General features: G+C 42.5%; 2 protein-coding genes across 3 annotated transcripts; both read right to left on the bottom strand.

Annotated features, from left to right (window-relative positions):
* Positions 1 to 6094: 6094 nt before the first annotated feature.
* Positions 6095 to 27047, bottom strand: LOC124510829 (zinc finger protein 577-like). The gene is made up of 5 exons (XM_047077497.1): positions 26931 to 27047; positions 17368 to 17569; positions 14645 to 14771; positions 14279 to 14374; positions 6095 to 8119 (listed from the first exon to the last, which is right to left on the bottom strand). The coding sequence occupies exons 2-5, from the start codon at positions 17380 to 17382 to the stop codon at positions 6786 to 6788; spliced, it is 1572 nt and encodes a 523-aa protein (XP_046933453.1). The 5' UTR covers positions 17383 to 17569; positions 26931 to 27047; the 3' UTR covers positions 6095 to 6785.
* A 7932-nt stretch (positions 27048 to 34979) lies between these two features.
* ZNF613 (zinc finger protein 613) lies at positions 34980 to 71024 on the bottom strand. 2 transcript variants are annotated; one of them, XM_047077483.1, is made up of 6 exons: positions 70871 to 71024; positions 69412 to 69595; positions 64121 to 64247; positions 63732 to 63824; positions 60163 to 61804; positions 34980 to 36466 (listed from the first exon to the last, which is right to left on the bottom strand). In XM_047077483.1, exons 2-6 carry the CDS (start codon positions 69424 to 69426, stop codon positions 35224 to 35226), a joined length of 3120 nt encoding a protein of 1039 aa, XP_046933439.1. In that variant the 5' UTR covers positions 69427 to 69595; positions 70871 to 71024; the 3' UTR covers positions 34980 to 35223. The 2 variants fall into 2 exon arrangements, with proteins under 2 accessions (XP_046933439.1, XP_046933438.1); XM_047077482.1 differs by lacking the exons at positions 60163 to 61804; positions 63732 to 63824; positions 64121 to 64247; positions 69412 to 69595; positions 70871 to 71024 and adding exons at positions 43607 to 43702; positions 43961 to 44215 and having other exon boundaries at positions 34980 to 36827.
* Positions 71025 to 72089: the final 1065 nt, after the last annotated feature.

Below are 72089 nucleotides of genomic sequence, written 5' to 3'. Positions count from 1 at the left end.
TAATTGCCACTTTATGAGGCTAGGGGGAAAAACAGCAAACAAACTAAACACGCTAAAAACAAATGAATAGGAAACTGATAAACAAGAAAATTGAAAAGATTACTAAAATTGGTAAAGCCATAGGGAGACTGATTAACAAAAAAGAGAGAAGAGAAACTAAAACAAAGTGATGAAAAATTAATCAACACTACTAACCCTAAAGACATTAAAAGGAAAATATGATATCTTTTAATGACAAAGCACATTTCAGGCACATCACACTGAAGCTGCTGAAAACCAAAGATAAAAACTAAATCTTGAAAAGAGTCAGAGGGGGAAAAACGCACATTATATACTGGGAAATAGCGATAGGAATGATTGCTGACTTCTAACCAGAAACAATTCTGGGAGGTCAGAAGATACTTTAATCACATCTTTAAAGTGACCAATAAACAAACAAACAAACAAACAAACAAACAAACAAGCACTGTTAACCCAGAATTCTATCCTCAGGGAAAATATTATTTTAAAAGCAGTGTGAAATAAAGACATTTTCGTCACTAGAAGTCCAATGCACTACACATTACACCACAGAGCCACTGGAGATACATTTTTAAATAAGCAAAATCTGAGAGAATTCACTGCTGAAAGATCTGCACAAATGAAATCCTAAAGGATGTTTTCAGGCTGAAAGAAAATTTTCTAGTTGAAAACTCCGATCAGTAGAAAGTAGTCAACACCAGATATGGTAAATAATAAGATATTCTTCTCATTTTCCTTAAAGGATGAATTGTTTAGAAGCGAGGTCCATAGGCCAAATTCAGCTCCCTGACTACTTCTGTAAATTAAGTTTTATTGGAACATAGCCACATCCATTTGTTTACATATCTCTGAATGCTTTTGCTCTAGAAGAGATCATTGAACAGATGTGATAGAGACTGTATAGCCAGCAAAGCTGAAAATATTTACTATCTCACCGTTTATTGCCTTAGTACAAAATAAATAACACTGTAAGGTGGGCTTATAACAATAAAAAACTAAAAAGTGGGACAACAATAGCTCAAAAGACAAGGTGTGGACCTAAAAGGAATTATATGGCCCTTAGGTTATTACATTTTTGGAAGTGTGATGTGGAATGTGTGAATTACAAGTGTGAAGCAGGAAAGGTAAGGTGTCATGTGTGAAATGAATAGTGTAAAATGGCACAATATCAATTCTAAGTCAACCTTGATGAATTAAAAGATGTCACACTGTGAGCTCTATAGCTACCACTAAAATAATAATAAAATTAACAACAATAATAAAAACAAGACATACCATTCAACCCAGCACAGTCTGTCCTTGAGGCACCAAAATTCACAACCATTCCAGGTGCAAAATGCACTTTTCCTTTAAGACTGAGAATGAGACAAAATGTTCACTCCCATACTCTACATCACACTAGAGGACCTCACAGCGCGATAAGACATGAAAAATAATAGGATTAAGTATCAGAAAAGAATATTGTTATTTGCAGACAACAGGATTCTGTATAAAGAAAACCCAAGAAAGCCTACAGAAACTACAAAATTTATGAGTGAATCTACCAAATACATAAGATAAAATGTCGGGGTGGCTGGGTGGCTTAGTTGGTCAGGTGTCTGACTCTTGGTTTCAGCTCAGGTCATGATTTCACGGTTCATGAGTTCAAGCCCCACATTGGGCTCTGTGCTGACAGCTCAGAGCCTGGAGCCTGCTTCAGATTCTGTGTCTCCCTCTTTCTCTGCCCCTCCCCAGCTCGCGCTCTCTCTCTCTCTCTCTCTCTCTCTCTCTCTCAAAAAAATAAATAAATAAATAAAAACATTTTTAAAAAAGCCCTGTGGGTCCACACCTTGATTTCAGTCTTATGGAATTCAGGGCAGAGAAATTAGCCAAGCCAATCCAAACCTCTGTGGGATAATAAATTTGCATTATAAAAGTTTGTGAGAATTTTTTGGGCAAGAGAAAACTAACACATTATTGATAATGGAAACATTAGAAAGTATTTGTAATTTGGGGCACCTGGCTGGCTCAGTCAGTAGAGTGTGAGACTCTTGATCCTGGGGTTGAGTCTGAGCCCCACGTTGAGCATGGAGATTACTTAAAAATAAAATCTATAAAGTATTTGTAATTCAACTTACATACATCATACATTCTTACATATCTATTCACCAGTATTCCTTTAAGTGAACTCTATGGTCTACATTTCCCTATTCTACCTTTGTCCTAATCTTAATGTTATGGCTTATTTTTCCTTAAATTCTGAATTTAGGAAAGCGTATGTTTCCATTTGATAATTATTTTTACATGCCTCTGCAAACCCATGAGAATGAAGGCAAAATACAGAAACAAACAAAAACCCACCAGGACCTTCAAGTTTTCTTCTGTTCTTAGGAAATGGTCAGCATTTTTAGTCAATTGTCTTTTCTGGTTCTGAACATCTGACAAGAGAGCGCTGACCAAGGATAAAGGAGCCATTTTTTAAAAATGTTTATTTATTTTTGAGAGGGAGAGAGACAGAGAGAGACAGAGCGCGAGCAGGGGAAGAATAGAGAGAGAGACACACATAGAATTTGAAGCAGGCTCCAGGCTGTCAGCACAGAGCCCGGCGCAGGGCTCAAACCCACAAACCATGAGGTCATGACCTGAGCCGAAGTCGGCCGCTTAACGGACTGAACCACCCAGGCGCCCCTAAAGGAGACATTTCAATGAGAGGCTAGCTTTTAGGGTTTTGACAATTACTCAACTCCCCTCTTTTCATGAAGGATGAACCCTCAAAAGCACAAAGCTAAGGTTAGGAAGACAGCCTCAGACAGGGGACTAATCAGCCCACACACCAACTAGGAATCTCTAGTCTTCTACCTTCACCCCTAAAACAAACCTACAAACACAGAAAAAGGCAAACCTGGAGTAAATCCTCCCCTGTACCAAATCAGCACCAGACAACTTGTTGTGGGGTAGCTGATTCTGGACTTCTCCTCTGAGGTCTGGCAGGTTCTAAAATCTAGAGACTGAAGCTCTAGGCTGGAAATCAAGACAAAGTAGGTAGAATCTATAAATGTGTACAGATTGTTGTATGTTCTAAAGTGTGTAAATCAAATTTCTTTCTGCCTAAATCATCTCATTCATAAGAATACTATTTGAAAGTTGCTTGCTTAGTCCTCAAGGCACTGCATGGCAGACACTGTTCTAGAAGTTTTTTGTTCATGGTGACACAGCGGGTAAGAGGAGGCCAGGACAAGACACCCCACAGAACACAAAGACACTCCAAGTTTTTCTGGGGACCAGGAGGGGAAGGGGTGGGATAGAAGGTATAGTAAGGTTCAGTAGGACCCACAATCAAATTCCCCTCCCAAGCTCCCAACACGGGGTCCATCTAGCCACCTAGAACCCGGAGGAACAAGGGCGAATGCCTCCCACACAACAAAGGAGCTGTCTAGTGCCATCTCTTACCCCAGCCATACAGCAGGACAGACCTACCAAGATCTGACCTTGCCCAAGCTGAGCCACAGGATGAGTTTGGAACTGACCCATGGAAAGCCAGCTCCCTCACATGCTGCATACAGAAGCCCCAGCGGTCTTTGATAAGGTTCTGACAGGCACCCTCTTCAACAACCGCTTGGACCCAGGCCAGATTCTCATGTGAAGAAAAACAGACAAAGGCAGATGAACTACATGTGCCAGAACCCCCGTGGCAGCCAAACAGCCAAGAAGCACCAGCCCGTAACTAGGAAGACCATGCACCCCAAACCACACTTTCCAGAAACCTGTGGCCGTGCACAGGTGCCTCAGTTCCCACAAAAACCAAAGACGGACTAGACACAGACCAAACTACACTCCCCAACTTCAGTGGGTCTGGGTCTCCTCCTCACAGGACCTGGTCCTCACTGATAGAAATGATCTTCTGGCCTCTTCCTGGGAGGCTGAACAACCTGGGGTTAGGGGCTCCAGTGACTAGACTGGGCCTCATCTATCCCTTTGCTCCCGTGGAGAGAAACCCCAGGAAATTATAATTCTTATAATCCACTTGACACCACCTTCTTGAGCATACAGAACACTTACAATGGCTGTTTTTAACATCATTTTCTGTTAATTCTGTCACCCATGCCAATTCTGGGTCTCTATTGACTTTTCTTCACGTTTACAGGTCCTGTTTTCCTGTTTTTGTTTTTGTTTTTATTTGCATCCCTGGGTAGGTTTTGACTAGATGCCAGACACTGAGTTTGACATTGTTGGTCGATGGGATTCCTTTCTATTCTTTAAATACTACTGGGCTTTGGTCTGGGAAGGAGTTAAATTACTTGGAAACAGTTTGCGTTGGTAGCCGCTTGCATTTCTACTTTGTCAGGAGGGTTCAGAGCAGCCTTTAGTCTAGAGCCAACATGAATCACCCAGTAGAGTCACTATTTTTCTGAAGTCCCACTGTGATTCTCCCGATGTTAGGAGGGGTTTCCATTCCAGCTGGTGGAAACACAAATTATTCCCCACGTGTGCAACCTCCAAGGATGGTTCTGCCTGTTCATTTCCAGTGGTTCTTTCTCCAGCCCTGGGAGTTTCCGCACATATATGTGCTGCTCACAACTGAAAATCCTATGGGGGGAACTCTCTCACCCTGGGTGCAGCTCTGTCCTCTCCTGTGATCTGCCCCATGAACTTGAGTCGCTTTGAATTCCCCGAACTCTAAACTGTCTCAGTTCACAGACTGCCAGGATCTGATTAGATTCCCTCTCCCTGTGCTGCAGAATGGAAACTCTCTCCAGGCTATAAGCTGGGGGCAATCATAAGGCTTCCTTCATTTGTTTCCTTTCTCTGAGAGACAGCTGTCCTGATGTCCCTATTACCCTATGTCTGCAGTCCATTTCTGTATTTTTCTATTATTTTCCATTCTGTATTACAGTCCATTTCAGTCCATTTCTGTATTTTTCATTATTTAATGAGGGTATATACATTAAACATTTACTGTTAAAGAAAAAGGGCTGTTGGAATTGGCTGTGAAAAATTCTCACACTTAGGTGTGGTATGGAGTACCATACTCAGAACGGGATAATTTATACAATCTCAGAATAGATACAAACATACGTTTGGCAACATCTGCAGCACATAAATCTCATGTTCCTTTAAAACATTTAGTTCTTCTCCAGTGTATCACTTGATTTACATATTTCAAGAGCATTCCATGGTGATCACATCTAATGACACAAGTGTAAGATTCCTTGATTTCAGGGAAAAAAGTTACTGTATTTGGACCATGATAACTAAAGACAATTACTTCTCTGAGAACATGCTTCTCTACATTTATTTAATGGCTAGGTAGGAATTTACTGTAGTATGAATTCTCTGAAATGTAATGTTTTTGTGGTAGACAAAATGATCTCCCAAACACATTCATGTCCTAATCCCCAGAACCTGTAAATACGTTACGCTACAGGGCACAGGGCATTTGAAGTAAAAGACGCAATTGGGTATTTTAGGGCCATGTGACTCATTTCTGGAGTCTCACGGGCTCACAGTCAAGAGAGGAATTGTGCCTCAGGACAATCTATACGCAGAGCCTCACCCAATGCTTGATTTAGAGCTTTTGAGCTAATAAGATTTAGGTGGGATTTTTGGACTTTGAGTTGGTGCTGTTAATAGTTTGTGACATTTGGAGGTGCTGGGATAGAGCGAATGTATTTTCCATGTGGTATGGACACAAATCACTGGGTGCCAGATGGTGGTCTGCAATAGGCAGGATAATGGCCCCCCAAAGATATCCACATCTTAATCTCCAGGACCTGTGAATATGTCAGAGAATAAGGCAAGGGAGAATCAAGGTAGTTAGGTGGAGTTAAGGTTGCTAATTAGCTGATTTTAAATAGGAAGGTTATCCTGGATTATCTGGGTGGGCCCAATGTAGTCACACAGGTCCTTAAATGTGGGAGAGGGAGGCAGGAGGCAGTGCCAGAATGATGGAGGAGTTGACTGGCCATTGCTGGCTTTGAGGTGGAAGGGACCTGCAAGCCACAGATTTGGGCAGCTTCTAGAAACTGGAAGGACAAAGAGAACAGGTTCTCCCTGGAGCCTCCAGAAAGAAATGCAGTCCTGCCAACCCCTTGCTCTGAGCCCAGTGAGATGCATTTCAGACTTCAGACCTCCAGAACTATAAGATAATACATCTCTGTTATTTTAAGCCAACAAATTTATGGTAATTTGTTACAGCAGCGATAAGAAACTAATACACTTGTATCTCCACATTCATCATATTCATAGGTTTTTGCTACATAACGCAATTCCTGGTGCCCAAGATTTCATTTATTAGAGAAGTCTTTCCCAGATTCATTCCCAAGGTATAAAATTGTGACACATTAGTTAGTTTGGTGATAGAATTTCCATCTTTTATTGCATTCAGGGGTCTGTCTTTCCTATGAGTTCTTCCACATTTTACTAAAAATGCTGTCTGTATTCAGTGTCTCTAATATCTTTCTACACTTCTCTGGCATGTGATTAGGTACAACTTATCATTGAAAACATCATCACATTCTTTCCTCATGTTCTGGTCCTGTGGGAATTCTTTGATAGCAATGGAGATAATCATCTCCAGGAAACGGGTTCCCCACAATAGCTGCATTTCTGTGGACTGGGCTTTCATGGATATTTAATAAGTCTGAATTCTCACAGACGTAGCCTCCACCACCGCTGCCTCCATAGCATTTCTGCCCAAAATGAGCTCTCACATAGAATGTGTGGAGGATTCTTGCTAAAGGCTTTTCTAGTATCAGATAGATCCTGGTACCAGAGGATTTTCTTTCTTACACAATGTCTGTAACATATAAAACATAATTTATTACAGAAGGTGTGGTCACATTCACTGCATTTGCAAGACATATTCCCTGTGCAAATTCCAGATTACTTACTGAGGCCTGACTTCTTAGAAAAGGCTGTTCCACAAACACTACATTTCTACCCCCAAGGAGCTCACTGAGGTTTAACAAGGGCTGAGTTCCCGAAGAAGGCATTTCCACAGGCACCGTGTTCATCTGGTTTTGCTCCTGGGCAAGTTTACTCACGTATAAAGAGCTATGACTCCCTGAGGAAGGTTTCTCCACTTTCAGTGAATTTATAGTTTTCTCTCTTGCATGAGTTTTCTTATGTTTCATGAGGACTGACATGTGGGCAAAGGCTTTGCCACATTCACTGCATGCATACGGCCTCTCTCCAGTATGAGTTCGCTGATGCTGAATGAGCTTTGACTTGCTCCTGAAGGCTTTTTCGCACTCACTGCATTCATAAGGTTTCTCTCCTGTATGAATTCTCTGATGCTTGGTCAGGTCTGACTTAAAAAAGAAAGTTCTTCCACATTCACTGCACTCGTAAGGCTTCTCTCCTGTGTGAAGTCTCTGATGTGCAATGAGGTATGCCTTCTGGGAAAAGGCCTTCCCACACACGCTGCATCCATAGAGTTTCTCTCCAGTGTGAGATCGCTGGTGTCTATTGAGCCGGCACTTCCTGCTGAAGGCTTTTCCACATTCACTGCATCCATAGGGTTTCTCTCCTGTGTGAGTTCTCTGATGTACCATAAGCTGTGACTTCCTAGAGAACGCTTTTCCACATTCATTACATTCATGGGGCTTCTCTCCAGTATGAATTCTCTGGTGTTCAGTGAGCTGAATCTTCCTCATGAATGTCTTCCCACATTCACTGCACCCATGGGGCTTTTCTCCTCTTTCAGTTCTCTGATGTCTAATGAGCTGTGCCTTCCTGGAGAAGACCTTACCGCACTCACTGCATTCATGTGGTTTCTCTTCTGCGTAAGTTTTTTGATGTTCACCGAGCTGTGATTTAGTGCATTTAATTCCAGTAAGAGTTGTATCCTGTTGGATGTAGACAGAGGATTTCCCATATCCACTAAACTCATCAGGATCTTCTCCTGCGTATCTTCTATTCTGGAGAACAAAACCTAAATGTGATTTTAAACCTTTACAATGTGAACCAAATTTATTGTGTCTTTGTGTTAAAGGAACAAGACTTTTGCATAAATTGAAATTATTTCCAAGTGCATAATTTTGCTGACATCTTTCCAAAGTTTTAATCTCGTTTTGGTTTTCTGGGTGCCACTGCATATGGTCAATCTCCCATATTTCTTCTAGGAAAAAGAACAATGAAAACATCCATGATAATTTTAGGGGGAAAAGAACGTTAAAAAAAAAAAAAGCCATGGTTTGGGCTAGCTCTAAGATCGAAGTCTAAGAGAAATGTACCCTGTGCTCTGTGAGAAAAAGACAACACTATAAAACAGCAAAAGGAAAAACATGTACTTTAGAAACAACAATGGATAGTCTACAATGAATAAATATAACTTAGGCTTCTCTCCAAAAAGGACCTTGCAAAATGGAGACAAGTAAAAACAGAACCACACTGTGACTGGAACAGAACAAAAGATGGAGGGGATGGATCCTTTCATCCAACAAACACTGAATGCGCTGGTGTTTGGGAATACATTAGAATATGATATTAGAATATTACCATACTATGTTTGAATATTAGAATTACAATATATCGGTCACACTAAGGTAACTTATATATTCTGTCTCTGTGGAGCTGTCATTCTAGTAGCGAGACAGAGAAAAACATGGGAGTAAGGGAGGATCAACAAGTAACCAAAGAAATAAAAAAATTACAGAACGTGCAAAACAGTGTGTATGAAGAAGGTGACAGAGTAGTAGTAGGTTAGTCTTAGATAAAATAATCATCCATGAGACAAGGAAGTTAAGGTGACGTCACAGGGTAAGAATGAGCGGTGTTATACAGATAACTCAATGAATAACATTCCAAAAAGGAACAACCAATGCAAAAACTCAGAAGCAGAAAAACTTAGGCATGATCAAGGAACATAAGAGAGGCTGGTGCACCTCGACTATGTCCTTGGCTTGAGTGAAGTAGAAACAGGTAAGTTTGGAAAGGGAGGCAGAACTGAGACCATATAGATGATGTAGGGAGACTTTGTTAGAAACTGGATTTTCGGGGCGCCTGGGTGGCGCAGTCGGTTAAGCGTCCGACTTCAGCCAGGTCACGATCTCGCGGTCTGGGAGTTCGAGCCCCGCGTCGGGCTCTGGGCTGATGGCTCCGAGTCTGGAGCCTGTTTCCGATTCTGTGTCTCCCTCTCTCTCTGCCCCTCCCCCGTTCATGCTCTGTCTCTCTCCCAAAAAAAAATAAATGTTGAAAAAAAAAAAATTAAAAAAAAAAAAGAAACTGGATTTTCTATTGGGGTGCCTGGGTGGTGGCTCATTTGGTTAAGCATCCAACTCTTGATTTTGGCTCAGGTCATGATCTCAAGGTTCATGGGTTCAAGACCCCGCATTGGGCTCTGCACTTGACAACACGCAGCCCGCCTGGAATTCTATCTCCCCCTCTCTCTGCCCCTCCCCTGTCTGCATGCACATGTGTGCTCTCTCTCTCTCTCACACAATAAATAAACATTAAAAAAAAAAAGTTAAAAAAAACTGGACTTTATGATAAGAGCGATGGCCAGAAGCCACCAAACATTTTCTGGCAGGAATACAACCCATTCTGAATTGGTATTTCCAAATGCCACATGGCTGTTGCATGAAGAATGAACTGGAGAGGTGAAAATATTGAAAGAATACACAAGAATCTACAGTAGAGTTCAGGCAAGAGGTAACAGCACCTTCTGGGGAACCTGGATGGTTCAGTAGGTTAAGCGTCCAACTCGATATTGGCTCAGGTCGTGATCTTACGGTTGTGAGACTGAGTCCTGTGCCAGGATCTGTGCTGAGTGTGGAGCCTGCTTGGGATTCTTTCTCTCCCTGACTCTCTCTGCCTCTCCCCCACTCAAAAGAGGTAACAAACAGCAGCTTCACTGTGACTGACTACAATGGAGTTAGAGAAATGTACAAAAACAAGGACATAGTACAGAGAAGGGAAAGAGTGACAGGAGGAAAAGAGAAGGCTCAGTCAAGAATGAGTGCTAGAAGAAGAAAAGGGAATCATTGAGGATAGCTCCTCGATACGTGGCTTAAGCATTTGTGTAGGGTGCTGGTGCCATTTAATATGATGAGGAAAATCAGGGCGTTAGGTTTGGTATGTGTGGGGAATCAAGCGTTCCGTTTTGAGGAATGCATCAGGTCTGAGATAAACATTCAAGAACAAATATGAAGTATCTGCTTAGATCTAGGAGTGTGGAGAAAGTTCCAGACTTCAGATAACAATTTTAAGTTGAGTATATAAACAGTACTTAAACATTTGGACTACACAGAACCAGATGAGGTAATGGACAGAGAAAGGGGAAGGCCCTGGACAAGAATTTCATGGATTCCAAGTCATAAGAGTTTTGGGAGAGTGATATGCAAAGAGAATATGAAAATCCCATCCAGAAACATCAAACAAATGCTGACCAAACATATAAACAATGGAGGTTTTCATAAGAATGGGCTGAAATTGGAAAATCAGAATGCAGGATCTACGGAATCTTATCCCAAGATTATTGAGGCAAAATAGTCAATAATCCCTTGTTACTAAACCTTTCCCCTCTCATTCCACCTGCACATCAAAACTAAACTTTTATAATAACACCAATTACCTATTTAGAGTAGTACAGTAGCCAATACTTCAACTTTCTATGTAAAAACGATACAACCTCCCTCAGTCCAATATATCCAGACACGTATATGTCCACCTGGAATTTAAAAATAGGTCCTTGGGCCATCCGCCCTTGCCCCAGAGAAGAGTATAGCTGTCCTAACTGGTGGAAACATCAGCTTCTCCTCAGTTTCATCATACTGCAACTGTGTACTGTGCTATTCAATAAAATCTTCTGCAACAATGGGAATGTTTTATATCTGTGTTTTCTAATATGGTACCCACTAGCTGTGTGTGGCTATTGGGCACCTGAATGTGGGTGGCCAGAGTGACAGGAGAACTGAATTTGTAACTTTACGTAATGTTAAATAAATTTAAGTAGCCACATGTGACCAGTGGCCAACACAATGGACGGCACAGTATAGACCATCACATCCGTATATACCGTAATATCCATATTTGCCATTATAATCTACTTGATAGACTCATCTCCCAATTTTTTCCCTTCAACTAATGCTACATTCTTCCTTAATCTCTGTTCCTATCTCCTCTCTGGCACCAGTTAAGAGATTCTGAAGAATCATCCTCTATCCAGGAACAAAACATTGACCTGCCTTATCTTCCACTTATTCTAGAGCTCCAAGCTCTAACTTCTTATTGTTCCAATGCTACTACCCAGCTATCTATCAAGCAAGACTCTCTAGAAATAGCAAAAAAAAGCTCAAACAGAACCAAAGTCACACTTTCTAAGCCAATTATTAACATAAAATCCACAGTAATCAGCCATTTCCTTTCACATAGTCTCATCTCTCAATTGCCTTCCTCATTTCCATCTCCAAAATCTTTTTACTGACCCACAGGCCTTCCATCATCATTTTTATTTGAAACTCTAACATCTTTCTTGCAGAAATTATTTTATCATGCTTCCAAAAAGTACTTCATTCTTTCTGTAACACATTATCAAAGCTCAATTTTCTCTAACTTTACAAAAACAGTCCTTTCTATGTCTCATAATCAAATGCTAACAATTTTAGAATTTCAGGCATCTCTGTCAACCCTTCGCAACTGAGGACTTTGGACACTTGGAAGGTATTTCTGTCCTTCATTACATTTGAACCTTTTGGAGCTGTATTTGGGTGGCAGTTCTACTACAGGGATCAAAGCACAGCTGGCCTAGCGAGCATTTCCAACCTCATTTGCTCAGGACCCTCCCCATACCTAGTAGATCAGAAGATAAATCTTAAGAGACAAAGTCTGTGGTTTGAAAAACTTCCCACACAGTTTACACAGATCCCTGATTTAAAAACAAAACAAACAAAAAACCGAAGCAAGACCTGTTTTCAAGATGTGATGAACAGATGCACGTGAATGATTATGCAATTTGTACGCAGTAAGGAAGAATGAGATAGAGACCCTTTCTCTGTATGGAAAAGGAAGCCTCATCCTAACCAGCGAAGCAATACAATAACACCTGTCGATCATGACTGAGTCAGTGCAGTTTAGACAGAGTACAGAGACATTAGGGAAGATGGAGTTCCAAGTGTGCACTGGAACTTTGGGGAGATAAAAAGAAGGCAGTATCTGGACGTGAAAATGCAACACAATCAAATGCATAGATGCCAGCCATTAGTTCACTGGACATTGTGGTATCTGTGGCATTCAATAAACTATATCACTTCTGTCTCCCCGGAATAAGTTTGTGGCTTGTTTCTGGGACATCTTCTGACTCTCCTCCTCCCAGAGCCCTGATACTTCTCACTCTACCTGGCTGGGTTCTTATCTTCTCAACTTCTAAATATATGTGGGCCTTTTTTTTTTTTTTTAACCAATTCTCACTTTCATGTTTTCTCATTAAGTTTCACAGCTTTAATGCCCCCTGCCCACAAAGGAATGCAACCGTACCATTAAAAGGGACTAACTGGGGATGCCTGGGTGGCTCAGTCGGTTAAGTGTCTGACTCCTGATTTTGTCTCAGGTCATGATCTCACAGTCATGAGATCAAGCCACATGTCAGGCTCTGTGCTGGGTGTGGAGCCTGCTTACGATTCTCTCTCACCCTCTCCTTCTGCCCCCCTTTCCCCTTCATACTCTCTCTCTCAAAAGAAAAGAAAAAAAAGGGACAAACCAAAAACTGGAAACAGCCAGTGTGGGGGTGAGTGTAGCAACTCAGCAATCCAAGTCTAAATGATCACAGCCTACTCTGAGGTGGGAATTGAGCATGTGCATGCAATTTCCAAAGGCCTTTCCAAAACAACAAAAAGAGCTTTTTTAAAGATTGTATTTTTAAGTAATCTCTACACTCAATGCGGGGCTCGAACTCACAACCCCGAGATCAAGAGTCGCATGCTCCACTGACTGAGCCAGCCAGGCACCCCAAAACAACAAATTTAATACAAACAGCAAAGACCTTCCAAAAAGTAATAGAGAAATACGGAAAACTCAAGGCAAAACTCACCGGTGACCAGGCACCAGTGTGAACAGCAGTACAGCAGAAACTAAGTAAAATGCACTAGGAATGAAAGGATTCACCAGGAGGAAAAATGATCTCAGGTTCCGGCACTGAAGCAGAAGGAAAAAGGATTTCACAGGATAATTATCCTGGGTGCAGGCAAAATAGAGAATTAGAGGTCAGATCAGACTACAGAAGGGCAGGTGTCCACTTGGGAATAACTGTCAGACTACAGAAAGCTTAGCTCGTCAGTATATATGAATACGCTCTATGATGGCGAAGACATCATCTGGGAGAAAGGAGGACTCTGGTTTTGCATATGGGGAGTAGGACGTCAAAGGGTAGCTGCCCTGGTGGCTGGCAACGTACCTGCATTACAGTGCAGATTAGTCGTTAGCAGAAGAGGTCAATTTGGGACTCTCCCAACCTGGGACTCTCTCAGAACAGGAGCTTAGGCCTTGACAATGAATGAAACTTTTAATATGAGAATCAAGCAGAAGATTTAAAAAAAACAACAGAACCTGCAAGTTGGGGAAGCAGAGGGTGAAGAAATAGATAGAGGTAGCCTGAGAGACAAGGTACGTGTGGTTTCAGATGACCTCAGGGGACCTGAGTTGTCAGGGAGGGATACCAGCCCTTTCAAAAGGGGCAGGGATGTGCAGAAGATGAGAGCTGGGCCAAGTGCAAAGCCATCTGTTTGAGAGCAAGCACGCGGAGAAGAGGAAGTGGGAACACTGCAGAAAAAGAAAGGGAGGGGCGCCTGGGGGGCTCAGTCAATTAAGCATCTGACTCTTGATTTCGGCTCAGGTCATGATCTCATAGTTCATGAGTTCGAGCCCTGAATTGGGCCCCTCACTGACAGTGCAGAGCCTGCTTGATATTCTCTCTTTCCCTCTCCCTCTGTCCCTCCCCCACTCCTGGGCGACCTCTATAAATAAATAAATATAAATAAATAAATAATGAAGAAGGTGTGCACAGCTGAGGCAGGAGAGAACCAGGTAAGAATATGGATCCAAGGTGGGACAGACTGTAATCAGATCTAGAAATGAGAAAAAAAAAAAAAACGGGGTGGGGGGAAAACCTTATCCTTTAATAGCTGACAAAGAACAGCCCTAATAAAGAACAAAGATACAGAAAGGAGTTGATTATATTTGTGTCACCAACTGGTATAAGAAAAGCTCTCCACACAACAAAGTGTTAACCTTTCCCTGACCGACAGGAATTCTAGTTTTCTTGGTTTTCCTTTCAGTCACTCACCTGGACAGGGTGGCCTCGGAGCTGCTCCCTCTACTGCCCACAGTGGCCCTCCATGCTCCAACTGGAAGAGTGAATCTGGTTCGCTGGCTTGGTATCCTGTAAAATGGGAAATCACTGAAGACTTGGCACCAAGTATTTTAGCTTGGGCACCTACAAAAACCAGAGAAAGTTTATGCATCATTTGTACTTCAGTAAAGTAAAATCTTTTTCCTGGGGGAAGGGAGAGCGTATACACTCTATGGCCAAACGGGAAAATAAAAGTCTATACCCTACAACATGTTAGTGCCAACCAGGAGATATTTCAGAGACACTATGGGTTCTACTCAATGAGAAATGAAAGACAACTGACTGTGATGCTGTCCTCACCCACTGACACCAGGTTCCTGTAGTTCTCCAGCATCACGTCCCGGTACAGGTCCTTCTGGGCGGGGACCAGGAGCCGCCACTCCTCCCGGGAGAAGCTCACGGCCACGTCCTCAAATGATAACGGTGCCTGTAACAACAAATGCCAATGCACTCTAAGGCAGAACAGATGATGCAGAAAAGCGGGACAGGAACACGTTCTGATTGACTTCCTGTGATAAATTATGTGCACGGTTACTATTTCACATACCACAGGACCCTGTGTCTTAGTCTCAGGCTGCTATAACAAAATAACACAGACTGGGTAGCTTATAAAAACAGAAATTTATTTCTCACAGTTGGGGAAGGTAGGAGGTCCCAGATCAAGGAGCCAGCATGGTTGTATTCTGTTGAGGGCCCACCTGCTGGTCCAAAGGCCCCCACCGCCTAACACCATCATCCCTGGGGGGCAAGATTTCAACATATAAATTTTGTGGGAACACAAACATTCAGACAACAGCACCATGGAATTCTACTAATTCGTTCTTTGTAGGCTAAAAGAGTATCAAAATAATATTCGAAAAAAAATATTTTCAGAGACAAAACAATGTGCAGAAGGAAATTGTTCATTCTTTGTTTATAAGTGAAAAACTATCCATCATCTAAACACCCATCAAAAGCAGGCAAGAATGTATTACAGCACCTCCATGCTGTAATATACCATGCAAATGTTAAAATCAATTTGGTAGATATAAACATTGGTATCAATGATCTTCAAGGCATTCTCTTACATGAAAAAAAAAAAAAAATCAAGTCCCCAACTAGTATATATGTATTCCAGACATATCTTTATAGATTAAAGACCAAAAATCTTTATAGATTTAAGATTTTTTTTTGATTTATTTATTTTTGAGAGAGACAGAAAAAGACTGCGAGTGGGAGAGGGGTAGACAGAGAGGGAAAAGATCTGAAGTGGGCTCTGAGCTGACAGCAGCAGGCCGGATGCAGGGCTCAAACTCACAAACCATGAAATCGTGACCTGAGCTGAGTCGGATGCTTAACTGACTGAACCACCCAGGCACCCCTAAAAAATCTTAACATATACACATACGTATGCATATAGAAATGCGTATAAATATATTCTACCACATGTCAATTATACAGAGATTAGTCAGAGACCCAAACTATTAACATCTGTTACTCCTTGGTTTGGGGGTTGGGCAGGAAAAGGTAAAAGGGGATATTCTCTTTTAGTGTAAATACTTCTTTTTGCTTGACTTTTTCACATTTAAATATAGCCATGCACCATTAAGTATTTAAAAATACAAAGGCCAGGGGCACCTGGGTGGCTCAGTCAGTTAAGCATCTGACTTTGGCTCAGGTCATGATCTCACAGTTCATGAGTTCGAGCCCCGCGTCGGGCTCTTTGCTGACACCTCAGAGCCTGGAGCCTGCTTCAGATTCTAAGTCTCCCTCTCTCTCTCAGCTCCTCCCCTACTTGTGCTCTGTCTGTCTCTCTCTCTCTCTCAAAAATAAATAAACATTAAAAAAAAATAAAATAAAAATACAAAGGCCAAACTAAGAATAGTTGACTCTGACTTCTTTTTCTGAACCTGTGGTTAAGAAGGTATAGGGGCGCCTGGGTGGCTCAGTTGCTTAAGTGTCCGATTTCGGCTCAGGTCATGATCTCACAGTCTGTGGGTTCGAGCTCTGTATCGGGCTCTGTGCTGACAGCTCAGAGCCTGGAGCCTGCTTTGGATTCTGTGTCTCCCTAGCTCTCTGCCCCTCCCCTACTCTCTCTCTCTCTCTCTCAAAATTAAATAAACATTAAAAAATTTAAAAAGTTAAAAAAGGAGGGGCCGTGCTGTCAGCACAAAGCCCGCTTTGGATCCTGTCTCCCCTTCTCTCTCTGCTCCTCTCACACATAACATGCGTGCAGGTGCATCCTCTCTCTCTTTTTCTCTCCCTAGAAAACAAACAAACAAAAAGGTGTACAGGGAGCATTGTCACTATCTGTATTCCAAGCTGTTATGAAAGAATGGAACTTTTAGCTGTCTTCCGCCAAATGGCAGAATTCTTCATGGAGAATGGCTCAAAGGTCAAGCAGCCCATTCATTCTATTAAATAATCCAGGCTTTATTCCTGGGTAAAGTGTGGACTGCTGGAAGGTTCTATTGTCAAGGTGCGCTGCTTTTGAAGAATTCTGTCCAATCCAGTTCTGCTCCGGCATTACCCCCTGAGCTTACTCTGAGGAACACGATGAGAAAAAGCCAAAGGAAGCATCCTATGCCTTTATTACATGGTTGATATCGAGGACACTGTCTACCACAAAATCTCTCTGGAGAGCTAGGAAAAGAAATTTCTTAGACTCTCTGAGCAATGAGATTACTTTCCCTGAAGAAATGGTTTGCTTTCTCCTCACGGACACTGCAAATCATGTAATATTTCGTGTTTTTCTTAGTACCACAGCTGCCAAGAGGAGGAGACACAAATTCAAAGCTAAGGCAGCCCACAAGGCCTTATACAGCCATTTAGCTCCCATCCTTAAGGACTTTGTATGGACCCTAGGACCTATACATATCCCTTGCTTCCTAATTCGCCCAGATTTGAAGATTATAACCCAAACTTATTTTCCAACAGATCCTGACTTTTATCAACATATACTGTCTCATTTTATCAGACTGTCTGTTAGAAGCTTCCACAAATCCACTGGGAAACAAAGGACAGAAAGGTACAACAAACCTCACCTGGGCCTTGGTCATTTTCCCCTGTTCTTAAAAAGGGCTAGAAACTCCAGGATATGCTCTGTCTTCTGTCTGCTCTGGGCCTGCCCAGAAGATACGGTCAAGGTATCTCAGGTCAGGCTGCTGCCAGAAATGATGATCTCCCAGGCCTGGAACCTCCTCCTTCTTCTAGGACCAATAATGCCTTGTTCCCCTGGACTAGAACCTGTGGATTCAAGAGCAAATTCAATGGCAAGAGGACATTCACCTGGGACCACAGCGCTCTACGGCTGTGTGGATTCTAACAACAGGCCCCAACATTTCCTCTGTCTCTTTAACACCCAGGAAGCTTTTACATCATGAGGCCAGGCTCCATGGGGAGATAAGGAATGGGTGAGAGGAATGCCTTTTTTTTGGGGGGGGGGGCAAAGTTGGACAAGAATGGATATGAAAGAAATGGGAGAAGAACACGGCTCATGGTCTTGCCTGCTGTCAATTTCTCACACAGATCAATTTTAGGAAAGATAATGTATATAAGTGGTGGCTTTGGAAACTGCCTTAAACCCACCTGTGCCTACACATCCCTAAAATTTTTGTTTATTGCACTGGAGCAATTATCCCATTTGAAGACCAAGGTACTATACAAATCATGACCATCGTCTTATTTAATCCTCAGTACTATTCTATAAGGTAAGCAGTATCTCCATTTTTTTTTAACGTTTATTTATTTTTGAGACAGAGAGAGACAGAGCATGAACGGGGGAGGGGCAGAGAGAGAGGGAGACACAGAATCCGAAACAGGCTCCAGGCTCCGAGCTGTCAGCACAAGGCCCGACGCGGGGCTCGAACTCACCAACCGCGAGATCATGACCTGAACCGAAGTCGGACGCTTAACCGACTGAGCCACCCAGGCGCCCCAGCATTGTCTCCATTTTAAGCGCAAGTAAGCTGAGGCTTGGTCAGGTGAAGTGTGTTGTCCAGGTTAACGTCCTTCCTAAGTAGCAATCTCTCTCTCTCTCTCTCTCTCTCTCATGCACTTTATGAACTTTACTCCCCTGGCACATCACACTGTGGAGTGGCCATACTGTGGAGTGGCTATATGGTCACAGTTACAAAAACAGAGCCCCTGCAACTGTCTCTTGTAATATCTGTTGTGCACCCCCAGCCAGCTCCTTCCACATAATCAGGAAAGCAAATGCAGCCTCATTCTTGCCTCAGCAGCAGCAGATCAGAGATCAGTCTCCCCACGGGCCAAGCCCTGGAGCCATGCTGGAAACTGGAAACCCACACCGAGGACACCAACACCATGAAGTCAATTTGAATACTGCTTTCACCCTACAAGGCAGCAACTAGGGAGTTAGACAGGAATCAGTTTACAACTGAGATCTCTAGGAATGGAGATCAAGGACCCAACTGTTTCCAAGAAGCTCCTTGGCAGACTTTCCCTCACATTTAACAGATCAGAGATGCATAAAATGTTCATGCCTGGAACACAGCAATGAAACTGAGAATGGCAATGGATGTACCCTGACTGGTAGGACTAATCTGCATTTCCTGCTGAACTGAATGTTAAGGTCAAGTTCCCAGATGGATAGCTGTCTAAATAAAATAGGGATTTTTTTTTTTAAGGGGCATAGATGTCAGGTTGGCAGCCAACCTCTTTATTTTATTAGCCCTTTATTTTAGTAGCCACTAAAATAAATTAATAGGTTACAGGAGAAAAGCCTAAATTGATATTTAAAAAGCAGTTCATGGGGCGCCTGGGTGGCGCAGTCGGTTAAGCGTCCAACTTCAGCCAGGTCACGATCTCGCGGTCCATGAGTTCAAGCCCCACGTCAGGCTCTGGGCTGATGGCTCAGAGCCTGGAGCCTGTTTCCGATTCTGTGTCTCCCTCTCTCTCTGCCCCTCCCCCGTTCATGCTCTGTCTCTCTCTGTCCCAAAAATAAATAAACGTTGGAAAAAAAAAAAAAGGCAGTTCATAAGATACAGTATTCTTTTTGTTACAAACCTAGGAATGGAGTGGCTACTTCCTTAGACTCATGGTACAATGGGAAATAGATATTTGGTATTTGTCCCAGATACCTGGCACAGAGCTCCTAAAATCTCTGGACTCTCTGGAGAGACAAGAGTAGCTTTCATATGCCAATGATTTATTGGTGGCTGGGGGTCCCCAAATAGCCTCAGGATGGGAGTTGGTCCCCCAAAAGACCAAGGCATGATTAGAGGGTTGGAACTTTCAGCCTCACCTCTGGAACCTCTGGGAAGCAGAGAAGGGCTGGAGATTGAGCTTGGTCAGTGATTTAATCAATCAGGCCTATTTAATCCACAAAATCTCCTACATTACAGGGTTTGGAGAGCTTCTGAGTTGGTGAACACTTCGAGGTGCCAAGAGGGTGGTGTACCCCAACCGCACAGGGACACAAGCTCCTGTGCTCAGGACCCTTCTGGACACTACCCTATGTACCTCTTCACCTGGCTGTTCCTTTGTATCTCTTATAATAAACTGGTGATAGTAAGTAAAGTAGTTACTTTACTGAGTTGTGAGCTGTTCCAGCAAATTACTGAACTTGAGGAGAGGGGGTGTGTAGAAACCCCTGAGGTACTGTTTAGGTCCACTGATAGAGGATTAACTGAATGAATAATTATATTCTACCTAATGGAATATTATGTGATTATTTAATATGTTAATACATATTTCCGAAAATAAAAAATGTCCACGCTATACAACTCAATGAACAAAGCACATTTCTACTCATTATGTATATAATATGATACTGTATTTCTGCCAAAGTAAAGCAATACATCTATATCTGTGTGTGTGTGTGTGTGTGTGTGTGTGTGTGTGTGTGTTTATACACACAAAAATAAATATAACAATGTGAATAACTGTTATAGCTGGCTCTGTAGATTGGGAAAAATGGAATTCACGTCTTTTGTCTTCCCTGCAATACCACAGGATTTTTTTTTAATTAAATATTTTTAAATAAAAAAAAATCTCCATTTGAAATAAAACTAAAGATGTTGCAAGTCATTGTAAATCGACAGCCATAGGCTTTGAGAAGGAATGAAGGGAGGACAGAAGAAAACAAGTACCCTGGCCCATAAGATACCCTAGCTTCAGGATTTGGCTGAGTGCTTCATCATTCTATAGTTTAACTTGTTCTTCCCCACCTCCCCTAAACTTTTCTTATAAACTGGGTAGTTGGACTTATGAGGTCTGATGACTCTTTTGGCAAGAATCTTTCATTAATGGTGCCATATACTTAATGCAACATGTTGACACATAAGAGGAGGAAAAAAGGAAACAAAAGAGGGGCTGTTAAAGAATAACAGAGGGGCGCCTGGGTGGCGCAGTCGGTTAAGCGTCCGACTTCAGCCAGGTCACGATCTTGCGGTCCGTGAGTTCGAGCCCCGCGTCGGGCTCTGGGCTGATGGCTCAGAGCCTGGAGCCTGTTTCCGATTCTGTGTCTCCCTCTCTCTGCCCCTCCCCCGTTCATGCTCTGTCTCTCTCTGTCCCAAAAATAAATAAACGTTGAAAAAAAAAAAATTAAGAATAACAGAGACCGAAGGGGTATAAGAAGGAAATGTAATGCACATTATTTGGGTCATAACTCAAACAATCCAATGTTAAGGGCAACATTGCCAATATCAGAAAAAATTTGAATATGAACATGCACTGGGTCTTGGATCAAATAAAAGAATTATTCATTTTGATACATTTGAAAATGGCCTACTGGTTATGAATTTTTTAAATGACCTTACCAGTTAGAGATACACAAGAGAATATTTACAAGTTTAAGGACAACAGGCCTTGGATGTGCTATGACATTCTCCAGAGAAAAATGAGAAGTGGCAGAGGCATGATGAACCTGACTGGCCATGAGTTGATAATTGTGGAAGCTTAGTGATGGGCATGAATTGTACTGTTCTCTCTACTCTGAATCTCCATGAAAAAAAGTTAAAAAGAAAAAAGTCATCAGGGCCTGATGACTTCTACGTAAAGTTTACAGTACAGATGATTCTGGTATTATATAAACTCTCACAGATCACAGTAAAGTAGGAGAAGTTTCTGTACTAATTGTATGAAGCCAGCACTTTAAAACACTAATCACTACGGGGCGCCTGGGTGGCTCAGTTGGTTGAGCATCTGACTTCAGCTTGGGTCATGATCTCGTGGTTCATGGGTTTGGGCCCCATGTCGGGCTCTGTGCTGACAGCTCGGAGCCTGGAGCCTGCTTCGGATTCTGTGTCTTCCCTGCTCACTCTATGTCTCTCTCTTTCTTTCTCCCTCTCTCTCTCTCTCAAAGATAAATAAATATTAGGGGTGCCTGGGTGGCTCAGTCGGTTAAGCGTCCGACCTCGGCTCAGGTCATGAACTTGGGGTTTGTGAGTTTGAGCCCCGCATCAGGGTCTGTGCTGACAGCTCGGAGCCTGGAGCCTGGTCCGGATTCTGTGTCTCCCTCTCTCTCTGCCCCTCCCCTGCTCATGCTCTGTCTCTCTCTGTCTCTCAAAAATAAATAATGTTAAAAAAATTTTTTTTATAAATAAATATTCAAGTAAATAAATAAAATACTAATCATTAGATTTTTTTTAGAAAAAGAACTACATAGATGCTTGCTTATACATTGATTTTCATTCTTCCTTCTTTTTTTTTTTTTTAATTTTTTTTTTCTTTCAATGTTTATTTATTTTTGGGACAGAGAGAGACAGAGCATGAACGGGGGAGGGGCAGAGAGAGAGGGAGACACAGAATCGGAAACAGGCTCCAGGCTCTGAGCCATCAGCCCAGAGCCCGACGCGGGGCTCGAACTCACCGACCGCGAGATCGTGACCTGGCTGAAGTCGGACGTTTAACTGACTGCGCCACCCAGGCGCCCCAGATTCTTCCTTCTTTTTAAAAAATGTTTATTTTAAGACAGAGCACAAGCATGAGTAGGGCAGGGACAGAGAGGGAGAGAGAAAGAATCCCAAACAGGCTTGGTGCTAAGAGTGCAGAGACTGATGTGGGACTTGAACTCACGAACTGTGAGATCACGGCCTAAGCCAAAATCAAGGGTAGGATGTTAACCGAATGAGCCACCCAGGCGCCCCAAAATGGAGATTTTTCTAGATATCATTTTGGTATTGCTTTCTAAGCTTAATTACACTGTAGTAGAGAAAATCTTCCAAATGATTTCAAACCTTTGAAATTTGTTTAGACTGGCTTTATGGCCTACCACGTGCAAACTTTTTATAAATGTTCTATGTGCATCTAGGAAAATTGTTGGGTGGAGTGTTTCACATCAATCAAGTTTGTTAATCATGTTATTCTTGTTAATCATGTTATTCTAACGGTTCAGGGTTAGCACTATCGTAGGCTGGTGACCTGTTTTTGTAAATAATGTTTTTCCAGACCTCGGCCATACCCATTTGTTTATGTATTTTCTATGGCTACTTTCATCTTACAACGGCAGAGCTAAGCAGGTGCAGACAGACCATCTGGCCCACAGAGCCTAAAATATTTACTCTCGCTGCCCTTTACAGAAAGTTTGCTGACCACTGTTAAACTATAGCCTTCTGGCCTTTTCTCTCCTTGTTCTATGTTACTGAGAGAAGTGTGCTGAGAACTCCCATAATCACTGGGCATTTGTCATTTCTCCTTGTATCTAGTACACCCTACATTCAGGAATTCTACTAAGTGTATACCCAGTACAGCTTTTATGCACCAAAAAGTACAAAAATGTTCATGTCGGCACTACTCATAATAGACACAAGTCAGTAACAACCTAAATGTCTGTTAATAGCAGAATGGATACATAATATAATCACACCAAAGAATACTACACAGCAATGAAAAGAAATGACCTACTGCTATATGCAACAATTTAGATGAATTTCACAACAAAATACTGAGCAAAAGAAGGCAGATACAAAAGGACAGGTAACCTATGATTCCATCTGCATAAAGTTAACAACCAGGCAAATTTAATATAATGTTTTTAGGATAAGAATACCTCTAGAGAAGAAGGGGATTAGGATGAGTTGGCACTCCTAGGTTGTTATAATAGCTTATTTTTTCATTTTTCATTTATGCTTGAAAAATGCTTAAAATTTTTTTTTAATTAATTTATTTATTTCTGAGAGAGGGACAGAAAAAGCATGAGCAGGGGAGGGGCAGAGAGAGGGGGCGAGAGAGAATCCCAAGCAGGCTCCACACTGCCAGCATGGAGCCCAATGCGGGGCTCAGACTCACGAACCGTGAGATCATGACCTGAGCCAAAACCAAGAGCTGGATGCTTAACTGACTGAGCCACCCAGGTGTCCCTTGAAACATACTTTAAAATAATTTTTTAATGTTTAATTAATTTATTTTTGAGAGAGAGGGAGAGAGAAAGGAGAGAGCAAATAGAGAATCTCAAGCAGGCTCCAGGCCATCAGCACAGAGCCCAACGTGGGGCTGGAACCCACGAACCATGAGATCATGACCTGAGCTGAAATCAAAAGTCAGACACTGGGGCACCTGGGTGACTCAGTCAGTTGAGCCTCCAACTTCAGCTCAGGTCACGATCTCGCAATTCGTGAGTTTGAGCCCTGCATCGGGCTCTGTGCTGACAGCTCAGAGCCTGGAGCCTGCTTCAGATTTCTGTGCCTCCCACTCTCTGCCCCTCCCCCCACTCATGCTGTCTGTCTCTCTCTCAAAAATAAACATTAAAATTAAAAAAAATAAAAAAAGTAGGATGCTTAACCAACTGGCCCACCTAGGCGCCACTTAATTTTTTTTTAATGTTTATTTATTTGAGGGGGGAGGGGCAGAGAGAGACGGGGACAGAGGATCTGAAGCAGGCTCAGTGCTGACAGCAGTGGGCCCCATGCAGGGCTCCAACCCACAAACTGAAAGATCATGAGCTGATCCGAAATCAAAAGTTGGACTGACTCACCCAGATGCCCCTACTTGAAAAATACTTTTTTTTTTTTTTTCAATGTTTATCTACCTTTGGGACAGAGAGAGACAGAGCATGAACGGGGGAGGGGCAGAGAGAGAGGGAGACACAGAATCGGAAACAGGCTCCAGGCTCTGAGCCATCAGCCCAGAGCCTGACGCGGGGCTCGAACTCCTGGACCGCGAGATCGTGACCTGGCTGAAGTCGGACGCTTAACCGACTGCGCCACCCAGGCGCCCACCACTGGATTATTCTAAAGCAAATCTGAGACATCTTTTTATTTCTAGATGCAAAAATACTAAGTAAAATATTAGCAAATAAAACCCAACCACATATTAAAAGAACAAATCATTATGGAGAAGTATGGTTTCTCCCAGGAATATAAGACACTGGGAAATCTAGCCATCTATAAAGCAAATATTAGAGAGAGGAAAAATGTAAATGAAAATAATTTTATAAAGTGATTCGAAGAGCTTTAATATACAGCATAGTGATTACAGTCAACACTGTACCACAGAACTGAAAGCTTTAAGATCTAAGCAAGTAGATCTTAAATGTTTTCACCACATAAAAGAAATAGTAATTACGGGGGCACCTGGGTGGCTCAGTCGGTTGAGCGTCCGACTTCGGCTCAGGTCATGATCTCACAGTTTGTGAGTTCGAGCCCTGTGTCGGGCTCTGTGCTGACAGCTCAGAGCCTGGAGCCTGCTTCAGATTCTGTGTCTTCCTCTCTCGCTGCCCCTTCCCTGCTCATACTCTGTCTCTCTCTGTCTCTCAAAAATGAATAAACGTTAAAAAAAAAAATTTTTTTTAAAGAAATAGTAATTATGTGACATGATGCAGGTGTTAGCTAACCTAAGGTAATAATTATTTTGCAATACATAAGTATATTAAATCAACACAGTTGTACACCTTAAACTTACAGAATGTTATATGTCAATTATATCTCACTAAAGCTGGGGGGGGGAATCTTTGAGAATGGTGGGGGGGATCTTTGAGAAAGAGGAATAAAACTTGATAAATCATGGCTACCATTTATTCAGACTAGACTAGGTGCCAGGCACTACACTTTGTATTTATTTTATTTTTTTTTATTTTTTTTAAGGTTTTTAATTTTTTTTTTAACATTTATTTATTTTTGAGACAGGAAGAGACAGCTCACGAATGGGGGAGGGTCAGAGAGAGGGAGACACAGAATCTGAAACAGGCTCCAGGCTCTGAGCTGTCAGCACAGAGCCCGACGCAGGGCTCGAACTCACGGACCGTGAGATCATGACCTGAGCCGAAGTCAGCCGCTTAACCGACTGAGCCACCCAGGCGCCCCTACACTTTGTATTTAAAGAACATCTGCTAATTTAATTTTCATAATGACGCTACGAACTAGGAATTACGATAGCTTTTTCACAAATGAAGAAACTGACTCAGACATTAACCTACCCAAGTCAGAGGCAGAAGCAGGTTCTTCTTATTCCACAGTCCATACACTTGCCACCTGACCAAAATTATTTGCAGATAACAAAAACAGTCAACTAGAAAATATAAAGGAATTGATTTATAAGCTAGTAGCAGTAATGGTAGTAGACTGAGGTGACAGAATAAGGGCACCTTTTAAAGTTTTGTTCTTGTGCATTATATAAAATTAGAAGAAAGAAAAAAGAGGGAGTGGGGCCATATAGAGAAAAACCACACCATTTACCATTACAACAACAGTATAAACTATTTTAAATTTTTAAAAATGTTTTATTTATTTTTGAGAAAGAGTACAAGCCTGGGAGGGGCAGAAGAGAGGGATACACAGAATCGGAAACGGGCTCCAGACTCTGAGCTTTCAGCACAGAACCTGATGCGAGGCTGGAACTCAAGAACTGTGAGATCATGACCTCAGCCAAAGTCAGACGCTTAACCAACTGAGCCACCCAGACAACCCAACAGTATAAACTATTTAGGAATAAACATAACCAGATATGTCTAACACACATGTGGAAAAATTACCGCCACAGCTGGTGAAATCCTTTTTAAACACTTGGGTTAAAGGAAATCTATCAAATGTTCCAGAAAGTGGTGGACCTAACCCTCATCAGTTCCACCCAAATTAAAGCACCCACTTGATGGAACATAACTGCACTAATTAAAAAAAAGAAACATGAAAACTTCCAGAGTTAATAATATGAAAATAGCTGATAAAATTATGTCACTACCTACACAAAACTGATCCCAACACTAAAAGCGAAATACACTATTTTAACAAGAGTTATTTTCTGGAGTATGTAGGAGTTTGGGCATGTCATTACATGGGCAGGAAATAAAACTGAAAACATGTACTTTCAATAAGAACATACAGTAAACATGGACGCAAGTGGCCAGAAACCCCATCTTTGAAAGGAAGGATGTGAAAAGCATCAACAACGGAACTCCCCAAAGGCGGTCACCGACACGGACACGACTCCCGCTTTCCCCGACCACAGACACCCCACAGCGCTGCTCTCTCCGAGTGCACGTCCCAACACGGAACCCCCACGTGACCCTCCGACACAGAACACCCCAGCGGGAATTCCCACTAGCTTCCCCCAACACCGACCCCCCACGAGCTCCGGGGTTTGAAAAACAAAAAACAAAAAACCAACGAGCTCTCCCTGGTCCCGAAACACTCCCAGAACCGACACTGACCTGGCGATGGCCTCGCTCTTCACCACTGGAGAAAACCACGGTACCACGTCTCTAAACACTTTGCCTCTGTGTCCACAGACCACCCCCGAGCCCCACCTCAGCCTCTCCCAGACCCTCACGGAAAGGATGGTGACCGGTAAGGGTCAGCGCGCGTCGTTCCAGAGACGCGAATTCTGGCGCTAGGTTCGGCCTCTGTGACGTCATATTGCAGCGCCCGCTCCAGGCTACCTGAAGGGAGCCGCCGGTTCTCCACCTATTGCCCTACGGCGGGGGTCATCTCTTTTTCTGTTTTTCTCGGGAAGGCCCAAGACGGTGAGAAGCTATTGAAAACGCTTTATTTCACTTCATTTCCAGGCCACTTGACCCCCTGGGCCCCGAATTTACAACTTCCACCAGGGGCAGTGCATAAACTGCTTAGCTTCTCAGCAACTCGGGCCTGCCCAGAATTCTTCTCAGGACGGGCGAGAAGGTGGCGGACTTTGACACTTTGATTTCAAGGCTAGGGAAAAGCCGGGTGGGCGCAGCCAGCCTAGTAGAAGTTCGACAGGGAGGAAGCCCGAGCCGAAGGGAACAACAGTTGGGAGGGAACCCGGCTAGCATCTTGGGAATGCTGGCTAGAGGGGGCTTTGTGGAGAAAGTGGCATTTCAGGCCAGTCTAGGGTGTAGAGAACCGCTGAAAAAGCCGTTGGTCAGAGAGCAGGTAAACAGAATCATAGAGCTCTTGGTATGATTTGTGTAGGAGAAAATGTGGCTGCTGGTTGTTAGGGGTCAACAGAAGGGGCAGAGCCAATGGAGAATCGTGGCTCTCCCACGGTGGAAGGAGCCCAAGGCTGGGCAAGATTTTCCTTCCATAAAGATGGAAAATTCCTTGCATCAAAAGTGCTGACGCGGGGGGGGGGGGCTGTGGGGGGGCGCCTGGGTGGCTCAGTCGGCCAAGCATCCGACTTTGGCTCAGGTCATGACCTCACGGTTCCTGAGTTCCAATCCCGCGTTGGGCTCTGTGCTAACAACTCAGAGCCTGGAGCCTGCTTCCATTCTGTGTTTCCCTCTCTCTCTGCCCCTCCTCCACTCACACTCTGTCTGTCTCTCTCTCAAAAGTAAATTAAAAAAAATTTAAAAACATTAAAAAAAAAAAGTGCTGAGGGGGCCTCTCTGGCTCAGTTGGTAGAGCATGTGACTCTTGATCTTGGGGGTAGATTGTATTTAAAATTAAAAACTTGAAAAAAAAAAACTCTAAGAAAGGGAAGTGGTTGTATTCAATATTTCAGCCCAAATGATTAAACTGAGGAGCTCCCAGTGCAAAACTCATTCCCCATAGTTACACAACCACAATCAGAGCGCCTCCCCATTAAAGGGATTAATGATTCATTCATTCACTCAGCAGATGCTTATAAAATGTGGCATTGTTCTGCGTGCTGGGGATACAAAAGCTATAAGTGCAGACATACCCTTTGCACATAAGTGCAAAAATACCCTTCGTGGAGCTTAACGTTCTACTGACATGCAGAATGTAAAATTGATGGTTTGAATGTAAAGTTGCAAGACTGTTATGAGTCCTACCTACAATGCCTACCAGCCAGAGCATAACCGAAGATAAATTACCAAAGATCATTATTTTTTTTTAAAGCCTGTATTATTAGCTTCCATGCTTTAAGGAAAAAAAAATTTTAGAGAGTGAGAGAGCCGGGGGACAGGCAGAGCGAGAGAATCTTAAGCAGTCTCCATGCTCAGCACACAGCCAGGCTTGGGGCTCCATCCCACAACCCCAGGATCATGACCTGAGCCAAAATCAAGAGTTGGACCCACCGAGAGGTGCCAAGTGTCAGTTGGTTAAGTGTCGGACTTCGGCTCAGGTCATGCTCTGGTGATCCATGAAGTACAGCCCCGCATCAGGCTTTGCACCGACACCTCAGAGCCTGGAGCCTGCTTCAGATCATGTGTCTCCCTTTCTCTCTGCTTCTCTCAAAAATAAATAAACATTAAAAAAAAAAAAAAAAAGAGTTGGATGCACTGACTGAGCCAACCAGGCACTCCAAAGATGATTATTCTTGAGTCTTAAGATCTAATGGGATATGCTTTGCTAGGTTTTGGATTTGCTTGGGACTCATCACCCCCTTTCTTCTAATTTCTCTCTCTTGGAATGGGAATGTCTATCCTACCCCTGTCCCACCATTTTTTTTGGAAGTGAATCACCTCTCTAATTTTAGTTCACAGCTGGAGAGGAATTTTGCCTCAGGGTAAATTGTACCAGAAGTCTCACCTATATCTGACTTAGATGAGACTTAGATTATATAGACTTTAGAGTTGATGCTGGAATGAGTTAGACTTTGAGGGTTGTTGGGATGGAATGTGTTTTGCATGCAAAAAGGTGATGAATTGGGGGGTGTTTAGGGGTGGAATATTATGGACTGAATGTTGGTGTCCTCTTAGATTCACGGGTAGAAACCCTAACACCCAGTGTGGCCATATTAGGGGATGGGACCTCTAATGAAGTCATTAAAGTTAAATGAGGTCAAAGGGTAGGGCTCTGATCTTAGTAGTTTGGTGTCCTTAGTACAAGAGACACCAGAGTGCTCTTTGTCTGTACAGACAAACTGAGGAAATGCCTTGCAAGGACATGGGGAGACGGCAGCTAGAGTCCTGACCAGAAACCAAATCTGCTGGAAACTGGATTGTGAACTTCTAGCCTCAGGAACTGTAAGAAAATGAATTTCTGTTGTTTCAAACACCCACTCTGTGTTATTTTGTTATGACAGCCAAAGCAGTCTAATACAGTGGTGAGGGGTGCCTGGATGGCTCAGTCGGCTAAGCATCTGACTTAGGCGCAGGTCATGATCTCACAGTTAATGAGTTTGAGTCCCACATTAGGTGAGCTTGAGCCCCATTTTGGGTGAGCCCCGCTTCTCTCTCTCTTCCTCTCTTTCTCTCTGCCCCTTGTGGGATTCTCTCACTCCGCCCTTGCTCACTTGCATCCTCTCTCAATTAAAAAAAAAAAAAAAAATTAAACCAACTAACTTAATTTGCATCCCTTGGATAAACACAATGTAATTATGAAGTATTTATTTTTTTATATATATTGCTTATATAAAGAGAATCCTGGGAAACATTTGTGGGATTATGGTAAAAAGGAATAAAAATTTGGATCAGGCAAACTTAACAATATGGGCTGACCATGAATGGATTCTGGCTTTAATGTGTAAGCTCGGTTAGAATGGCTTTAGTTTGCTTTGTTGGTTGAATGTAACCTGACTCAAAGGCGGCCTAAAGTTTAAATGCCAGAAATTTCTTCATATTTTGTAAAGATTCTGAAAGTATATGGAGTTAGAAATGCTAATGTGTAATTAGGTAAAGCCAGTTTATCCATCCCCTAAAAATACATCCTAGGGTTTAAAAAAAAAAAAAAAAAGTGTCCCAGGAGCATCCAGAAGATAATCTCTTCAACGAAGCTGATCTGGCTGCAGAAAACTGAAGTATATGCTATTCCAAGATTCTAGTACTACATGCGAAAAGTATGATAACTTGAAGATACACTGTTAAGTGAATGATACATTCTGTAAACTCTAAAGGAACCACTTAAATAAGAGTTACACCTAATGAGCCGACAAAGGATATAAACAATCATAAAACATAGCTACTCCAAAAGAAGGTAGGAAAAGACAAAAAGGAGAGCAAAACCAGATAGAATAAATAACAAATTGCACATTATTTGAACATAACCACATTAATTATGAATGACCTAAATACCCCAATAAAAAGAGATTGTCAACTAGATTAAAAAACAAAACAAACAAAAGCCTAGGTCTAACTATATGCTGCCTACTTTTTAAAAAAAATACTTATTTTTGAGAGAGAGAGAGGGAGAGAATCCCAAGCACACTCTGCACTAGAGCCCAGTGTAGGGCTCGAACTCACAAACCATGGTAACATGACCTGAACCAAAATCAAGAGTCAGATGCTTAACTGAACCAGTCACTTTAAATACTGAAAACTCACTTTAAATACTGTCACAATTAGGTTAAAAGTAAACCATGTTGGGATGCCTGGCTGGCTCAGTCGGTAGAGTATGCGACTTGATTTCAGGGTTGTGATTTGTAGAGACTACTTAAATAAAAACTTAAAAAATGGGGCGCCTGGGTGGCGCAGTCGGTTAAGCATCCGACTTCAGCCAGGTCACGATCTCGCGGTCCGGGAGTTCGAGCCCCGCGTCAGGCTCTGGGCTGATGGCTTGGAGCCTGAAGCCTGTTTCCGATTCTGTGTCTCCCTCTCTCTCTGCCCCTCCCCCGCTCATGCTCTGTCTCTCTCTGTCCCAAAAATAAATAAACGTTGAAAAAAAAATTAAAAAAAAAAAAAAAAACTTAAAAAAAAAGTAAACCATGTTTTGTTTTTGTTTTTTGGTGCTTATTTATTTATTTTGAGAGAAAGAGAGAGACACACACAGCATCTGAAGCAGGCTCCAGGCTCCGAGTTGTCAGCACAGAGCCTAGTGTAGGGCTTGAACCCATGAACCCCAAGATCATGACATGAGTTGAAGTCAGACACTCAACTGACTGAGCCACCCAGACCCAAAAAATAAACCATATTAAATAGAGATATGAATGATCTAAAAAGAAAGGCCCAATTCAAATTTCTAGAAATAAGACATACTCTTGATGGGATTGATGGCAGAGTAAACATTGTTTCTTTTTAGTGTTTATTTATGTTTGAGAGAAAGAGGGAGATGAGTGTGAGTGAGGGGTGAGGGCAGAGAGAGAGAGACACAGAATCCAAAGCAGGCTCTAGGCCCTTGAGCTGTCAGCACAGAGCCTCATGTGGGGCTTAAACCCATGGACCACAAGATCATGACCTGAGCTGAAGTTGGAAGCTTAAAGGACTTATCCACCCAGGTGTCCCTAGCAGAGTAGACATTGTGTAAGAAAAAATTAGTGAACTGAAAAGACACAGCAATACAAACTATCCAAAATGAAAAACAGGTGGGCGGGAGTCTAAAAACTAGTTTACCCTATTCGTGTATGCAAAACATCAGTGAACTTTATGGCAAGGCAAAAGAAAGTACAAATTTAAGCATAATGAGGACAAAAGATTTTATTAAAAAGTGAAAAACTGTTCAGAGAACCTGAACTTAAAAAAAAAAAGGCGGCCTTATGTTCTTGGCCAAGTGGCAAAAGAGGTATTGTGAGGAATGCCTAGGGGAAACTGCTAACTGCCCTTCACTCTCTGATCAAGATAGTGAACAAACAACAGTATTCTGGGAAGGTTTATAAAATATGAAGTAAAATGTATTACATATCTTATCAACCCAAGACATTGTTGTTATTAACATGTTAATCATTCCTCTTTTTGATATAATGGAATACAGCTATAACCGTTTATACAATGTCTTTGTTCGCTCAATCTAGCGTTGATATCAGTTCTAGGTCACTTTTGATTGGTCTTTCAACACTGGTCACATTTTCCTGCCTGATAAGTTTGTCAACTTTATTATGGGATTATGGGGGAGTAGGTACAACAGGGGAGATCAGGATATTTTTGCACTCTATTTATTTAGTTAATTTATTGAGAGAGAGGAGAGTGGGGGTGGAGGGGCAGAGAGAGAGGGGCCAGAGAGAGAGAATCCCAAGCAGGCTCTGCACTGTCAGTGCAGGGCCCAGCATGGGACTCGAACCCACAAACTGTGAGATCATGACCTGAGCCAAAACCGAGTTGGATGCTAACCGACTGAGCCACCCAGACGCCTCTCTTACAAATATTCTTGAAGTGCCCCTCTTACAAAGAATTGTTTTGGGATACATTGAGGTTACTTGAAAAGTTTGGTCCTTTCTGGCCCTGTTTTATTATTTGGTTAGTTAATTTCTTCCTGGCCCTGCTTTAAATCTGTTAAGCAAGACAAGATTGCTTATTGGATGGGATTCAGTCAACTAACCATGTGTATCAAGTGCCTACCCTATATCACATATTCTTCTAGACATCTTGTATACAGGGGTTATCAGAAGTTCCCTACCCTCATGAAGCTTATAGTCTAACTTTTACAGTGTATAACTTACATTCAAGACCTGACACTTGCGCATAAAGTTGATATTGTAATATGGTTTGTATTAAAATTGGTAACGTTTATACAAGACCCAAGGTCTTTATATTCCATATCAAAATCTCGAAGAAAACAAGCGAAATGTTCTCTCCAAGTGATTCTAGTGGTGTTTACGTCACTGATTTACAAAAAAAAATCAACTGCCTAAATGCCACTCAACTATCTCGTCTGACAGACCTCTACCTTTAGTTTCTCCCTGAGACCTGACCTCATGCCCTTTTCAGATCAGTTTTTCACCAGGAGACGTGGTCTGAACTTCTTCCTGTATTGTTTATGCCAGCCCCTGTGATTACCCCTGACTACATTTAACTAATTATACATATCAGATTCCAAAAATACTTTCCAGGCTGGTTACAGGCCTTCAGTAATTCCAGCACTAGATTCACCCTACTCTTCCAGAAACCCTATGCCTACTCTAGGTCCAAATCCAAGTCTCTCTGGCTTTGTGGAACATGAGATCCCAGTCCAAGGCTGATTCTATGAAGATCTACTTTTGTCTTCCTCGTGTTTGTAGGACTCAGAGTCCCTCTGAGTTGAGAGAAAATGGGAATAGATACCAGGAAGAATGTTGGGGTGGTTCCATCAATGAAGCAAAAGTTAGGGTTAGACAGGGTACTGCCTCCAAGGGGAGGCAACTGGACAGTTATCCAGGCATTTAGAACTTCAGATTCCCAGCATTCTGAGAATTCAATAATCAGGGAAGGGACAGGGAGAGCTAGGATGGAAGTAATCCTCTTCATTTGTGTTCAAATTGCCTACCTTACTTTCTCATGTTTTCGAAAATGACTACTGAGAGCTTTGTTGGAATGTATTTTGTTATTTAATGTGTAGGTTTAAATTACTAATTGTACTTGGGCTTTTAGTTCATTTTGCAAACCTGGTTTCTCTATCGTTTCAGGTCTAGAAAATTTTAAAAATCGCTTTTATGGTGACATTGTGTAATGCTTGCTCTTATTTTTAAATTGAACTTAAACTCATCAAAGGACATTAAATTATATTCATGAGTTTAAAATATTCATTTCTTTTTGAAGGACTTCAGTTGCCTGAAATAAAATCTAAAGCCAAAGAAATCCAACAGGGTAAACATTATATGATACTGAAGAATTTTAGAATTGAAGAAAATTTTAGAAAAAGAGAAAGAGGTGCACCTGAGGTTACTTGGAAAGTTTGGTCCTTTCTGGCCCTGTTTTATTATTTACTTAATTTCTTCCTGGCCCTGTTTTAATTCTGAATGGCTCAGTTGGTTGAGCTTCCAACTCTTGATTTCAGTGGAGGTCATGATCCCAGGGTCATGCTTGAGTCTCTCTCTCCCTCTGCCCCTATCCCCAGCTCACACGTGTACACTGTACACTCTCTCTCTCTAAAACAAAATTTAAAAAAAAAGAATCCACAAACAGGAAAAGTGAATATAGTGTGATAATGTTAGCCAGTGATGTAGGGCAGAAACTATCTCCTCTAAATTATGGAATCACTAACATGGTAATTAGGAATGTGGTTCAAGGTACCCTGTCTGAAAATGTACATCAGGTGTATTACATGACATATAGGTCAAATTAGAAAAGGTACATAAAGCTCTCAAATGTTCCATATAGGTCAAATTAGAAAAGGTACATAAAGCTCTCAAATGTTCCTCATCTTCACAAACCTTTGTTTCACAAGAACTTTAGTATTTCGTTAAAGGAATTCCACAATTAGTGGATTAACAGAGTTTTATTTCTCTGTGATTTTACCTGCTAATGCATGAGGCAGAATGTACCACTGAAATCCCAGCCATGTTCACTGCCTTTTTTTTTTTTAATGTTTATTTTTGAGAGAGAGACAGAGCTGAGCGGGGGAGGGGCAGAGAGAGAGGGAGACACAGAATCAGAAGCAGGCTCCAGGCTCTGAGCTGTCAGCGCAGAGCCCGACACGGGGCTTGAGCTCACGAACCGTGAGATCATGACCTGAGCCACCTAGGTGCCCCACGTTCATTGCCTCCTGTTTCTCCTCAGTGTGAACTGACACATATTAAGGGTAGGGACTTTCCCACTATTGCCATGTCTCTACTCACTATAAGCTCCCTGATGAGCTATGTTGATCACTGATGACAGACAGAGTCAGTCTTCTAAAACTAGCCTCTGCACTCATGGGTTTTGTTTGTGTATAACCATATTATCAGCAAGACATTATTGCTCAAGGCTTTTCCTAATTGAATGTACCAGGTTTTTTCTATGTGTTTTTCGTGACATAAAATAAGATGTAATTGACCACTGAAGGCACAACCACATTCGCTGCATTCATAAGGTTTCTCTCCTGTACAAATTCTCCGTTATTTCCTGAGGGTGCACATCTGGCAGCTGGCTGTCCCACTAGGACCGCATTCCTATCTGCGAGGAGCCCACTGATGTTTAATGAGGTCTGAGGGATCGCGGAAGGCATCTGTGCAGTCACTGTATTAACAGGGCTTTTCCCCTGCATGAATTCACTAGTATCTAATAAGCTGTGACCCTCTGTGGAAGAATATTCAACCTTCACTGAATCTACATGTTTCTCTCTTGTGTGTATCCTCTTATGTTTAACAAGGCATGACATGTGGGAGAAAGCTTTCCCACATTCACTGCATCCATAGGGTCTCTCTCCTGTATGAGTTCTTTGATGGACAGTGAGCATTGTCTTTGTAGTGAAGGCTTTCCCACAGTCACTGCATTTATAGGGTTTCTCTCCTGTGTGAATTCTCTGATGTTTAATGAGTCCTGATTTCTGTGAACAAGATTTTCCACATTCAGTACATACGAAGGGAGTCTTTCCTGTATGGAATCGCTGATGTGCTATCAGGCACGCCTTCTGGCTGAAGGCCTTACCACATTCAGTGCATCCATAGGGTTTCTCTCCAGTATGAGTTCGTTGGTGTATAAGGAGATTGCCCTTCTGAATGAAACCTTTTCCACATTCACTGCATATATAAGATTTCTCTCCTGTATGAGTTTTCTGATGTAGAATGAGTTGTGATTTTCTGGCGAAACCTTTTCCACATTCACTGCACTGATGGGGCCTTTCTCCTCTTTCATTTCTCTGATGTATAATGAGTTCTGCCTTCCTGCAGAAGGCTTTGCCACATTCAGTACATCCATAAGGTTTCTCTCCTGTGTGAGTTCTCTGGTGTTCAGTCAGCTTGAACTTTCTGGAGAATGCTTTCCCACATATACCGCAGCCATGGGGTTTATTTCCTGTATGAGTCTTCTGATGTTCAGTAAGCTGAAATTTCCTGAGGAAGGCTTTCCCACACTCACAGCACTCATAGGGTTTCTCTCCTTTGTGAATTCGCTGATGTTCAGTGAGCTTGAACTTCTTGGAGAAGGTTCTCCCACATACACTACACCCATGGGGTTTTTTTCCTGTATGAATTCTCTTATGTTCTGTGAGCCGAGACTTCTTGAGGAAGGCTTTCCCACATTCAGGACATTCGTGGGCTGTCTCTATTTTGTGTATTTGCTGATGTTTAAGGAATTGTGACTTAGTGCTGGTGGGCCTTCTACTTTCATGGAATTGAATTTCAGTGTGAGTTTGCTTGTGATTAGCACTGAGAAATGATCTCCCGTCTCCACCAGACTCAGCAGGCTCTTTGTCACAGCTTCTGCTTCGGTTGATTAAGTGTGGTTTCAAAGTTTTTCCACGTAAATGAAACCTATCATGATTTGGCCTGAAAGGAAAATGACTTTTGCTCTGATGAACAGTCTTTCCACATGTGTTCAGTTCATAACACTGTTCCATCCTCTTCGGCATTTTGAGATTTTCTAAGTGCTGAGGCAGATGATCGTCAACTCTCTCAATTTCTAGGAAAGAAGACAACGGTGAATCTTTCCATGACCATCATATGGAATAAAACTGCTTCAAAAGTACTGTGGGGTGGGCTGGCTCTTTAGTGGAAAACTTTTAGTATCAACATAAAAGAAATTCCAAGCATATCCTTGTATACATATTCCTTATCTCTTTTTAAAGAAAGCTCTTAAAATTGTAGCTAAATACACATAAGGTAAAATTTGCCATTTTAACCATTTTTAAGCATACAGTTCTGTGTCATTAAGTACAGTCACGCTGTGGTGCAGCCACCACCATCATCCATCTCTAGAACATTTCTATCTTCCCCACCTAAAAAAATTCTGTACTCATGAAATACTAACTTATCTGTTAGAAATGTTTAAAAACACAGTAATACAAATACAACAAACCAAAAGATGGCAGCTGTCAGTGTCATATAGGGTAAATTCACAACAGATCAAGAATTATCTGCTTTGTAAATAAGGCCCTGGAGACAGTAAAATACAAGGAAGTCACTAGCAGCATCAGATCACAGAGGCTGTAGGGATACCTGATTCAAAATGGTAAGAGACAAAATCCACTCATTCAATACATCCTTCTTAAGTGGCTACTACCATATACCAGGTATCATGTTAGTGTTGGAGAAATAAAAAAATACTCTTTATTTTCACTGAACTCCTACTCTAAGGATGGAAAGAGAAACAGAATAAACACGCAAGAAAAAGAAGAAAGTAGGCAATTGCAAATGTGACCCTAGTTGGAGGAAGCAAAGGGAATGAAAAGTGGAAGAAATCTGGATGTGTTTTGAAGAATGGATAAGACCCATTACTGGATTTATCTGGGGATAAGTAACAGGAGGAAATCAAAGCGTGTTCCTAAGGATTTGGCTTGAGCTAATGGGTAAGTGGGTGATGCCTTTTAATAAGATGAAGATGTTGTTCAAGTTCAAATAGGATGAGAACAAGTGCATTTTGAAGCACTTCACCTTTTGAGGTGATTATTAGATATCCAAGTACAGACATGGAAAACCCAGTCAGATATATATGAAACTTGAGAGAGGTCTTAAATGGAGATATGTGGAAATCATCATAACGTAAAGATCACTAAGGTCAGAGTGTTAAACGGGATCACATTTCAGAAGGTCAAGACTGAAAGCAGATGAAGGCACAAGACTATGACCTTAGTCATTTCAACATACAGAGCTTTGGGACTCTGAGAGACCGCTGAAGAGACCCAAGCATCAACCACACTGATAGAGAAATAAGCGGACCCAGTGTTAGAACAAACATCCCAGAGACAAATCGGAATGTTGGATGCATAGAATCTGATTTCAAAAAAATTCTAACAGACTCCGGGTGCTCCCCTTGTTGCTAAAACACGTCATTCTTGTTCACTATGTAGACCATCATCAAATGAACTTTCCCAAACACTCTAACCTTTCTTCTAGGTGTGACACATTCTCATATGTTCCCACAGAAAGAGGGACATGATCATCCTTACAGACTTTTACAACATGCACAGTCTTCTCTACAAGCAGATCTGCTGCACCAGATGTGGGAACTGTCACCTTCTTCATCATACTGTACCTGCATGGAGATCATACACATTAACATGGAGTTAATACACATTAACTTTTGACTTACCCAAAACCTAACTATTAATAGTCTACTGTTGACCAGAAGCCTTGCCGATAACATAGACATTAACACATATTTTGTCTGTTATATGTGTTATATACTGTATTCTTATTTAAAAAAAAAAAAAGTAGAGAAAAATGTGTTATTTAAAAAATCATAAATTAGGGGCGCCTGGGTGGCTCAGTTGGTTGGGTGACTGACTTCGGTTCAGGTCATGATCTCAGTTTGTGAGTTCGAGCCTCGCGTCGGGCTCTGTGCTGATGGCTCAGAGCCTGGAGCCTATTTCAGATTCTGTGTCTCCCCCTCTCTCTACCCCTCCCCTGCTCATGCTCTGTGTCTGTCTCTCAATAATAAATAAATGTTAAAAAATTTTTTTTAAAAAATCATAAATTACATTTACAGAACTGTATTGGAAAAAAAATTGTGTATAAGTGGACCTGTGCCTTTTAAAGCTGTGTTGCTCAAGGGTCAACTGTAGTCCCTATGTTTATTATTTGCTTGAATTTTGTAGAGCCTTGAATTATAGCAAAAACATCTCACACAATCAAAAGCTTCATTTCTAAATATTACATGAAGATCTGTCCAATCTTTGCTTATCAAATCTTTGGTGTAGAGAAACACTTAACTTTGTTTCCCACTAATTTCAATCTCTTTTACTGTGTGTTAGGACTGTAGTTCATCAGCTTGGGTCACAATAGCACCCTTGGGGGGCTCTGCATAAAGACATGTGCGGGCCCTGAACCCTATTCTAATAAAACCCAACTCTCTGAGGAAGCAGCGTTGGTAAGATTATAATGAAAACTCCTTCAATACCAATCTGGCATTTAAGAAATCCTTGATAAACAGTTGGAAAAGTGTGGGTCTCTCTCCAACCTGGCTACAATAGTTATTTGATGAAGACATAAATGGATGACCAAGATGTATTTTCTTCTTGTACAAGGAGGAATGAAAAGCAAGCCCTTGACACAAGAATAGTAAAGAAGCCTCAGGTACCACCAAATCATAGAGATATAGTATCTTTAGGAGTGGCTGGTTAACTGGGGCCAAAGTACAATTCAGAGAAGGAAGATAATACTATATTTTTGTTTAGCAATAAACTATCTCATGGGAAGAATTCAAAGTGAAAATATATATTATTTGAGTGGGAAGAACAAACAAAAGTAAAAATATATATTATTTGAGTGGGAAGAACAAACAAAAAATGACGTACTTCTCCCTGAGTTCTTACCTTACTTGATGCATTGTCAACTCTCTAGAAAATGTTTGACTTTGTCTTTCACAAAACACTTGCTCATCATGCACTCTCTACCATGTTTGTTACACACTCATCTGTTGATCCCTGACTGTCCAAGGCTCTTGTTTTCTTTATCTGGACCCACTCCCCAGGAGATCTCATCTGGTCCAAATTTCTTTCTCTGCACCTCACCTCTCCCTGACCTTTCCAGGTACATCAAACTGCAACAGAGAGCCCCACTTAGATGCTAACAAGCACATCTAATTTACAATCTCCATTATAGAACTCTTGACTTCCCAGCCCAAATCTCCTCCTCCCACATATCTTCTCTATCACAGTAAATGACAGAAGAGTCACTCTTCTGATGACTCATGCTAAAAATTCTTAGCATCATCATTCATCTGTCTCCTTTTCTCACCCCATGTTGTGGGTTGAACTTGTTCCCCAAGGAGATATATTCAATTGCTAACCCCCTGGTACCTGTGAATGTGACCTTTTTTGGAAATAGTCTTTGCAGATATAAACAAATTAAGATGAGCTCACTTTGGATTAGGGTGTGACTAGCATCTTTATAAGGAAAAGGAGATTTGGGACACAGACACAGAAAATATACACGGAAATGGCCATAGGATGACAGAAGCAAAGACTGGAAAGGTGTTCCTACAAGTCAAGGAAGGCCAAGAATTTCCAACAACCACCAAAAGCTAGAAAGAGGCAAGAAAAGATTCCTATTTCGACTCTGGAGGGAACATAGCCTGCCAACACCTTGATTTCCAACTTTTAGCATCTAGAACTAGAAGGTAAATTTCGGTTGTTTTATGCCAGCTAACTTACAGTTATCTGTTAAGCAGCCCTAGGAAACTAAGATACCTGATATCTATTTTGATGGCAAATTCAGTCTTTATATATATATATATCTCCAGAATATTCTATTACTCACATCTCAAGCCTAGGGAAGCCCACCAATGACCAGGTCTCCTATCTGGCTTTCTGCTTCAACTTCTGCCCTATTCCAGTCTACCCACAGTCAAAGTGACACTTCCAAAATATAAATTGTATCTGTCACTGCTATACTATAAACTTTGTTTCTCAATTTACTAGGAGTAAAATCAAGTCCTCAGAATGGACTACAAGGCCCTCCATGACCAACCAACCTATCACCACTACTCCATTGACTTCATCTCCAGTAATTTTCCCTCTTGCTCACTCTGCAGTATCCACACAGGCTTCTTTGATGTTCCTCAGACACATTCTTGCCTCTGGCTCTGCACTTCCCATTCTCTTCATTTTTCACCCAGGAAACCTACTCCCTGTCACTCATCCTCTGCTCACAGGCGTCTTGTAGTCCACAGACATTCCTATCTGTAGAAGGGCAGACCCCATCCCTTCCACCCACTGTTCCGTGATGCCAACGGATTGGTGTTCACAGCCCTTTTCACCACTAGACATAGTTTCTATGTACTTTTCCCACTTCTTAAATTGTGATAAAATCCACAACACAAAATTTATCATCTTAACCACTCTGAGTTTACAGTTTAGTGGTATCAAATATATTCATAATGTCATGCAACCATCATCACTATCCATCTTCATAACTCTTTTCATCTAATAAAATTGAAACTCTGCATGTTTACTTTTGTTATATTTATGCCTCCCCCTTTCTGAGAGTAGAGACTTTAGGTCTTTGAAAGAAATAAAACTTCTGTGTCATGGATGATAATAGGGTCAACTGCAACTTACTGTCATCAATCTATGGGGAGACAAGGGAAAGCTTTAGGGACAATAATCCATTAGCAAAATCTAAGTTAAATTAAGAAAGAGTAGAAATAACAAATATACAAAGGAATTACAGTAAAGCAGACAGGAGGCTTTATTTAGGCTAGGAACTGAGAAGAAGAATTGTATCCTAATTAAAGAAGAGGAACAGTAGACACCTTAAATACCCTAGAGAGTAGAGAAGGTTCAGCATGGCCAGGATTTAAGATGTACAGAAGTACAAGAGAATTTCAAATAAAAAAAAAAATTTTTTTTAATGTTTATTTAAACATTATCATTGTCTTTTTAAAAACTGAAATTCTCTTGGGGCACACCTAGGTGGCTCAGCCGGTTAAGCCTCCCACTTCGGCTCAGATCATGATCTCACAGTTCGAGCCCTGTGTCAGGCTCTGTGCTGACAGCTCAGAGCCTGGAGCCTGCTTTGGATTCTGTGTTTCCCTCTCTCTCTGCCCCTCCCCCACTGGCGCTCTGTCTCTCTCTCTCCCTCCCTCAAAAATAAAAAATAAAATAAACATAAAAAATTGTTTTAAAAAATAAAATAGGGGCGCCTGGGTGGCGCAGTCGGTTAAGCGTCCGACTTCAGCCAGGTCACGATCTTGCGGTCCGTGGGTTCGAGCCCCGCGTCGGGCTCTGGGCTGATGGCTCAGCGCCTGGAGCCTGTTTCCGATTCTGTGTCTCTCTCTCTCTCTGCCCCTCCCCCATTCATGCTCTGTCTCTCTCTGTCCCAAAAAAAAAAAAAATAAAATAAAATAAAATAAAATAAAATAAAATAAAATAAAATAAAAAGACAATGAAACTGTAAAATAATGTAATGTCAATTATACCTCAACAAAACCCTAGCAAATATTAAAAATAAATTTTTAATGAAAAAGATAATGGAAAAGGGTTTTCTTAGAGGGAAGATCATTCTAGTTTCTCACATAAGTGTGAACTCTAGGGAGTTGCCATGGAAAGAGGTAAGCTACAGCTGACCCTTGAACAACACAGGAGTTGGGGTACCGACCCTCTGGGGCAGTCGAAAATATACATGCAACTTTGACTCCCCCAAAACACAACTAGTAATAGCCTATTGTTGATTGAAAGCCTTACTACCAACAGCCAGTTAGCACATATTTTGTATATGTATTATATACTGTATTCTTAGAATAAAGTGAGCAGAGGAAAGAAAATGTTAAGGAAATCATAGAAGAGACAGTATATTTATAGTACTATACTGTATGGAAAAGAATCCGTGCATAAGTGGAGCCAGGCAATTCAAACCCATGTTGTTCAAGAGTCAACTGTATATAGATTAGACAATATTAAAGGAGATCTCAACTTGGGAATCTCCACAAAGAACAGGAACTTAACATTTTTTAATAAAGTAAGGTTTTAAGGCCTTTGAGACAGAGCAGAGAATAAAAAGAGAACCTTTGAGTAACCCCAGAGTGGGGAAAGAGAGAAGCAGATAAATGCATAAGAAGAGACCAGGTTGGGGTGCCTGGGTGGCTCAGTCAGTTACGTGTCTGATTCCTGATTTTGGCTCACATCATGATCTCATGGTCCTGAGATCAAGCCCTGCATTGAGCTCTGCACTGGGCGTGGAGCCTGCTTGAAATTCTCTGTCTCTTTCTGCCCCTCCTCCATGCGTGCACTCCCTCAAAAAAAGAAGCAGCTTTAAAAAAGAGAGAGATGAGGTTACCGTGGAAGCAAGGCATCCAAGGGGGGGGGGGTTGGATGTTATGAAGGGAAATAAGTATTTCCCAACGGGGCAGGAAGGTGTATTAGAAGACAACAATGAATTCAAAGTTTTCTCTTAGCAAGACATGGAAGGAAAAATTTCATAAAGAGAGGTGAAAGGGACTCTGACAAGTGATGAAGTGGGAAGATGTGCAAATCTAAGCAAGAATAGTCCTAGGGTAAAAAATGTTGACATCTAAGAAAAAATAGGTAGGGATTAGTTCCATGAAGAGATCAAGCAGTATATTTTCCTCTAAATTCCTACAGCGAGAAAGAGTTCTCATCTGAGGAGAAAGATACATAGAAGTTCCAGTTCTGTAGCCCCAGACACCCTCACCACTATGATGCCTTCCTGAAATGACAAGAAAGTGATTTCCACAGCCTTCCCCTCCCCTCTCCCCCTCCCTCACTGCTGGTTTTCTCTCACCTGGATGGGTTTGACTTTGGACTTCATCTTTGAAAATCCATGGTGGTTCTTCTTGTTCCAATTCAGAGAGTGAATCTGGTTGGCGAGCTTGATACCCTGTATATGGGAAATGACAGAAGACTTATTAGGCTCATGAAACTGCCCTGGGCTCTGCAATATGAGGGTGATACATGTTAGGGACTGCACAATTTGCATGTCGCAAATCAAAGGCTTTTCTCTGAGACAAGGAGAGCTTCTACCTTCACATCAGGGGCCAGGGAAGGGACTGAAAACCTACACTTCAGCAAAAACACGCCACAGCCCTCAGAAGCTGACAGAGGAAAGGCCTCCGAGTGACAGGGAAGCTGTCCTCACCCAGTGACACCAGGTTCCTGTAGTTCTCCAGCATCACATTCCAGTACAGGTCCTTCTGGGCGGGGGCCAGGAGCTGCCACTCCTCCCACGTGAAGTCCACGGCCACATCCTCCAGTGTCAGCGATTCCTGTAACAAAATGGTCCTCTTTGGAAGTATTTCCCTTTTATTGAAATGGAAGGTGCGAGGTAATAGAAAATATATATATTGGGCTCTGTCCCTGGTTCCTGGCAGAGCTCCTAAAACCCCTATAATTTCCTAGGTGATAAGGGCCCTGGGAGCATCTTTTATTTTCTAATTGGTCTTTAACTCCAATTTCTCACAGCGTTCCTGAAACCGTTGTAAATTCCTAAGTGTTAAGAACGGTATGAATGTCTTTGTTCTGATGGGGCAACTGGCTGGGCTCCTGGATGCTGCTGGTCACCAGAAAGACCAAGCCATGATTAGAAGCTTGGAACTTTCAGACCAATTAACTTTCCTTAATTCTCATATCTCTTGAGATATGATATCTATTCTCTTGAGAACGGAGAGGGGCTGGAAAACAGTTAATGATCAATCATGCCTAGGTGAGGAAGCCTCCATAAAATCCCTAAAGTACAGGGTTTGGAGAGCTTCTGGGAGGATGGTGCCTGGAGAGGGGGTAGAGGCTCCATGCCCTTTCCCACACACCTCACCCTACACGTCTCTCCCGCCCAGCTATTCACCTGTGTCCTTTATTACCTTTTCTAATAAACTGGTAAGTGTGTTTCCCAAGTTCTGTGAGCCACTCTAGCAAATTCATTGAAACTGAATTTGAACTGGAGGAGGGGTCGTGGAGAACTTCCAATTTGTAGCCAAATCAGACGGAAGTTGTGAGTAACCTGGGGACCTACTGTTTTTCAATTAACATCTGAGTAGGGGACAGTCTTGTGGGAGTGAGCCCTTAACCTGGAATCTGATGCTAACTCTAGGAAGTGTCAGAATTGATTTGAATTGTAGGCCACCCAGCTGGTGTCAGAGAATTGTTTGGGGGGGGGGGTCCCCATGCCTGGCATCAGAAGTGATGTGACTGGCAGTGATATGAGAGTTAAGGAGACACAAAGGAGGAAGGGCGAGGTTTTCCCTACTCAAAAGGAATGTGAAGGAAGTGGTTCTGCTCATTTTCACCTTGTAAGCTGTTTCCATTCTTATTTTTTTCAATTAATCACAAAAGAAGCAAAGTCATTAAAATATTCAGTCATTCTTTTATCCCACAAATCACAGATATCTGTGATATGCAGCCATTAAATCCTCTTGCTAACCTGAGATCATTTGCAATCTGTGTATTTCAGCACCTATTTGTCAGTCACTGTATGAAATGCTAGGGACATCAGGGTGACATAGTATGAGTTTATGCTCGTAAAAATGTCTTCACAGGTGTAAGCATTTGCCTAAATAGATTCACGTAGATATATGCACACACAGGCATGCACATATACACACACACACATAGACACACATAGGTAAATGCCAGAACACAGAACACACTACCAAGCATGTGTTGATGATGTGCCAGAGAATTGTGGGCCAAAGAATGTATGGAGGGGAACTTTATCACTATGTGTACTATATAATGAGCCTTTTACATTGAAAATGTATCTGACTCTGTGGTTCTTCCTGACACCAAATACACGGTCTCTTCCAATACTAATTGTCCAAGTCTCTGATTCTCAGACACTGGGCGTCCTATAATTCAATCCTATCTGACACTAACTATTCAGAGTCAGCATCAGACTTTAACCGGCTTAAGGGCTCACTCGGTTCTACAAGACTGCCTTCACTTCAGAGACCGGTCACAAGTACCAGGTCCCCATGTTAGCTGCACTTCTATGCAACGTGGCTATAAATTTAGGGGTTCCCACAACCTTCCCCTCTCAGGTGTGATTTTGGTAGAACTCACTCAGGAAAATATTGGACTTAAAATTACAGTTTATTATGGGGGCACCTGGGTGGCTCAGTTGGTTAAGTATTCTACTTCGGCTCAGGTCACGATCTCACGGTTTGTGAGTTCCAGCCCTGAATCGGGCTCTTTACTCTCAGTGCAGAGCCTGTTTCCTGTCTCCCTGTCTCTATCTCTCTACCCCTCTCTCAAAAATAAACAAACATTAAAAAGTTAGTTTATTATAAATCATACTATGAAGAGGTACTCAGGTGAGGTCCAAAGAGGTCCTGCGTGGAGGAGCCTCTGTCCCCAAGGAGTTGGGGTGCACTGCCCTCCTAGCAGGTGGATGGATCTGCCCACGTGGAAGCTCTCTGAACCCTGTCAAGTTTCTATGGAGGTTCCGTTACACAGGCACGACTGATTAAATCACTGGTTACTGGTGACAGAACTCCAGCTGCAGCTCTTCTCCTGTCCCGAGTTCCAGGTGGAGCTGAAAGTTCCAGCCCTCTAATCAAAGCTTGGTCTTTTGGGGGACCAGCCCTCATCCTGAAGCTATCTAGGGGCTTACCTTGAGTCACCTCATTAGCATAAACTTAGATATGCTCAAAGGGGCTTGTCATGAAAACAAAGGACACTCCTGCCACTTAGGAAATAATGGGATATAGGAGCTCAGCCAGGAACCAGAGACAAAGAGCAAATACATATATATTTTTTATTATGCCACAATGAGTCATTTGTGTAATTAAAGGCACTACAAAGGTGGAAGGTGACAACTCGATTTTGAACACAGAAGGCTCTATGTTTTCTGAGATGAGCTGAAGTTCTAAGGCAACCCTGTGTAGATCTCAACAACCCGAGCCAGCACCAGATAAGAACTTGTAACTCCCTCTGGCCAAATCTGTACTCAAACACCAGTCCAGCGACCTGTTCACAGAGGGCCTCTGAAAGGTGTGCAAACCTTCCATTTTACTGGGCACTTTCAGTTCTACTCAAGGACAAATCCAGATGGAAGTAAGGCTGGGTATGGAAGTCATCGGGCTGTGGTCTCCTCAAAAACCAGTGTCTACTGAATTCTACTTGATCTACTCCCACAGGGGACTCAGAATAATCAGGTAAGTAGCAGCCATGCTCGTACACTGATTAGAAGAAGGCTGCTGAGATCACACAGCCTACCAGGTCACCTCTGGAAAGAAACCATCAAAGAGAGTTCCTAACGCTTACGTGCCATGAAATGGTGACCTCTCCTGAGGAACTGATATGCTTTGTCCTGAGTCAAGGCATCTGATGTAACTTACCGTGATTTTCTGGCTGCAATGGCTGTCAGAGATAGTAAGTAGGTACACGCTGATGGTTGTACCAGCAGGGTCCTGCAGATCCATACACCACAGTCCAGCACTAGTCATGCACGAACTCTAGGAACAACATGTTCCGGATCCCACTCTGCCCTAATTTTGAAGGGACGTCTATTTCTCCCCAGAGCCCATTTTTCCCCATTTACACTTTTTATTTACTCGAACTGATTTTTTCAGGCCTCCCCAAATCCATGAAAGACTCAACTTTTGAATACAACAAACCAAAAGTCACTTGGGCCTTCATCATTTTCTTCTGTTTCAGAAAATGCCCAGTAACAGGGATGTTAGTTCTTCTGGATCTGCCCTAATTTTCTGTTCAGAAATCTTGGTCTTAGGACAAGGATGTCCCACGAATGGCCGTATGCAACTCCAAGAACCCCTACTCGTCCTTTACTGGATCTCTCTTATTCCTGAGAATCCAGGACCTGTGGGGTGAAGGGCAAGTTCATTTTGGATGATCCATTCGCTCTGGGCACAGACACTGACACTGCTGCTGTGCACCCACCTTAAGTCAAAGTCAGTATCTGTAACTTTCTCTTTACTTGGTGCCCCCAAAGGCTTTCTAACCCAGGCAAATAAAACATAACATCTGAATGTGGGGGAGGCATGCCTTTCTTCTGTGAAGCAGAAGTGGCCTGAATGAGGGGTGCCTAGATGGCTTAGTCATTTAAGTGTCTGACTCTTCATCATGGCTCAGGTCATGACCTCACAGTTTGTGAGATCAAGTCTGGCATCAGGCTGTGCAATGACAGTGCAGACCCTGCCTGGGATGCTCTCTCTCAAAATAAATAAACTTAAAAAAGAAGCAGCAGCATGAATGAGAAAGGGAAAGTGGGAAAAAGGACATACAGAAGGTTAGACTCTGGACATATAATCCCTTAAAATCCACATCCCCATTTGTACTTGGTTAAATGGTCCCCCCCCCCAAAAAAAAAAAGCTGTATCCATGTGTTAACCCCATGAACCTGTGAATGAGACTTCATGTGGAAAAAGAGTCTTTGCCGATGTAATTAAGGATCTTAAGAGAATCCAGGAGTATCCAGATGGACCCTACATCCAGGGAAGATGAGACCACGTGAACATGGAGGCAGAGTAGAGACAAGCTGCCACAAGCCAAGGAACACCTGGAGAATCTGTTAGAAAAAGGGAAGGAAGTGAATGGATGTTGGGCAGATGTGCTGGAAATACCCAAGACCACCCCCCAGGGTCAGTGATTAACTAGGACTGACAGACCTCAGCAAATTATTACCACGAAAGCATACAAAGCAAAATCAGCAAAGAGAAAAAGTCCAAATGGCAAAATCTGGAGGAAATCAGGTGCAAGCTCTCAAGAGTCCTGTCTCTGTGAAGTCACACAGGAAGCCTTTACCTCCCCCAGCAACAAGCTGTGATAACACGCAATGTGTTGGCTTACTAGAGACATGGTGCCCACGGCTCTTACTGGGGGCTGTTCATGTAGGCACCCACTGCCTAGCACATGCCAAAATCCCAGATTCCCAGAGGAGAGCAGGTGTTGAGAATAAACCATAGTGCTTGAAAGAACGGTTTAAGCACAGTGAGCCATTCAATAGGGAGTGATGGGAACCCTCCCCAAAGCTAAGTTCCCAGATGCCAGGCAAGGGACCTGTAAGCAACCTTGTAAGGCCTTTCTAAAAAGCTGTGTTAACTCTTTTCTGCAACAGCAAGTAACCAACTGTGTCTGCTATAGTACATTAACAGGTTAGAAAAGTCCTACGGTCACCAAAATTGATGCTGAGAAAAACATTCCATAAAAATCCAAAACCTATTTCAAACTTGAGCCCTTGGTCAGTTAGGAATTCATTACTTCCACAGCATGAAGAACAAAACAAAACACTACCTGTAATTTTTTTTATTAGCACCACGCTCTAACCAGCTGAGCTAACTGGCCACCCTACCTGTAATTTTTTTAATACATACAATATACTACCATTCTCATGTTTCTAAAACTCGCACAAAAGATTATGTATTGTTTGTAGATACATACACATCTAGTAAAAGCATGAAGACGTGTGATATAAAACAAGACAGCAGTTATTATAGGAAGGAAAGAAAGACTGCACCTCCACCCCCCTCCACTGCTTCAAGTCAGTCCCAAATCCAGTTGTGACTTCTCTTTCTGACCAACTGGCTATAAATCAGGTTCCCATGACCTCCTCCTCGGGTGCAATTAATCTGAGAAAGTGGCTCACAGAAGTCAAACCTTTTACTTACTAGGTTACCAGCTTATTATAAGAGGCTGTCACTCGGGAACGGTCAGAAGAGACGCAGATGGCATGGGGAAAGGGTGTGGACCTTCCTTGCCCTTCTCCTGGTTCTCCACTCTCCCAGCTCCACACGTTCTCCAGGCCAGCAGCTCCCTGAACCGTGGCCATTTGGGGTTTTATGGAGGCTTTATGGAGGTTTTATTACATAGGCATGATTAACTCATTGGCCAGTGGTGACCGATTCCACCTACAGCTCCGGTCCCTCCCCAGAGGTTAGGGGGTGGCCTAAGAGTTTCAACCCTCCAATCACAAAGTTGGTTCCCCTGGCAACCAGCCCCCACCCACAGATGCTTAGCAAAAGTGGCCTCATTAATATAACAAAAGACACCTTAACCACTCTCACACTTGGAAAATCCCAAGGATTTTAGGAGCTCTTGCCAGGAACAGGGACGAAAACTATATATATACATGTGTGTGTGTGTGTGTGTGTGTGTGTGTGTGTATACAAACACACGTACATATATACATACATATATATACGTGTATATATATATACATATACGTATATATATACATACATATATATACGTGTATATACATATATACACATACGTGTATATATATATATATGCACGTATATGTATATATATATATATATTTAGTTTATTTTGGGAGCAAGCGAACGAGAGAGAGAGAGAGAGAGCGCGCGCGCGCGCGCGAGAGCAAGCTTGCGAGCAAGGGAGGGGGAGAAGGAGAGGGGGAGGGAGAGAGGGAAGAAGAGAGAGAATCCCAAGCAGGCTCCACACCCAGGGCAGAGCCGGACTCACGGCTCATTCTCACCAATGGTGAGACCATGACCTGAGCCAAAATCAAGAGAATAACTAAATCTTTTAAATATTCAAAAGCAATCCAAATAGATGCAAGTATTTAATCATATTCTAGTCACAACATCACTCCTTCTTTTACCTGTTTATTAGTGTAACCACTAAAACAATTTTTTCATAAGAATTTGTTTCATGGAAATGTTTAGAATATGAAATTAACTAAAAAGAGCAAATTATCCCAGTATTTCCAGAGTTTATCTGAATTGTGAAAATTAAGCAGAGGGACACCTGGGTGGCTCAGTCGGTTAATGATCGACTCGGGCTCAGGTCATGATCCCAGGGTTGTGTGATGGAGCCCCGAATAGGGCTCCGTGCTGAGCGTGGAGTCTACTTAAGATTCTCTCTCTCCCTCTGCCCCTCTCCCCAGCTTGCGCACTCTCTCTCTCTAAATGAAAGGGAATGAAAAGAAAAGAAAACAGAAAAGAAAAGACTTGAAATACACTTTTGATTAAAAATTATGTTTGGGAAATAGAATTTGGGAGGCTACAAATGTTGTTTTACTGGTGTCAGGATCTGAAAGCAAATATCCAAATAAACTTCCAGTGAAAACGGAAGTTTAGTTACAGTAAAGTCATTTTTAACAGAAGGCTTAGCAGTTTAGATTTGCTTAATCCTTGATCTCCCTAAAATTCTTATCTGTGGGGGCCTGAGGAGCCTTGCAAACCAGTCGGTGGAGAGGAAACTGAACAGCGCTTTCATCGACAGATACCCACTCCCCTCCAGTTCTCAATCCCGGAACGCCCCTGGCACAGTGACCCGCACAGACCCCAAACTCTGACCTCACGATCTCCACAGAGCCTGAATGCCCGACCACCGCAGTCCCCCGGGCCTGGCGGCAAAGGCATCGCAACCTCAGAGCCACGGACCTCCGTGGATCCTCTCCCCTCCTTAAGCTCTTCCGCCGAGACTCGCACGCTGATCTGGGTTCCCCCCGAGTCCACTGCGACCTCCGGCGGCCACGCCTCACCTCTGCGAATTCGCCCGTTCCCGGCCGCACATCCAGCTCTGGGGGCACCGGCTACGGCGGCCGGGGCGGGGGCGCGCGAGCGTCCCCACTTCCGGCGGCACCCTGGGCGCACGCGCGCTGCAAGGCGGTCTTTCGCCCCCGCGGTTTTTCCGCCGCTCACCTGGGGGGTTCCGGTCAGATTACTGGCGCCTACGTGTGTCCCTCCCATGGGGAAGCTCGCAAACAACGCTGCGCTCGCCCGAGAAATGGTCGGAAACGAGCGGGCTGTGAGCGCGGCCATGTTGGCGGACTGTCAGGGGTCTGTGGAGCCGGGAAGGGGGCGCGGGGGAGGGAAGGGTCCGCTCGGCTGGGATCTAAGTGGGCATCCTAGCCATTGAGGTTAGGCTTGGAAGGTGTGCTGGAGCGTCGCGATCTAAATTCCCAGCCAAGGTCGCCTTTTGTTCCGGGCCTGTTTGGAAAACACCAATTGTTGAAATCTGGAAGTATGGGCTATGAAATAACGGGATGTAAAAGCAGCTGTGACGCTATCGTAGCTTCAGCAATGCGGTGCGAATGGTTTTTGAAGAAATCACGCACCAGCATTCTTGATGGCAGTGTCATCAGGTCTTAAAGCCTGCTGCTTGCAGCTAACGTTACTGGAACCTCCGAGGATTCTGGAGCGCCTGCGTGCCGTTTTGCCGCTTTGGTGCGCAGGTCCGCGTTCTGTGCGCCCGCCTTACTTCTCTGCGCTCTAGGCCAGGCTGCCCCACGTGCAGCGGCTTTGAACCCTGACAGAGACATATCAAGTGCTGCAAACTTTTCAGACAATATACATGGGTCAACCGTGACTTTGTGAAAATCTCCGAAAGCTGTTAAAACTACCCATTCCAATAGGAGCTGCTGTGAATTTTTTTTGAAAAGATCAAAGAAATCTTAGAATTGGCTCATGCACAAATTGGGCTGCTTCCAATTTAAAATGTAGTTTCTTTGGGGCGCCTGGCCGGCTGGCTGAGGACCATGCGACTTTTGATCCCGGGTTGGGGAGTTTGAGCCCCATCTTGGGTGTAGAGATTAAAATTTTTTTAAAAAGTATCTTGTGTTCATTGGCTATTGAGAGTTGTCTCCTCCGTGAATATTTGCCTATTGGTTTTTACTCTTGTCATTTTCTTACTGATTCGTGAGAGTTCTTTATATAATCTTAAGTTTTCATCCTTTTTCGGTTAAGCATTACAAAAAGATGATCTCAGTGCGCAGCTTGTTCTTACTGTTTTTGATGTATTTTAGATGGAATATCTACTTTTAATGTAGCTGAAATTTAACAATCTTTCCTGTTGTAGTTTCTACCTGTCTTTTAAAAGAAATCCTTCCCCTCATTAAGATCATAAAGATAGTCTCTTTTATTTTCTTCTAAAACTTTTAGGGTTCCACAGGTCAGCACCTTATGGGCAAATTCCAGCTCCCAGCCTGTTTGGCTTTGCCCTTAAGATTGGTTTTTAAATTATTTTTGTAATTAAAAATTTTTTAATGTTTATTATTTTTGAGAGAGAGAGAGAGAGCGTGAGTGGGGCAAGGGCAGAGAGAGAGGGAGACACAGAATCCGAAGCAGGCTCCAGGCTCTGAGCTGTGAACAAAGAGACCTATGCTCATGAGCCGTGAGATCACGACCTGAGCCGAAGTCGGATGCTCAACCGACTGAGTCATCCAGGCGCCCCTGGTTTCTAAATTTTTAAAGGGTTAAATATATGGAGGTTGTATGTGGCCTGAAAATTCTAAAATACTGTCTGGCCCTGTGTCAAATCAGTTTGTTGTTTTTCAGTCTTAATACATGAAGCATTGATTTGTGTAGGGTGTCAAGTAGACACCTTAATTTACTTTTTCCATAGGATAACTAACTATCGTTGGACTGTTTTAAAAATAACCACCATAAGGGGTTTGGCTAGCCTTTGTCCCAGGTTCCTAAGAGGTAATCTCTAAACCCTTAGAATTTCCTGAGTGATAGGGGTGTCTTTTTATACATGAAGGGTCCCCAAACCACAAGGTAGTTTCTGCTGAGGAGATGACTCACCTCTGGAACTGGCCAGCCAGAAAAACCAACCATGTGATTAGAAGATTGAGGCCTTGAGCCATACGATATCATTCTGACCTCCAGGAGGTAGTAGAGACTAGAGATTGAGTTTGACCCCAAATCGATCATGTCTGTGTAATAAAACCCAAATTAGACCTCTGGATAGGAAGCTCAGGGGAAATTCCCTGGTTGGCAATACTCTTTTCAGTATGTCATTTCTCAGTGCCCGGTGGGTGATGCATCTGGAAGGGTGATGGAAGATTTAGGTTTACAAGCTTACAGACTTTTCTCTATGTGTCTCTTTTGGGTTGTTCTTATTTGTACCTTTATGCTATTATAAAACTAGAATAAGAATAGGACTTTTGGTGTTCTGTAAGTCTCTCTTTTTTTCAAGTTTATTTATTTTTGAGAGAGAGGGAATCCCAAGCAAATTCTGCACTATCAGCATGGAGCCCTACCGGGGACTCAAACTCATGAATCTTGAGATCATGACCTGAGCCAAAGTCAACAGTTGGTCGCTTAACCGCTTCACCTACTGAACCACCCAGGCACCCCTGTAAGTCTTTCTTATCTGAGGGTGGATATGGGAACTCCTAAATTTGTAGCCAATTGGTCAAAAGGTGAGAGTGGCCCTGGGAACCCCTGACCTTATAGCTGGTGGCTGAATTGAGGACAGTACCCTTAACCTTGATTTTAACTAACTCTGAATCATACCCCTTTTTGCACTGACTTGTAATGCCATCTCAGATATCCATATCCAATTTCCGTGTGTATAGATCAATTTCTGAGCTTTTACAATTTGTAATCTGTCTCTATCCCTGTACTTGATACTGCAATATATTAATTACTATTCATTTAGAGTAAATCTTGTTTGTTATTAAGTAGAGCAAAACCCCCATCATATTTCTGTGTTAGAATTCCTTGAAATATTTTTTGGCAGTTTGTCTCCTGTGAGAATTTTAGGACTGGCCTGTTAGGATTATAGAAACCCGATCGGGATGCTTTTTGGTTACACAATAGATAATAATACAAGGTCCTTGCATAGCATGTCAAGGAGATTGGACTTTTTTTTAAGTCCATAGAGAGTTACAAATGAATTTATTTATTTATTTTAATGTTTATTTATTTTGAGAGAGGGAGAGAGAGAATCCCAAGCAGGCTCCACACTGTCCGTGCAGAGCCCGAAGTGGGGCTCAAATTCACGAACCATGAGATCCTGCCATGAAGTGAAATCAAGAGTCAGATGCTTCACCAATTGAGCCACCCAGGCGCCCCAATGAATTTCTTAATAGGATTTCCAGACTGAGTGAGCGTGTTGCATTATGTTATAATAAAACCAACCCCAAAATATCTGTGGCTTAAAACAACAAAGATCAACTTCTCACTCATATTCATGTGCCTGTGGGTCGCCTGGGACTTCTGCTCCACATCATCATTGTCCTCACTCGGGATCCCTGGATAGGACTCCTCCCTGGAATATTACTGGTTCCTAGGAGAGATGGAACCAGAAGATAGAAGAGTACAAACTGGCTAAGGCTTCTGCTGATTCGTCAACCAAGCCTACCTCATGGTGATATGTAACTTCAAATACGTGGAGAAGCACAGTTGTTCTGTGTGTGTCCCAAAGGAGAAAGACTTGTGAACGGCCAGCCCTAATGACTTTCACAGCCCTCTACGAGGACTGAAATAATGGGGGTATGAAAAATGAAAACGACAGAAAGAATGGAGATGCAATTGTGCATAGGACTGTAGGCCCTAGAAACTACAGCATTTAAATCAGAGGGTCTGATAGGTGTTGGAAACGTGTACTTAACACTGACAAAGCCAGGGACCTCATGGCTAAATTGCTGGATTACAGGACAAGTCAGTGATTTTAAGAGCATTTTGCAACATCTTCTAAAACCCATGTACACTGGGGGTAGCCTCAGTCACACGGGTGAGCCAACCTGGATATCCAGCTTAAGGAATGTAGGGCTAGTCAGTAATGTCAAGTCTATACCTCTGCCTTCTGCCTTCTGTTTTTTTACAGCTTTCTGGGACCATGTGTTCCTTGCTTTTATCTTTCATTTAAAAAAAAAAAACTTGAGTCACGTAAAAAATAAAATTCTTTAAAAAAAATTTTTTTTAACATTTATTTATTATTGAGAGACAGACACAGAGCATGAGCAGGGGAGGGGTAGAGAGAGGAGGAGACACAGAATCTGAAGTAGGCTCCAGGCTCTGAGCCATCAGCACAGAGCCTGATGCAGGGCTCGAACTCATGATCTGTGAGATCATGACCTGAGCCGAAGTCCATCACCTAACCAACTGAGCCACCCAGGCACCCCACAAATAAAATTCTTAATTCCCACTATCCAGCATCAATATATGCCTTCCATTCATCAAGATTATTTTTCTGATTGAGGAATTTTGAGATAAACCAGTGATCCTTGGGTTTATATAATCTGATGCTCAGTAGAGGGCAAGTCTTGATGTAAAAATACCAAGAGGACCTGAATCCACGCGGTAACAAGGGTCCGCAAGGAGACCATCGCCAGATAAGTCCTCTACAGATATTTCTTCAACATGCCAGTTCTGAAAACCCACTGCCAATTTTATTTTATTTTATTTTATTTTAATTTTTTTAAATGTTTATTTATTTTTGAGACAGAGAGAGACACAGCATGAACGGGGGAGGGATAGAGAGAGAGGGAGACACAGAGTCGGAAGCAAGCTCCAGACTCTGAGCCTTCAGCCCAGAGCTAGACGCGGGGCTCGAACTCGCGGACCACGAGATCGTGACCTGAGCCGAAGTCGGACGCTTAACCGACTGAGCCACCCAGGCGCCCCCCCACTGCCAATTTTAGGGCCGTTACCTGTTATGATAGGATGGGGAAGTAAACTCAGAGAGGCCCGTACCATGTCGTGAGAATAAATGCAAAGCTTTATTCTTTTTTAATATGGGCTTGACATGTTTTTGCACCAGCCCCCACAATGCTGACAGTCAGCACAAGGTGAAAAAGATAAAGATTCTGTAGCTCAAAGTAGTCTTCTGTCACTGTTACACTTCCCTTGCACCCCAGGCAAACCATGGCTAGTTGAGAGAGAAGCCATGGGGTCCGCAATTCGATCACTAGCTCCTAGTCTCACGTCATAGTGAAAGAAATTGAGTCAAATGACATTGCCAATGGGTTTGTCAAGAAAGAGGTAGTTTATGTAACCTTCAATCTCACAAGATCCTGTAGATGCTGTAAATGTTTTGATGAAAGTCTAGGTTTGGAATTAAAATTTGAGAGAGGAGTGAGAGTAGTCTTTGCTGTACTTTGGTTGGTATCTGATAGCAGTTCCTTCCCTGCAAATACAGTTTGACTGACAGAGCGAGCAAGGATGAGTGATGAACCACATATTTTCCACCTTGGTAGTGAGTAGATTCTTCCCCTTTTAATACTTTGAACATGGCCAGGCAAAGTTGGGAAGCACTTATCCTGCTGACTTTCCTGTTGGAAAGTGGTCTGGGGTGGGAGCTCTGGAGGGACAAGATGGTGAAGACTCTTGATTCACTGAAATGCTTCTGGGCTCACAGGTAAGAATCTTTGTCTTCAAGAGAATAGTGCTCTCCTCAACTTCCCAGGCTTTACACTCAAGACAATGGAGAGCTTCCAGTCATTCCAGAACAAATCCTTTGGGAATGCACACAGTAGAACAGTAGTATTTATTTTGCTAACCATAATGTCACATTGTAGTTGACATGCCATTATGACCCTTCACACCCTCAACATTTGCAAACTTTCCCCATGTGCAAGACTAGCAGTGCCTGGGTTTGGGATAGAAAGTCTGTCAGCGTCCCTGGGATTAACGTGAGCCTTTCTTTCTTTTTTTTTTTTTTAATTTTTTTAATGTTTATTTATTTTTGAGAGAGAGAGAGAGAGAGAGTGAGCAGGGGAGGGGCAGAGAGAGAGGGAGACACAGAATCCGAAGCAGGCTCCAGGCTCTGAGCTGTCAGCACAGAGCCCGATGCAGGGCTTGAACCCACAAACCATGAGATCATGACCTGAGCCAAAGTCGGACGCTTAACCGACTGAGCCACCCAGGCACCCCAAACATGAGCCTTTCTGACTTTTGTCTCATGCTGTACTGTACTGCTCAGGGTGGGCATTACCACCTAGTCTACATCGCTTATTGAAAACAGAGGATCTACCCCTTTACAAAGGCTGCTTCTGGTTGTGTGACCAGTGAGTATAAAAGACCCCTGAGTAAACTTGTGCCTTGATTTCCCCGAAACTGAGACACTTCACATGTATGTTGGTGGCTTATGATTTAGAGACAGTGTGCTGTGACTGAAAAAGGTCCCTGGAATCTGTGCCCGCATGTTGCAGAGCACCTTGAGGTTTACCTGTTTTATTTTTTCTCAGGCTATGTGGTAGCATTTGTCTTTATTGGAGTCTTCTGTAAGTGTAAGTCGTGGAGCTGTGGGAGTCCATTCAGTCACCTCAAACTGGGTACCTGCTGTAGTGGTACTTCCCCCATTTTAATGTAAAACAATGTGCTTGGAAAGGAAACCTACTTTAGTAAAATTAAGCTCATTTTGTCTTAGAGTTTAATTCCCATGAGGGGGTGCCTGGATGGCTCCACTCTGACTCTCGATTTTGGTTCGGGTCATGATCTCATGGTCAATGAAATTGATTGGGCTCCAGGCTCTGTGCTGACAGTGTGGAGCCTGCTTGGCTCTCTCCCTCGCTCTCTGCCCCTCCCCTGCTCTCTCTCCTTGAAAATAAACATTTTTTTAAAAAGAAAATAATTTGTGAGACTTTCCAGCTACATTCTACGGAAGGATTAATAACACCTCTAAAGTTTCACTTATGCTCTTTCAAAGGGAAGCATAGCTTGTGTAGTATAGGGAAAATAGAAGCCTATTTTATTTATTATGGGAACAAGTTACATTGTCTAATCAAGCAATACCAGGACCAAAGCTAGTATTTATTTCTGTCTTTTAATATCAGGGACTATCTCGCAAACTGTTTAGAATTCACAGGGGTATACAACGTGTGAATACTTGGCATTTTCCAACCCTAAATATCTGATCAGTTTAGAAGATACAAAATTCTTTCTTAAAGATACTTCCACTGTATTGCATCCGATCTAAAATACCTTTGGTTGTGTGACGCACCATTATTTTATGTACTAAGCTATTTAAATATGTCAAACCATAAGGGCGGATGGGTGGCTTAGTCGGTTAAGCGTCCCACTTGAGCTCAGGTCATGATCTTGCAGTTCATGAGTTCGAGTCCTGCATTGGGCTCTGTGCCGACAGCTCAGAGTCTGGAGCCTCTTTTGATTCTGTGTGTGTGTGTGTGTGTGTGTGTGTGTGTGTGTGTGTCTCTGCTCCTCCCCCACTCACACTCTGCTTCTCTCTCTCTCTCTCAAAAATAAATAAAAACGTTAAAAAAATTTAAATGTGTTGGGGCAACTGGGTGGCTCAGTTGGTTAAGTGTCCGACTTTGGTTCAGGTCGTGATCTCACAGTCCGTGAGGTTGAGCCCTGTGTCGGGCTCTGTGCTGACAACTTGGAACCTGCTTTGAATTCTGTGTCTCTCTCTTTCTGCCCCTCCACCACTCATGCTCTGTCTCTCTCTCAAAAATAAATAAACATTAAAAATTTTTTTTTTAATTTAAAGATGTCAAACCATCAACTGTATGCTCCATTTTAACTTCATTTTTATTTTTATTTTTTTTTAAATTTTTTTTTTCAACGTTTATTTATTTTTGGGACAGAGAGAGACAGAGCATGAACGGGGGAGGGGCAGAGAGAGGGAGACACAGAATAGGAAATAGGCTCCAGGCTCTGAGCCATCAGCCCAGAGCCTGACGCGGGGCTCGAACTCACGGACCGTGAGATCGTGACCTGGCTGAAGTCGGACGCTTAACCGACTGCGCCACCCAGGCGCCCCTTAACTTCATTTTTAATTGTGTGGGGGAAAAAATTCTATCTTGGAATTGTTGAAAAAATGTTTTACTCAAGAAAGGCTACAAATCTTCCAGGCCCATTTACAAATACCAGTAAATAGAGGCGTGGCAGAGGAGGAGATATTCAGTATTTTATTAATTTTTATTCATAAAATAAATTTTATTAATTTTATAATATAAATTTATTTTTATTAATAACTTTTTTATTACTAAAATAATGAACTGTGTAGTTCAATTACAACAGATGTAATGATGTAAAAATGCAATGCAAATATTCTATTGGCAAGTTTTGTGTACATTTAAATATGTGTCCTAGGGAGTCCCAATTGGTATGATAATACAAGCAATTCCCAATTATGAACAATCATTTCAATAGTAAAAATAGATGTAAAACCCATATTCTCACATAGTTATATAATTTTTGCTTTATTTTTTGACACATATATTTACATACTTAATATTTCCCATAATTGTCTATTGTGTCACAATTACAGAATATGACATCCCTCATAAAACAACACCCATGAAAGATGATTCCTCAGATTCATTAAAGTATAGATTTTTTTTTTCCTCAGTGTCAGTTCTCTGATTATCAGCGTAGCAGGATTTCATGCCAACAACATCTTCACAATCTATACACACACACACACACACACACAGATCTTCCCTCCTATTTGTTCCCTCTGGGCTACATTCACCTGAAATGTACTGGGAAAGGGATTTCCTGCTGTCTGGCATTCTACCCAGTACCATCCTCTTATAAGCGATGACATGCGAGCTTGGGGAAAAAAAAAAGTGTGTCCACATCGGTAGCCTTTGTTTTGCTCCTATGTAAGCTCTGGTGTTATGAGCCATTCACTCTCAAAGACAAGTTTTGGATATTTCATGATTTCTCTCCCCTATGAGTTTTCTGATGTAACATGAGGCTGAATTTGTGGGAGAAAGTTTTCCAACACTCACTGCATCCATAAGGCTTCTCCCCTGTGTGAGTTCTTTGATGGATAATAAGATGTGACTTCTGGGCAAAAGATTTCTGACATTCACTGCATTCGTGGGGTTTCTCTCCCGTGTGTGTTTTCTGATGCAAAACGAGGCTGAACTTAATAGGAAAAGTTTTCCCACATTCACTGCATCCATAGGGTTTCTCTCCTGTATGGATTCTCTGATGAATAATAAGGCTAAACTTGTGAGAGAAAGTCTTCCCACACTGGATGCATTCATACGGTTTCTCTCCTGAGTGAATTCTCTGGTGAATGAGGAGATAGGACTTCCGGCTGAAGGCTCTGTGGCATTCGCTACACTCGTAAGGTTTCTCGCCGGTGTGAGACCGCTGATGAATAGTGAGGTGTGACTTTTGGGTGAAAGCTTTCTGACACTGACTGCATTCATAAGGTTTCTCACCCGTATGTGTTCTTTGGTGTAGGATGAGACTAAACTTGATGGAGAACGTCTTTCCACATTCACTGCACCCATAGGGTTTCTCTCCCGTATGAGTTCTCCAGTGAGTATTGAGGAGTGACTTTACACTGAAGCCTTTTCCACATTCACTGCAATGATAAGGTTTCTCTCCTGTGTGAGTTCTCTGATGTCTAATGAGCTCAGATCTCTGGATGAAGGCTTTTCCACAGTCACTGCATCCGTAAGGTTTTTCCCCTGTATGAGTTTTTTGATGTAAAATGAGGCTAAACTTAAGGGGGAAATTTTTCCCACATTTGTCGCAACCGTAAGGTTTCTCTCCCGTGTGAGATCTCTGATGAATAATGAGCTGTGACTTGTTGCTGAAGCTCTTCTCGCACTCACCACACCTGTAGGGCTTCTGTCCTGTATGAGTTCTTTGATGTGAGGTGAGTTGTGACTTACCGCCGAAGCTTTTCTGACATAGGCGACACTCAAACCGTTTCTCTCCTGTGTGAGTTCTCTGGTGTTTATTAAGGCATGACTTATCAGTAAAAGCTTTCCCACATTTATTGCATTCATAAGGTTTCTCTCCTGTGTGGGTTCTCTGATGTAAAATGAGATGGGACTTCCGGCTGAAGGCTTTCTCACATCTACTGCAACCATAGGGTTTCTCTCCTGTGTGTGTTCTCTGATGCTTAATGAGGTCTGCCTTCTGGGAAAAGACTCTCCCATAGTCACTGCAGTTAAACTGTTTCTCTCCTGCTTGAGTCTTCCAATGTTCAATAAGCTGTGACTTATGGCCGAAAGCCTTCAAATGTTCATTAAATTCATTATATTTTTCTCCATTATGAATTTTCCCATGCTTGGTATAAAGAACTACTTTGTCGTACCCATTAAATTCCACTTCGTTTCTTGCATAGCTTTTATTCTGAATAATGTGCTCTACGTTAGGTTTCAAGTGTTTCCCAAGTACGTCAAATGTATGGGATCTTTGTGCTAAAGGGACATCAGAATTTAAGCTTAGAGACAATATTTTTCTAAATGGGTTATTTATGTGGTGACTCTCCATAGTTTCAAGGTTGCCTTGGTTTTCTTGGTGCCAGTCTGTATGACTATCCACTTGCCAGGTGTCATCTAGAAAGGAGACCAAGGAACCACAATGATCATGTAATAGAAGGAGTGGAATTTCATAGCAAAGGCCAAGCAGAGAAGAGGAAACGAGACTGGGTACACAGTGAAAGTCTGAGACATTTGTAAGTGGAAGGAAGAAAAAAAGGGAATAAACTAGAAAATGAGAAGAGGGACAATTTATGAATGCTGAGTATATAAGAAAAGAAAGCTATAACTGTGGGTTAGGGAAACAAAGGTGAGAAGCCAGGTAAACTGAGGATGCCAAGGAGAAAGATTAATTAGGACAGGAAGTTCCAAGATGCACTAGAGGGGATCTGATCCAAATACAAAAGAGAAGGAGATGTATTCTTTCATTTTCTTTTATTTTTAATTTTTCTTTTTGAAGTAGGCTCCATGCCCAACACAGGGCTTGAACTCATGACCCTGTGATCAAGAGTCGCACACTCAGGGCACACGGGTGGCTCAGTTGGTTAAGCGTTTGACTTCGGCTCAGGTCATGATCTCGCGGTTCGTGGGTTGAGCCCTGTGTCGGGCTCTGTGCTGACGGCTCAGAGCCTGGAGCCTGCTTCGGATTCTGTGTCTCCCTCGCTCTCTGCCCCTCCCCCGCTCATGATCTGTCTCTCTCTGTCTCAAAAATAAAATAAACATTAAAAAAAAAAAAAAAGAGTCTCACACTCTACTGAATGAGCCAGCCAGGTGCTCCCGGAAATGTATTCTTTTAAAAACCAAGAAAAAGGGGAGCCTGGGTGGTTCAGTAAGTTAAGCATCCAACTCTTGGTTTTGGCTCAGGTCATGATCTCACGGTTTGTGAGACTGAGCCACATGTCAGGCTCTGCATTTACGGTGTGAAGCCTGCTTGGGATGCTCTCTCTCTCTCTCTCCCCCTCTCTCTGTCCCTCCTCTTCTCTATCTCACTGTCTCAAAATAAATAAATAAACATTAAAAAGAAATAAAAACCAAACAGAATCCTAATATGGAGAGATTAAAAAGTGGAATCAAAGGGCCTCTGGGTGGCTTAGTTGGTTGAGTGCTGGACTTCGGCTCAGGTCATGATCTGATGATTCGTGGGTTTGAGCCCCACATCAGGCTCTGTGCTGACAGCTCAGAGCCTGGCGCCTGCTTCGGTTTCTGTGTCTCCCTCTCTCTCTGCCCGTCCCTTGCTCGCGCTCTGTCTCTCTCTCTCTCTCTCAAAAATAAATAAACATTAGGGGCATCTGGGTGGCTCAGTTGGTTAAGCATCTGACTTTGGCTCAGGTCATGATCTCACAGTTCATGAGTTCAAGCCCTGTGTCAGGCTCTGTGCTAACAGCTCAGAGCTCAGAGCCTGGAGCCTGCTTCAGATTCTGTGCCTCCCACTCTCTCTGCCCCTCCCCCACTCACAGTCTGTCTGTCTCTCTGTCAAAAACAAACAAACATTAAAAATAAACAAACATTAAAAATAAACATTAAAAAAAAGTTACAAACGGAGAGGGAGGGAGGCAAACCATAAGAGACTCTTGAATACAGAGAACAAACTGAGGACTGACGGTGGGGGTGCGGGGGAAAGGGGAAAATGGGTGATGGGCATTGAGGAGGGCACTTGTTGGGATGAGCACTGGGCGTTGTATGTAAGAAATGAATCACGGGAATCTACCCCCAAAACCAAGAGCACACTGTATACACTGTATGTTAGCCAACTTGACAATAAATTATCTTTAAAAAAATTAAAAATTAAGAAAAAAGAATGAGATAACAAAAAAAACACCTTTTTTTTTTTTTTTTTGTGGAGTCAATATTAATGTTATGTGGGAGCTTACGTCCCCTGTTCTAAGTCACACTCAGAGCTTAAAAACTTCAAGAAGATTTCTCTGAACAACAATAGGTACCTCCCCATTTCTGACCAAATAGAAATTTACTTCCATTTGTGCCCCAGGGATGGTTTCTCACTCACCTGGACGAATCTGACTCTGGATGTCTTCCTCTGTTATCCATGGTGGTCCTTGTTCCAACTGGTAGAATGCATCTGCTTTGGTAACTTGACACCCTACTCAAGGAAAATTATAGCGGATCCATGGACCCACATACTTGGGCTTACAAGGCCTCTGAAAAACGGGGAAGGTTGTTTTAAGGGCCCGAACAATTTGCCTCTTAGCCAAGTAAAGGCCTTTTATTTTGGGAGCGAGAGAAAAACACTCTGTTAAAGGCCAGAATGTACTAAAATCTATGAGGTATGAAACTCAAGTTCAAAAAAGTAAGGTACTCGTAAGGCTCCACACATTTCATTGCTGAGAAAAGAAAGGCAACTGATTGCCTGCATTACCCTGGGAAGGCTCTGCTTACCCACTGATACCAGGTTGCTATAATTTTCCAACATCACATCTTGATACAGGTGCTTCTGAATGGGGTCCAGTAGCTGCCACTCCTCCCATGTAAAAACCACAGCCACATCCTTGAATGACAGTAAGCCCTGCAACAGAACGTTCCTGTTCATTCTAAAGGGATTATCATTGGTTAATACTACAAAAATAAGTATCATATAATAATTTTTCAGGTGGTAAGTCATTTGCCTTCTACATAACTAGTTTTGCATCATACTTTTTAGGAAAAACTAATTTTTTATTTAAAATTTCCTATCTTTGGGGCACCTGGATGGCTCAGTCACTTAAGCATCTGACTTCGGCTCAGGTCATGATCTCATGGTTCGTAGGTTCGAGCCCCACGTTGGGCTCTGTGCTGACAGCTCAGAGCTTGGAGCCTGCTTCGGATTCTGTGTCTCCCTCTCTCTCTGTTCCTCCCCTGCTCACGCTGTGTCTCTCTCTCTCAAAAATAAACATGAAAATTTTTTAAATATCCTATCTTGGTGCTTCCAATCATTCACTGATGTACATGTTCACTCTTTCATAAGAGACATAGACTAGAGCATCCTCAAATCCTTTAATCTTGGAACCAAGTACAACCTATGTGAACGCACCTCTATGTCAGACACTGCACTGGATACTCCTTTGTACGGAAGACTTGCTTCCACCCTGAAGGAGCATACTGGCTTGCAGAAAGAGGAATGGAAGTGCACAAGTCTACAATACATACATAGAGGGCAAGAAAGAAATACATACCATGTGGGCACCAACGGGGAGCAGAAAAATTATAAAGGTTGAACTTCAGAGGGGTAAGGAGAGAGGTGCATGGAATTCAAGAAAGAAGTAACATGAGGGGCACCTGGGTGGCTCAATCGGTTGAGTGTGTGACTTAGGCTCAGGTCGTGACCCCATGGTTCAAGGGTTTGAGCCCCATATAGGGCTCTCTGCTGTCACAGCGGAGCCTGCTTTGGATCCTCTGTCCTTCCCCCTCTCTGCCCCTCCCCCACTCATGAGCATGCGTGTGCTCTCTCTCAAAAATAAACATTAAAAAATACAAGAAAGAAGTAACATGAATGACAGCACAATGAAAAACCATGAGCATTTAAAACCCGCAAATACATCCTGAGTTGTGAAACCAAACGACTGAATTTAAAGCAGGTAGAGCACACTGTAAGCACTCAAAAAAAAAAAAAATGTTCACTTATTATTGTTTGTTACTGAAATGTTGATAGGGATGGATTTCCAAGGTACTGGCTTTAAGTACACTTAATAAGTTACAGAAAAGTACATGAACTATAATCTCAATTATGACAATGGGTTATTAGGGTCTGTGCAGAAAAGGGTTGACTCCGCAGGCCTGGGTTGCCAAAACCCTGCACGCTCCAAAGAAAAGCCTGTCTTCAGGAAGACCAGTCATTGACTTGCTCCTGGGTGATAACCTCTGAACCCCTGGAATATCCAGCCCAATACAGGTGTTTCCACATTCCTGAGGCTTGGGCCACGCTCTATCAGTTAGAATTTGGGGGGCCTGGAGACTGAGTAGCTAAGGTCAGTCACATATGCTAAATGCCTGTGTTGACTGACATTCAATACAACCCTGGACACCAAGCTGCAGGTGAGCCCCCCTGGATGGCAGCACTTTCCACCTGTTGCTACACATCGTCATGGGGAGAATTAAGTGCTATTCGAGCTACTCCACTGGGTTAGGATAGCTGGAGGCTGATGCCGAGTCTTTCCTGGATGCTACTCTGTATCTTTTGCCTTTGCTGATTTTACTTAAAAAAAATTTTTTTAAATGGGCTCCACAACCAGACTTGAACTCATGACCTTGAGACCAAGACTCAGATGCTTAATTAGAAAAAAAAAAAATTAAGAGTCAGATATTTAACCAATTGAGCCAAGCAGGTGCCCCTGCCTTTGCTGATTTTAATCTGTATTTTTTCCACTGTAATAATCCATAACTGTGAGTATAACAGCTTTTTTGGGTCCTTTTGAGTTCTTCTGGAGAATCATCAAGACGGAGGGTGGGCCAAGGACCCCCAACTCAAATATATAAAAACTCATAGTTATATATGTAATTGCTGACAGGGAAATTCAAAACAATACATATAACTTTTTAGATTATTTATTTTGAGGGTGGTGAAAAAGGATCAATGAGGGACTTACAAGTTTATCTCTAGAAACTTCTGTACTATTTGAAACTTTAGACATTGAGACTATTTTAAGGTTTACTAATATAATTGGAAAAATTTTATAATAGAAGAAATGAACTATGAACTGACAGTTGACATCTGCATTTTGGGGTGTGAAAAGATTACAAAGGAAATATTCTAAGACTTCACTAATAGGTTGGGGTTTCTCAGCCTCAACCCTACTGACATTTTGGGCTGGATAACTTCTTGTGATAGAGCCCTGTACTGTGTGCTGTAGGATGTTTACCAGCATCCCTGGCCTCTATTTACTAGATCCCATTAACAGTCATGACAATCAAAAATGTCCCAGAGGGGTGCCTGGGTGGCTCAGTTAAGTGTCAGACTCTTGATTTTGGCTCCAGTCATGATCTCACAGTTTGTGGGTTGAAGCCCCACATTGGACTCTGCAGCTGGCAGTGCGGAGCCTGCTTGGGATTCTCTCTCTCCCTCTCTGCCCCTCCCCTGTTTGTGATGTCTCCAACTCTCTCAAAGTAAATAAATAAACTTAAAAAAAAAAAGTCCCATACATTGTCAAATGTCCCCTGGGGAGACAAAATCATCTCGAATTGAGAATCACTGATTTAAAGAAAAAACTTAATTTTGAGAGCTGTTTGTGGAAGACCAAATGATGGTCTTAGAATCCATCCAGTCTTGTTGATAATCTAGGTGTTATCCCTGAATACAGTCAGACCACCAGGAAGCTGTGGACTTGAGCTACACTGTTTTGAACCCCTAAAGCACTCTGATCACTGAGTTTGGCTCTGGTGTAACACCACTGGCTTATCTGTGGATGGCTGAGAAATAATCAAAGGAAACTCACCACTTTTTTAGTCGTTTTCTATATGTAGAAGGCACTGAGCACTAAGCAATCTAACCTAAATACCCACCAAAGAAATGTCTTCTACTTATGTGACAGAAACTATCTACTTTTCTAGAGGAGCTTTCTCTTTAAGGTAAGGCAAATTGCCAATGATTGTTTTTTTAAGTTTATTTTGAGGGAGAGTATACACAGATGAGCAGGGGAGAGGCATAGGGGGGGAGAGAGAGAGAGAGAGAGAGAGAGAGAGAGAGAGAGAGAGAGAGAATCCCAAGCAGGCTCCTTGCCATCAGCACAGAGCCCGACTCAGGTCTTGATCTCATGAACCTAAAGATCATGACATGAGCCAAAATCAAGAGTCGGATGCTTGACTGACTGACCCACCTGGTTGCCCCTCACCAACAATTTTTTATTGACAGCCATGCAGTAGATTATATTTCCCAAGGATGACTACAATAATATGTCCCATTCCAAAGCCTTCTGCAACATGACCTTGCTACTCCCCTGTCAAGAGGCAGAACCTGTTCCCCTCTCCTGGAATCTAGTTTGTCTTAGGGTGTTGCTTGTAACAGAGAGGATGCAGCTGAAGGGATGATGCAGAAAAGGCCATGTAGTTTCAGTCTGGTTCTGTCATCATCTAGCATCATTCTCTGAGAAGCCCGAGCCACCCTGGGAGGCCGTGCATAAATACTCCAATAGCCCCAGCCCAGCCTAGCTTTTGAGTCATGTCGTCCTGGAAAACAGATACGGGAATGAAGAAGCCTTCAGATGGTTCCAGTTCCCAATCTTTGAGTCTTCCCAGCTGAGGTTCCAGAACCATGATGTGAAGACAAACTGCAATAAAGGAGTAACACAGCAGTCTGGGTTGTCCACACCCTGCACATGCCAAAGAAAGGTTTGGTCCTTACCTGTTCATAGGAAGTAACCTCTGAGCCCTGGAAATATCTTTACCTGAGAGCTCTGAGCTACACCAGATGATCTATGCTATCAATGTGATTCACGGTGGCGGGCTTGGGCCACACCGTAGCAGCTTGACTTCTGAAAGGCCTGGAGACTAACTAAGGTCAGCCATTGATGTAGTGAGTGTTGCCTACGTGCCCGAATCAAATAAACACCCTGCAGTGGCGCCTCGGTGTCTCAGTTGGTTAGGTGTCTGACTCTTGATTTAGGCTCAGGTCATGATCTCAGGGTCGTGAGATCAAGCCCCATGTCCATGTTGATATTCTCTCTCCCTCTCCCTTGACCCCTCCCCCCTGCTCTTGCACCACACACTCTCTCTCTCTCTTTAAAAACTCCAGGGGCGCCTGGGTGGCTCAGTCGGTTAAGCATCCAACTTCAGCTCAGGTCACGATCTCGCGGTCCGTGAGTTCGAGCCCCGCGTCGGGCTCTGGGCTGACGGCTCAGAGCCTGGAGCCTGCTTCAGACTCTGTGTCTCCCTCTCTCTCTGCCCCTCCCCCGTTCATGCTCTGTCTCTCTCTGTCTCAAAAAAAAATAAATAAACATTAAAAAAAAAATTAAAAAAAAAAAAATAAAAACTCCAAACCCTGGAAACTAAGGTGTGAGTGAGCTTCCCTGATTAGCAATACTCAATATGTGTTGTTACAAATCACTGCCGGGAAAATTCAACACTGTCCACGTGACTCCACGGAGAGAACTTTTTGCCTGGTGTCTCCTGGATCTGACCTTACAGACTTTCTCTGTGGCTGATTTTAATCTGTATCCTTTTGCTGTAATAAGCTATAATCGTGAATATAACAATGTTTCTGAGCACTCTGAATTCTAACAAATCACTGATTCTGAGGGTGGTCTTGGGAACTCATGAACAGGTAAGGCACCACCAAGGGGCCCTGTCTGACCCACTGAATTCCTGACCCACTGACTCCATGAGGATGATAAAATTAAATGCATATCACCAGGTTTCAGGGTGGCTTGTTATGCAGCAATAAATAACTGGAACAGGAAATACTAAAGACAAGTTTGTAGCTCAATTTTATGATTTAGAACTTTGTGGACTATAATCTATATTCTAACTTAAAACAATGTGTATAACATATGATTTACATATCCTCATTGCTACCTGGCTGTGAGGTTGATTCTTTGTCTATTTTTCCCAGATTCTGACATTTATCTCTTCATGCCTTATCTGGTATAGAGTAGTCAGCATAAATACTGAATAAACATATTCTTTTAATAGGTGTATTATTAAATCTCCCCAAACCCACTGCAAAGACTAATGGAAAAAATATATATAAATATACAACTCACTGGGGACTTGGACATTTTCTGGGGCCCTTAGACACTGTCAGAAAGTCTAATATCTGCTCTCTTGTTGATTCTGGGCTGTTTTCTGAAGCTCTAGTTCAAGGTCTCTGGTCAAGGATGCAGCGTTGATCTTTGTATCTTCACTTCCTTCCTTCATAAGAACTATTTTATCCCAGGAAGCCAGGACCTGGGAATTATAGAAATTGTAACTGTGAGTATAACAGATTTTTCTGAGTTGTTTGAGTCCTCATTTGTATGTGATTTGTATGTATATATGTATTTTAGATATACACAAATACAGGTATATCAAAAAATTGTTTTCTTTAGGTAAATATAATCGTCTAAAGAAAACAAGAAATATGTATTACCTGATGGCTCAATAATTATTATATAATAAACACTAACAATAAAGTGTCACCATTAAATTATGTAATTTTACCGAAACTGTACTCAAAACTAAATCTACACTTAGAGAAAGACCATTGCAAAGAAGTAGGGGAGAAAAATGTCCAATGAGAAAAATTTAAAAGCCTAAAAAATCCAGAGAAACGGGTATAAATACTGGAATACTGCTTGCTGACCTGTCTTGGGTATCCACTGTGTGATCCTTAACTGTATGAGTAGTTAGTACTGTTCTGTTTTTTTTGCTTTTTTTAACAAATGAGAAAAGAATCTCAGAGAGGTTGAGAAACTTGCTCAAGTTTACATAGTAAAGTGACAGAATATGGATAAAAACCTAGGTCTGCCCAAATCCAAAGTCCATATTCTTTTCTCTGAATTAAACTTACCTGCAGGTACTCTGACTGCTTACCTGGAAAACCTACAAGAATCAATTAGTAGTTACATTAGTAATAAGGGTTCAGTAAAGAAAGAAAAGAGAAAAACATTTTTTTTAATAGCTGCTTTTATATCTACCAGAAAATAAAAAATTAAATAACCACTGGAAACGCTCAAAGACAACAAAGCTGGCCAAGCACTGACCACAAGCCACTCCATTCATTGACCACCTCCAAAGGCACTCCCATTCCTGACTTCTTTCATGAACACCCCAAACACTGACCTCCCCATCATTTGCCTCTAATCAGTGACTTAACCTGAAAGACACCCCAAACATTAACCCTAAGCGCATTCCAAACACTGACCCAACGTCTAGGAAACGCCAGTCACTGATTTACCTCCAAGACCGCAGCCCAAGTCACTGACCTACCCCACAAAAGCAATACCCCAAGTCCTAACACCTTTCTCCAGGCCACTCCAATCCCTCACCAGCCCAGACCTACACCATTTCCGACAATCCCGCTTCCTCAATCATGGAATGCATCCACCGCCCACAACGGCTTGCTTCCCTCACGGACAACCCAAAACCTCCCTACCATAAACCCCAAATCTCCACAAACCAAGCTCAATCTGATTCCGCTCCCAGAACGCGAAACTGAGACCCCTTAATAGAGCCTTCGCGCACCAGTTGGGTTGGTCGAAAGGGCCACGGTCCATCACTTCGGCTTTAGACTCACAAGCGCTACTATTGCATCTCCCAGGTCAAGTTTAACGTCTTTGGTATCCGAGTCTGCGGGTTGCCAACCACCACACCGGGGGCGTCCTTCCACCGATGAAGATTCCGTTCAGCTTTCGGTCTTTTAAGACAAAGACACTACGAGATAGTATGGCGGCGCCCTGTTGGCCGACTTATGCGGGAGCCGCCATATTGGAAGATGCCGTACAACATCTTTTTCTGCCCTAGGTAACAGTACTACTCCACGTTACGTCAATTGTGAGCGACGCAAAGGGCGATGCTCTTCCTCCCGTCTGCTTGGAACCCGGAGGCGCACCAAGCCAAAGGCAGCAAAACTTGGCAAGCAGCAAAACTTGACAGCAGGCGCGGCCATTTTGACAAAGGTGCACATATCCGTGCTGGAAAGGGAGTCTTCCTTTAGGGAGTGCAAAGCAGGGGGAACAATCTCAGGAAGTGCTTATGAAGAACAATGTAGGGCTTGGAGAAGCCAAAGTAGTATGACAAAGGCAGCATGCCTCACTGTGGGCACAGAGTAAACTAATTTAGTTTAAGGAAAAGATCTCTTCCTGACAGGATTGCTGGTGGCCCCTCGGTGACATCTCCCGGTGAAAGGTGACAGGGTAGGTAGAGCTAATAGTGAGGGAGAGGTAACGGTATTGGCCAAGGTAGAGGGTGGCGAAATGCTAGGAATAGAAGACTAGAAATTGTTGGTAGAAATTAATTAACAGGCTTTACCTCAATTCAAATGTTTTCACATTTAATTTTTAGTGAAGTTATTGTAATTGGAATTGAGTCAAAGAGAATGTAAAAGTTTAATTGGGTAGATAATTCCAGATTGTTGTCCAAAACTGTCCTATTAGTGACACATTTTACTGGCTGCTTCCCTTCTTGAAGGACTATATCCTAAAACTAATAGCTAATTTTTAGTAAGTGTATACACATTTTTTTGAACAGGAAACTATTTCAGGCATAATAATTAGATTACCTTGGTACCTTGAAAGCTATAGATGGTGATCCTGAACATTACCCTCACTTCCCATATTGGGGGGGAGGGGAAGGCCAAATGTATCAGAATGTCTGTTTCCTCAACACCTCATCAATCTTTTAAATTGTGCCCATTTTAAGGGTGGGGTGCCTGGGTGGCTCAGTTGGTTGGGTGTCCAACTTT

Source organism: Lynx rufus, unplaced genomic scaffold (assembly GCF_022079265.1).
Source record: "Lynx rufus isolate CCGP_SWC_20201006 ecotype Redwood Valley unplaced genomic scaffold, mLynRuf1.p SCAF_16, whole genome shotgun sequence".
Taxonomy (NCBI): Eukaryota; Metazoa; Chordata; class Mammalia; order Carnivora; family Felidae; genus Lynx; species Lynx rufus.
This window is presented reverse-complemented; position numbering and strand designations above follow the sequence as displayed.

Excerpts from the sequence above, each read along its gene's own strand:
- LOC124510829 (XM_047077497.1), bottom strand. Across the intron at positions 14,375-14,644 it reads CAGGAACCTGGTGTCAGTGG|GATACCAAGCCAGCGAACCA; the intron begins GTGAGGACAGCA and ends CCCATTTTACAG. Across the intron at positions 8,120-14,278 it reads TCCGAGGCCACCCTGTCCAG|AAGAAATATGGGAGATTGAC; the intron begins GTGAGTGACTGA and ends TCTTTTTCCTAG.
- ZNF613 (XM_047077483.1), bottom strand. Across the intron at positions 63,825-64,120 it reads TAGCAACCTGGTATCAGTGG|GGTGTCAAGTTACCAAAGCA; the intron begins GTAAGCAGAGCC and ends TTCCTTGAGTAG. Across the intron at positions 61,805-63,731 it reads CCAGAGTCAGATTCGTCCAG|ATGACACCTGGCAAGTGGAT; the intron begins GTGAGTGAGAAA and ends TCTCCTTTCTAG.